The 67,763-nt window shown below is 41.5% G+C and overlaps 2 protein-coding genes across 6 annotated transcripts in view; one reads left to right on the forward strand and one right to left on the reverse strand.

Annotated features, from left to right (window-relative positions):
• Nucleotides 1–24,305: 24,305 nt before the first annotated feature.
• Nucleotides 24,306–59,881, reverse strand: MOV10L1 (Mov10 like RNA helicase 1). The gene is made up of 26 exons (XM_086473665.1): nt 59,782–59,881; nt 55,858–56,042; nt 50,600–50,756; nt 50,072–50,184; nt 49,063–49,253; nt 46,871–47,011; nt 45,789–46,030; nt 45,466–45,661; nt 43,229–43,423; nt 42,432–42,543; nt 40,806–40,983; nt 40,129–40,199; nt 39,678–39,769; nt 38,865–38,923; nt 38,226–38,341; nt 35,645–35,673; nt 34,350–34,530; nt 33,754–33,900; nt 32,970–33,091; nt 32,123–32,222; nt 31,522–31,686; nt 30,838–31,011; nt 29,914–30,057; nt 28,179–28,286; nt 25,166–25,303; nt 24,306–24,401 (listed from the first exon to the last, which is right to left on the reverse strand). The coding sequence occupies exons 1-26, from the start codon at nt 59,879–59,881 to the stop codon at nt 24,306–24,308; spliced, it is 3,552 nt and encodes a 1,183-aa protein (XP_086329791.1).
• A 4,092-nt stretch (nt 59,882–63,973) lies between these two features.
• The window catches only part of MLC1 (modulator of VRAC current 1), a 19,091-nt gene continuing 15,301 nt past the window's right edge, over nt 63,974–67,763 (forward strand). For 4 of the 5 annotated variants that reach the window (XM_086473675.1, XM_086473684.1, XM_086473700.1 and 1 more), the window contains exons 1-2: nt 63,974–64,153; nt 66,315–66,404. In XM_086473675.1, the coding sequence (XP_086329801.1) occupies nt 63,974–64,153; nt 66,315–66,404 (270 nt within the window). The remainder of the gene's footprint in view (nt 64,154–66,314; nt 66,405–67,763) is intronic. The other variant, XM_086473691.1, reaches the window with a different exon arrangement.

The following is a 67,763-nucleotide window of genomic DNA, read 5'->3' on the forward strand; positions in this document are numbered from 1 at the left end:
AACAATATGATCTTAAATATTGGGTGCAAGCTTTAAATAGTACTTCTTGGCAGGGGTCCTTCCATCCAGGCAGAGATGTAATGAGCAAGGCAAGAGGGATGTCCTGGTAGTGACAGCTCTGATGAAGGATCCCAGGCAGCAGACAGAAAGCTGTCAGTGCCACATGCTTCTGAAGAGCACTGAGGATGAGAGGGCAGGAGAGCCTAAACCTGAAGCTGTCACCATCACTTGTTTAATTTTCCCTGCTCCTCACCCTCCAAAGGCTCTGTGGCTTTTTGGTCCTCTGTAACATCCTACACAGTATCTGCCTCACAGGCAGAAGACAGGGAGGAGAGGTGGCATCTTCCACCCCCTTGTGCAGTGGGTACTTGTGATGTAGCACAGCAGAGAGTTTGTGGTCACCAGCTGTATCCCAGGCAGGAGAGCAGGCAGGGCAGGGTAGGAGGCAGAGCAGTGAGGAGGCTGGTGCCGTGAACTTGGGAATGGAGTAGAGCCTGTGCCATTCTCACGCGTGAGGAGACGGGGGGGGTGGGGGTTGGGGAGAGTTGCTGGGTCAGGCCTTAAGCCTCAACAGTCCTTCCTACCTGTGGTGAGGGATGGATGCACCAAGTTCTCTTGCCATAGCTGTATTTGGGCTACGTGTGTATTTTAGCAGCCCCTAGCATACAGGCTTTCCATTCCAACAACAAACAACTGAAACTGCTTGTGCCCTTGTTATTGCTGCTGCCAGAGGGATGATATTGAGCAAGGTGGACTGACAGCTTGAGGCAGTACAGCTAATCTGCAAAACTTTTGCTCAGGCTTCCAACATGGCAATTGCCTCACCATGCTTTTCTCTGCTGTTGACAATCTTGTCCTGCTTATTGAGAATGGTGCTGAAAGACCATTTTCCTAATCCTCGCTTTGTCATCTCCTTTTTCAACCCTCTCTTTTGCCCGTCCAGTTACTTAATTCAAAACAAGCTGCTTGCTTTTTGTTTTCAGAGGCTTCCTGTGGTATTTCTCCTCCTGTCTTCCCCTGCCTAATCCCTTACCACTCGTCTGCTTTCTACGTGCTGACTCTAGATGCTTCCTTATGCTTTTCCATAAAGAAATAATGCCAGCTTCTGGTAACCGTTTCTGGGGAAGCTTGGTGTAAGCATCTACAAACTTTAAGAACGTAGGAGCAGTCATCCTGGATCTATCTAGTCCCATATTATATCTCCAAGTGTGGTTGTAACTGGACAATTAAGGACGCATAAAAAATTGAGGCGACCTGTGTTGATGCCTTTTCTCTAACACCGTCCCAGCTTCCAGCTATGTTCAGGGAATTTCCTGAGCTTGTGATGGTGTAACAACCCCCAAAAGGTCTCTTCTCAGAGCATTTTTTCTGGTATCCCCTTGGAACTGTGCAAATTTCTGGCATCCACAGCCTGTTTTGTTAAGGAATTCCACAGGCTTACAACCTGTTGTATCAAAACCGCCTTGGTGTATTTGTTTCAAACATTGTTTAGTTTGATGTTCCCTAGTTATGGGAAAGTATTTGGATCAATCCCTATCCATCTTTTCCATGACACATATGCTTTTGTAGACACCTATTATATCTCCCCCCTAAATTGTATCTAGTTCTCCATTTAATATGGAAGGAGTCTTTCTGGGACAGAAAAATAACTGTAAATCAGACACTCTGTTTTTAAAATAAATATGACATCCATGAGTAATTAAATTTCTCTTTTGAAGCTTGCTTCATTATAATACCATTATTCAATTTAATCATATTGATTTTGCAATCTTGCTTGGCAAGACTATGTCTATAGAGCAAGCCAAAGAGACGGTCAAGATGGAACAGTACTGTCAGACCAAAACGTGTGGGTGAACAGAAACCTGTAGTAGGGCAGAGACTGGGACATGGAAAATCACTGTTATAATTTACAGACAAACACCATAGCCAAGTTTCCTAGCAATAACATGTTGGCATGTATGCTGCTGGATAATCTAGACAATAATCAGGCTGTGATAATAATCTTGTGCTAATAAATATTTCACAAGCTGCTGGTAGGGTCAGAAGTTGATTTACAGATCAAAGTGGAAAGTCATGTGAAAGAATTCTAATGAACTCTAACAAAAGATCAAAAAAGGAGTATTATTTTTAGACAGTTTGAATAAATCATTTGGTGTTACCATATAGAATATATTGATTCTTGAAGGTAAAGTGTGTGGCTTTTAAAAATCTTGTTCTCTGAAGTTCTGAAAGTTCAGAAATTTAAAAGCAAATGAGTAAAAGTGAGAGATAGATTGCAAATTTCTGACAGGGAGACCGGTAGCACTGAGAATTTGCCTTCTAAGCAGAGGGTACACTACGTCTAGATGCAGGGTGGGATTTTTCTGTTCAAACGTGAAGGCATCTGAGCTAGATATTGCAGAGCACTATTTCTGAATCATGTAGGAGGAGAAATAACTAAATGTAACGGCGCAGTTCATGTGACCAAATGCAGATGTCCCCTTCAAAATGAGATGAATCATTTCCACATTGTAGGTGTCCAGAGTTTACACATGAATCCCACTCACTGTCTCTTACATTACAGCTTGTCCCAGCTCAGCCGTTTCCCCAAGGACGACTGTGTGCTGTTCTTGTCCTTGACAGTTCCTAGTCCCTTGGGAATTTCTGCCTTTTGATCTGGTGGTTTTAACATAGGTCACGCTACCATGGGTCCTTCTTGCAGTCCCCCAGGATGTCTTTGTGGAATAGATGCAGCTTCCTAATAATATTGTTGAGGAGCAGGAGGACTGAGAAGCAGCTGTGGGGTGTTCCTTGCCTTCAGCCAAAGCTGTGACTCTAATCCACGTAGCCTTTACCCCATCAGCCCACGACTCGGCGAGCAGTGGTGTGGGGACAGCATGGCCCTCGCGCAGACCGTCTACTGCTGTGGTTGCACGGATGCTCTTGCTAGGCGAGGTTTGCAGTTAGTGCTGCCACAGCCCCGCGGGTACTGCTGTCTGTCTGCGTGAGCAGCAGTCATGGCGCTGGGGAGGGCAGTCATGCCTTTGCAGATGCACCCAGTGAGATGAGGCAATGGGAACTGGCAGATGGCAGTGAGCTGTGACAGTGGGTCTTAGTGCTGAGGTGAGGGTTTTGGCAGTTAAGTGATGTGAGATGCCAGATGATAGTGAAAAGTGGCAACTGGCAATGCAGCCTGGCTGTGGCTGCTGGCACCGAGATGAGGCTTTGGCAGTAAGGGGAAGCTCTGTGCTCCCTGTCAAGAAAAAGTGACTCAACAGTAACATGTGATACTGCTGCTGACACTGGTGAAGTATCTTTTGCATCCATGCACGCCTCCTTGCTAATGGATCTCTTCTGGGGTTGTTTTGAATAGATTAGACTATTTCAGTTGGAAGGGACCTACAATAATCATTTAGTCCAACTGCCTGACCGCTTCAGGGCTGACCAAAAGTTACAGCATGTTACTAAGGGCACTGTCCAAACACCTCTTCAACACTGACAGGCTTGGGGCATCAACCTCCCCTCTAGCAAGCCTGTTCCAGGGTTTGACCACCCTCTCGGTAAAGAAATGCTTTTAATGTCCAGTCTAAACCTCCCCTGTTGCAGCTTTGAACCATTCCCACATGTCCTGTCACCGGATACCAAGGAGAGGAGGTCAGCACCTCCTTCTCCACTTCCCCTCCCCAGGAAGCTGTAAAGAGCCATGAGGTCACCCCTCAGCCTCTGTGTCTCCAAACTAGACAATCCTAAAGTCCTTAGCTGCTCCTCATAGGACGTGTCTTCCAGCCCTTTCACCAGCTTTGTTGCCCTCCTCTGGACACATTCAACAACTTTCACATCCTTCTTAAATTGTGGGTCCCAGAACTGCACACAGCACTCAAGGTGAGGCTGCACCAACGCTGAATACAGCGGGGTAATCACCTCTCTTGACCAGCTGGTTGTACTGCGGTTGATGCACCCCAGGATGCGGTTTGCCTTCTTGGCTGCCAGGGTGCCTGCTGGCTCGTGTGGAGCCTGCTGTCAGCCAGCACCCCCAGATACCTTTCTTTAGGGCTGCTCTCCAGCCACCCCTCTCCTAATTTATACTTGTGCCTGGCGTTACTTTGTCCCAGGTGCAGAATCCAGTATTTGGGCTTGTTAAACTTCGTCCCATTAATCACTGTTCAAAGCTCCAATCTATCTAGATCCTTCTGCAAGGCCTCTTGACCCTTGGTAGAGTCAACAGCACCTCCCAGTTTGGTATCATCAGTGAACTTAATACTGGTGTGTTCCACTTCTGCATCCAGATCATCAATAAATACATTGAACAGAACTGGCCCTAGAACTGGATCACCACTGCAGACCGGCCGCCAGCCCCATGCAGCCCCATTCACTATGGCCCTTTGAGCTCTGCCCTTCAGCCAGTTCTTCACCCAGCGCACTGTGAACCTGCTCGGGCAACTTGTCCAGCAGGATGCTGTGAGGGATGGTATGAAAAGCCTCACTAAAATCCAGAAAAACTACATCCATCGCCTTTCCTTCGCTACAAGGCAGGTGACCTTATTGCAGAAGCAAATCAAATTAGTTAAGCAGGACTTTTCCTTTGTGAACCCCTGTTGACTGTGCCTTATGATTGCATTGTTCTTTAAATGCCTTTCAATAGTATGCAGTGTAATCTTCTCCATAATTTTTCCAGGTTAGACTACCAGGTCTGTAGTTCCTTGGGTCTTCCCTCACACGTTTTTTGTAGATTGGAGTAATGTTGCTCAGCTTCCAGTCAGCAGGGACCTCCCCAGGCTCCCAATACCTCTGGTGGATGATCGAGAGGGGTCTTGCCATAACACCTGCTAGGTCCTTGGTACTCTGGGAAGAATCCCATCAGGCCCCATGGACTTGTGCACGTTCGGCTGATACAGCATGTCCTTTACAACTTCAGTGTCCACAAATGGAAAGTCACTGTTCTCGCACTCGTGGTCCTCCGACTCAGGGGACTGGGCAGCCCAAAGTCTATCAGTCCTATTAAAGACTGAGGCAAAAAAAAAGCATTGAATGCCTCCACTTTTTCTTCATCCCTAGTAGTCAGATGACCATCTTCAACAATTATTGGTCCGATGTTTTCTTTAGACCTCTTTTTTATGTCTCTTGTCCTCCCAGTCCCGCAGTTCCCTGGGGAATCCTATTCAACTGGACCTTAAAAGTTGCAGCTCACTGTGCTGTGTATTATTCCTCAAGCAGAAGTGAGTGATCAGAAGCAAATTTTGCCTCCCTTCCGTTCAGATAGAGTGAGGCGGTATGAGGAGATTATACCACCAGCCGCATTAAAGGGCTTGGAGAAGGAGGACTGAGACCAGGTCCCTTTTCCTTTCCTGTCTGTTGAGTGTTGGGAACACGTTTGAGCCAAAGAGGCTCGTGCAGGTGGCAGGAGATGGTGCTGACCTTGCAGGCCCGGCCGGTGAGTGCAGGGTGCTGGGTGGCCGGCTGCTTGCTCTCCTGCTTCTACTTTGGCTTCTCTCTGCTGTACAGAGGAAGGAAGAGATTGCTGCAGGAAGACATGATGTGGCCTGGGCTCTTTTCCACTGCCATCGTCTGCCCCCGTGTCAGCAGTGCAGGCTGTAGGAGACTGATTTCTGCCTTCTTATGTCCTTTCTTCCTTGTGTCCTCCTGTGCTAAGAAAGGCCTGTGGTGAGGCTTTGAAGTAGCAAGACATTCTCTTAGCGACTTCTGCACCATCTGCTTGCCATGTGCAGGGATGCACTTGGGTGGAAGCACTGGCCTATGCAGCGCCTTGCTCAAACACTGGTTAGCTGCCTCGGGAACCAGGAGGGTGGCTGAAACTGTCTGAGGGCAAAGAGACTGCGTGAGCACAAAATGGGTTATTCTGTTGCTCTGGGATGCAAGCTGCCTCCGCATGGAACAAGAAAATGCTTGGCTTAAATAGAGTTAGTAGGGAAGTCAAGGCTAAAGTAAGATAACATAATTCTGTCCAAAAAGCATATGGTATAGATGAGATGTAACCAGCTTGAATGAAAGGGTCTGAAGGGAGTCTTGGGACTATCTACGTAACAGTATGAGCCATACCATATTGTATCAAAACTGCCTATATAACTGTTAGAAACATTTTCTGCCCAGAGAAGTGGTGGAGTCACATCCCTGGGGTGTTCAAAAAACGTGTTGATGGAGCGCTTGGAGACACCGTTTAGTGGGCATGGTGGTGTTAGGTCAACGGTTGGAATTCATGATCTCAGAGGTCTATTCCAGCCTAATGATTCTGTGATTCCATGATTCTACGACCATTGTGGAGTCAAGAGAGCTTACAGCAGTGCGAGCCAAAAGGCTCTATGGAGTCCAAATGTGGATGTTTTGCAGGGGCTCAATACTGCAGCTGATAAGCGAGATGCAGTGCTGAAATGCTTCAGTAGCAGGGACTGCAGCTGCACACAGATAGCTTGTGGCAGGAAACACATACGGTATTAGATGGGTTGGGCATGATAGGGTGTGGGACTTGGAGATGAAATTACCAACGTGAGCTTGAAGAGATATTCAGACAGAGCCCACCAAAGTACAGAAACTAACACTAAGGGGAAACCCAAAGAAAACAGCATCTTAAGAGTTTATTTGAATTTAATTTTGGCAGTTTGTATTACTTCAGAGGATTCTAAAGACATAAATATATTGTGTATTGAGTTGATGGTGTCTTTATACTGGTATCTTTCTGTTGCCAGAGGACAATTTGTTTCTTGTTTTCGTCTCCTGCTTCAAAATTTCAGACAAAAGAAAGCAAAGCACATGCTTAACTGCAGTGCTCAGTACAGATCGCCATCAGCGACATTCTTTCAAATTCCACTCTGAAGCTTGCAAAGTAAAGGCTTCATCCTGCCAGGCAGTGGTATTAAGTGTCACATGGAAGGCCGTCATAATTCCAGTTCAGTGTAGCAGGGAGCATTGAAAGTTGAAGTAAACTCATAATACGACTGAACAAGGAAGTACAGATGAGATGATGATGGCTTTTTTGTCATTAAACGCTAAGTGAAGGGCTAAGAGCTCTGATTTCTGCTACTAGTCCTGCTTGTTTGAGCATCACAAGCTAAAATACATAAATATCATTTGGAGCAAGGAACAAAACTCTCCAGGACTCATTAACTGCTGGGAGTCCTCGTCTCATTGTGCTATACACAGGTCCCCTATTGCTTGTCCCCTCTCCCTGGTCCCATTAATCTTGCACTCTCTGCTGCACATTGGCTCTGGTTCAGCAGGCCGGACGGAGAACACCACTGCTGTAGCCTATTTTGTGGCATGATTAGGCATTTTCTTGAGAAGTACGGATTCAAAGTCTTAAGGCTGAAGAGGGCCTAAAGCTCAGATTTTTCACTTCCCAGCGAAGTGCTCTAACCCCTAGGATATCACATTGTCTCCTCTGCTACAGGATGTCAGACTTTTCTTTAATGAAAAATAAAGGAAAACACTAATGTTGTAATTTGACGGTTGCTCAGAGCATTCAGTTATGCTCAAATGTTATCTTGCTATTTCTGTGCATCAGCCTTCAAATAAATGGTGTATTAAGAGGAAGGAAGTTTTTAACCCTACCTCTTGCCATACAGTAGTAGTACTGGAGTTATTAGTTCTCTGGCATGCTAGTTAAGCAATTCTACCTGGGTGGGTTCTGCACGGAGCTCTGAGATCTGCAAGATAAGCTGTGCTGCCAGAAGGCTGAACATACTGCTGCTATGTCAGAGGGAGATTAGGAAGAGAGCTGTGGAAGATGCTGCTGCAGAGGTGAAAGAGAGAGGCCGTGTTCCAGGAGGCAGAGAAATGCCGGAGGAACAGAGCAGAGAACTTTGCACCTGTCTGCCGAATAAGGAGAGAGTTGAGGTGAGGGACAGCAACGCTGGTTCACAACCACCCTAAGCAACCTGCAGCATGTTTTCTTGTGAGTCTGTGGTTCTGTACGGGGTTGTGAGGACGCAGCTCCCCTCTCCCCGCAGTGTGGGTCAGACCTCTGTGTCTTGTTCTGGAGAGATGCGCGTGCCTTCCACTGCAAAGGTTCCTTTGCAGATGCTTAACAGGGAATTAATGTGGCCTTTCCATTTTTGCTGCCGCAGAGTGAAGACGATTCCAGGGAGAGGGACAGCTCAAGCAAACGAAGGGGAGGATCGTAGAATCAGTTCTCATCCAGGTAGTCTTTAGCCAGCCCTGCATGGCATGTCCAAGTAAAGATGTGAAAGGGAAAGGAAATGGGGAGAGGCAAGGAGGTAAGGGGAAGTCCTGCATTTTTCGTCAGCTTTTGTTTATGCAAGTTGCCGTCTTTTTGACAGGGACTGTTAACTGTTATTATCAATCATCTGTTCTAACTTCACAACTATTTTACCCGCCTGGCATACCTTGGCAAATAATTTGGTTTTGACACTTGGTATTGTCCATTTAATTGTAAGAAAATGAGAAGGAGCAGCTGTGCCAACATATAATATATTTCAGATATTAATATATCCGAAAACAGTGAGTAATCTACACAGTTCAATTATAGGGATCCCCATGTCTCTAAGCCAGCAATCACAGAGATTTACATTTTAATTGATATTTTATTCTGTAAAGGAAAACAAAAGCCCTCAGCTACCTAAGTACTTACAATTAATTAGGCATAAAATACTCCATAAAGATTAACAGTGCTGTCATCCCAGGAGTGATCAGGAAAAAAAAAAACCCAAAAGGCAAAAGAAGCACTTTAAAATCTGTAAGCTACCAGTACATGCCTAACAACAGTTCACAATCCACAAAACAGCACATGCATTTGCGGTGAGTAATTACTCATTACAATTGCCAGGCGTGGCATGAATTTGAGCACATATGGCATCCCTAATTTCTGTTGCCTGCTTTAACCTTCAGTCTATAGTTCTTACGAGGGCACATTGTTTGGTTAAGGGATCCATCAGTATGCAGGCTTTGCTCCACAAAAAAGCATTCGCCTCTAGGTTTCCAGTTGCAGTCTGTGACAAAAGCAAGGCATGACTGTAGGTACATGCTTTTGCAATCTTGACATCCAGGTGATTTTCGAGCCAGTGCCATTTTGCTTGTGTTCCACGTGCACAGGCCAACCCTACCCTGAATCTTCTAAATGTACTGAACTGCAAAGTAAAACGGCTGACATCCCGTTTCAGTACTTGAATGGATTCCTTCAGTCGAGTACCATGGCCCTGAAAGGCTGGAGTACCTCCCTTACAGCCATGACGTCCTCCAGACATTGTGGAGCCATTACTGGTCATCCCATGTCAGCAAGGCAGTATAATCCCACCTACCATGCTGTGTCTTGTTCTGCTTCTTAAGTTTTGGTGGATGAGAATGCAGCATTCATTTTGCTTGCCACATTTATCATATGCTCTGTGTTCGGTCTCCATACTCAGTGCCCTCACATAATGAAGAACTGTTTCACTGATCTAGTGTCCCAAACCACAGCTGCCAGTAAAACCAGGACCAAACAGTGCAGTGCGCAGGCCCTGCAAAGCCATGTGCCTTGGCAGACTAACACAACTTCTGCCCTTGAGCCTGCTAAGAAAAAGCAAGTCTCACAATGCACCATAGGGAAGTGTTCTCCTGGGAACAGCTCTGCATTCCCATGGAGAGGGTGGATTTGCTCCTACCAGCTGCTGTAAGACTGTTAGCACAGCATGAGCACCAATAACGGTTGATTGAAGCCTCTTAGGCAAGACAGCATGCGTGGGAGCAGAGGGATTTTACCTCTCTCAAGCTTTGCATCCACATGTGCAGACGTGTGGATACTTCCTAATAGGTACCTGCCTCGTAAGGTCAATTGTTTTTTGTATATTGAGTTACGAGGTTCAGGCAGCCTTGTCACATCTTTTGTCAGATGCTGCTGGGTATGAATTTGGGCATCAGCCCAAAAGATGTTCCAGTGTAACTGAACCAGATACAGGAAGGACTTAGTGTCCAGAAGACTTCAGCTGGTGAAATTCATCATTGTTAGAAGAAAATACCACAGAAAAGGTAATGCAGAACCAGAATACGATCTTCACTGGCTTTTGCTGTCTAATGTTTGCAAATGAGTGCGTACAAATGGAGATTTCCAGGTGTTTATTTCCAGATGTGGGCATATTTTCTCATGGATGCCAAAATGTAAATTTCTGGAACCACAAGATGGGACAAAAACTCTGAATAAAACTATTGCTTTGCCTAGTTAATAATAAAGCCATTTTTAAGAATAATATAGAAATGAAGAGAATGAGTTAAAACAGAAAAATAATCTGTTTGTACTATTCAAGAACTCATGATCTTGTTTTCCCCTTTGAATGAGCTTTGACTATAGCCTATAGATGAATATTTTGGCTTAGTTTCAGCTCAGAGATTTAGAAGTGACTGAAGTGAAGAGCTGAGAAGGGAAAAACTCTTGCAGCATTTCTCAAAAAAATTAGAATCCAGATGTTTGTGAGCAATAGAGTCAATTCTCAACAGCAATGATCAGTATCGGTGCCACAGATGTTACCTTATGTAGCACAGTGAAAACATGGGTTTGCCCCTGTCGGAACCAGCCTGAGTCCAGCGGCAGCAGGCAGCATCTGCATCGCACCCCGCGGTAGGCCTGCTGCGTTCCCGTGATTTCCCTGAGAGAAGTGCCTGAAATCTGGCACAGATGAGACTCCTCACAGCGTCCACGTGCACCCCGCACCTATTACCTGCCCAGTCCCGTGCGTCCGGAGCACGTCAGGTTTGCGGTGCGCTAGCAGGCTGGCTGTGCCTGGCAGCACGGTGTCCGCACCCCCGAACCCGCCGTGTCCCCAGCTGCAGATCCGACCTGCACGTGTCCAGCAGTCTTTTCTTCAGGACGTCCAGCAGCTGGGCCTGAGCCGTCGCTGCAACCAAACCGCCCAGCGCTGAGAAGTAAGCGACAAACACCGAAGTCCTTCTAGTCCATCCAGTAGCCTTGTCCCAGCTCTCCATAGGGCTTCGTAGCTCAGGTGTAGTGTGGGACAAAGGCAAGGATCCTGCCTGGGCTGAGGAGGATCAGGAACTAATTCCCTGGGAATCTGGAGTGCTGGGCAATGCCATGCGGGGTCATTAGTGTGACTCTGTTGGTTTTGACCTGTCTGCATCTGTGTTATCCAGATTTTTGGGCTATCTTTCTGGAGTATCCTAGCCTCTTGCGTCCTCGAAGTGAGTAAAACTACAGTTCAAAACCTGAATAATAAATATACTTTCTGTAATTTACATCCTCTGTGTAGTTCTGTTGACTTAATGTTAAAATGGTGTGCAAGCAAATTTGATGCCTAAAATTATCACAAGGCAGAGTAAACTCATAAAGGTTTGAAGGAATACTAATTCCGTCTTATTCCAGAGATAGTAATTATCAGTCCTCCAGTAAAGGATAAAATTGCAAACAGATCCTCCCAGATATGTTGTAAGCAATTTCTTCTTGCTTCAGTTTAGACAATTTTTTTTTAATTATTTGGCTTTATTGTGTTTCTCTTATTTCAGAAGATTATTGAAGAAGCATTTTTCTCTTCACCCTCCTATGAGAAGGAAAGGACACAAGTTTGAATGATAGAAATTCTAGTTAGGTGTAAGAAAAAAAGTGACCATAATGGTGGTCAAGCACTGGAAGAGGTTGCCCAGAGAAGCTGTGGACTCTCCATCCTTGGAGCGATTCAAAACCCGACTGTACATGGCCCTGAGCAACCTGACCCTGTTGGACGGGCTCCGAGCTGGGGGATGGACTAGATGATTTCCAGAGGTCCCTTCCAAGCTAAACCTATTCTATGAGCATTTCATGTCTCTGATACATCTGGAAAGATGCCCAAACCCAGAAATAAAATACGCTTTTGAGAGCTGCTGTGGTGTAAGTGCCGTATAGCTGCTGCAAATCGTGTCCCTCTGTTCCTGGCTGCAGACATTTTGCTTTGTAAGTGATGTCACCCCTAAGAGCTATTAAGGTACGATCACATGCAACGCATCTTCTGAAGAGCTGGATTCTCATCTATCAACATAACAGGTTTTTCTGGTAATCCTATGAATATAAGTGATGTAGCCTCAGGTAAAACATTTTTAATTCATGTGCTGTTCTGTTAGTTTTGGCAAACCTGCAGGTGCTGCTGGTTGTGTCCCTGGTTCTGCAAACCCTGGCACAGTTTCTTAATTTTATTGCCTTATAGCCATAGTAAAAAAAGTGGAAATATTTGCATTAGTGAGGCTGAGCCACTGCCCACGTGTTTGCCAATGGTCTGCATTTGTACCTCGGTTGTCACAGGCGGGCTCTGGTCTGGCCACGCTGTGGTTGGGCTCTGCTGTCATCTCAGTGTAATAATGTGGAGGTCTCCAATATTAACTCGACTGTACTGAACTACTTACCTCTGAATAGAGAACAGCAATGGTTGAATAATTTCCCATTATGCTGAATTTATGTTAAAAAATACTGATTTCGGCATAAGCCCCTACTGCTAAAGTTAGAGCACGCCTGAAGCTATAAGCTAAAGTTATCAATCAAACCTCTTTTGTTTGTGGGGATAAAGACAAGTGGCAAAGTTCCTTATATACACTTGGAACAGATGAAACCCTAACAGCTGAACAGATCAGATAGTGGGCAGGGAGAGTAAAGCTGTCAGTCGTGATGCGGAAAAAGGAGTTACACTAAATTATCATTTTCTCTGGAAAGTATCAGGAAGATAAAATTAATATATTGCAGTAAGGGGGAGATACATAGTCTTCCATCATTATCTACTACAGCTTGTTAGAAAAATAACAAGTCATGTGAAAAAACCCACCAAATTAAGGGAACCAGTTAATCTGCAAACAGTTTATTAAGGAGTTAATTAAAAATTAATATCTGAATGATTTTGAACTTAAACAACTGCTTGAACCCTGAAGAAGTTCTGCTTAGTCTAGGCAAAACCTGTCATTTTACCCGTAATTAAAATGGGTGAGTGCCGTGACATGGGGACCTACAGGCCACACGGTCAGCCCTGAGGAGAAATTGCAGAGAACAGGCTGCATACAGTATCGTAACTAGTGCCAGCCAACAAGATAAGGGCAGACAGTGCCCCAGTACGAAGGCCGTGGGACGGATGTGGCTTCTTCCTAACCCTGCTAATGTCAGGTCATGTAATATTTTCAGCTGGCAGGAACCGAAGGCTTTCCAGCTCTGCACAGTGCCGTAACGTCTCTGTAGCTTCTTATAACTGATGTATTTTGCTGAGAAGCCAAAGAGAAGACCAGGTGAGACACCAGGAACCCAGAACTCCACATCTGAAGGAAATTGTATCAAATGCATTTGGACAAAATTACACATTTGGTTGATAAACTCTGAAATAATTCCTTGATGTAATAGACTTTTTGAAGACATTTCTAAGATATTAAATACGTACTTGTTAACTTTTTGATACAGAAAATTACAGCATATGAGTATCTTCCATGCTGATTCACAAGCTGCTAGATATGAGACAATAAAACCAGCATAGATACTTGATGGAAAAGGCTTATAGGCTTAGGTTATTCAGTGAAGCTTCTGCTGGAGCAGAATTAAATTAGTATGTAATGACATTCTCACAGTAGAGGAAAAAGTCAAGTGAAAAACAGTCAAGTCAAGCAAGACAGGTAATATCTGCAGGAAATCTGATGCTGCCCTTCAGGCATTCAGCTGAGTATCTGTGGGCTGTAGTTGTTCATCATGATCCTAAGGCCACAAAATGAAAATTAGCCTTTGCAATATTAGATCGCAATAATTTTCTTATCTGAATGTAAGATAAATCCACGTTTTTGATTAGTAAAAGAAATTGAACTGGAGAAAATTATTAAAGGAATGTCACAGTGGCAACAATATTTAACAGCTATCCTGATTAAACCTCCAAAACCCTGACTATTATCTGAAGAAAGAAACAAGATGCCTGTGTAAACCTTGCTCTGCAACACCCAATGGAAAGCAGGAGAGACGCTACCAAGGTCTAGAATACATAGCGTGAAACTGCTGGCAGCGGGAGTCAAATCAGGCGACAAAGTTTCTTTAAATGCAGTGGATGCGATCGGTAATTTCTCACTCTGCGAGGGAGGGGGAGGTAGATGCCTCCCCAGGCACTGCTGAAGCCCGTGGTGTCGGTGAGGTGGAAGACTCGCCGAGGTACCTGTCTCACCGTGGCTGCACTAATGGAACCGCTCAGGTGTTCGCGGACTATTACACGGCATCATCTACCACAAATGCACCAGCAGCTGCTCAGAAATGCGCACTCAGTCCGTAATAGTCTGTCAAAAGGGGAGACAGAGATTTGACGGGTACCTGACGAAGGTCTTCATTTAAAGGTTTTCAGCCCCAATGAATGCAAATACACCCTGGTGTAAAGGTAACATGCTTTCTGAAAATTTTTTAAGGTATATTACCTCCTGAGCTTTTAATGGGCTTCCTTCCTTTGCAGTCAGCAGAGAGCGCATGATGTCCTTACACGGAGTCTCTGCGCTACGTAAAGCAGTTGTTTTCCAAGCATCAAAAATGCCCAGTAAGAACTTGGCTTTCCAGACGCAAACAGTCCACAGGTATTTTTAAAAAGTTAATGAATGGGATAACCTTTAACTGGAAACTGGGATGATTTAATTTCTCATGTTCTTAACCAGTTCTGCAGTTCCCAATCTTTAAAATGAGTTAACTGAACCGACAGCCCCGCAGGTCTGACTGCATGGAAGTTGTGGGTCTGTTCACACTTTTAACATACCATTAGTTGTCTACATTTACAGTCAGACGCTCAGGACACTGAGTCAATGTCCTCCTCAAACATCTCGAGGCTTTCTGCGTACATCCCTACTGCACAAAAAGGAAATACGGAAAAAAAAAAGTTGAAAGTCTTGAAATAAATAGATTTACAGTTTTCCTTTGCTTCTCAAAGCACGTTCAAAAAGTCTGTGAAGTCCACGAGGTTACTCACAAGCTTAAATTACATTATCCATTGGGCATGGAGTGCTCAGCACGGTCTAGGAAAATGCCTGAATTTCAATGGCATTGCTCACATGGGTGGATTGATTTCTTTGTGTCTAGCCCCTGTCTTCAGAGTCCATCAGATAATCCCTTGAGGAGTTGTTTTCGCGTTCAGCCAAAGGCTTGCTGATTTTATTGGCAAATTCTATTTGCAAATTTTATTTGGAATTTTGTCTGAATGCAGACACCTGCTGCCTCAGGCTTGTGGATTACAAGGTATGGCTTGCTACAGGTTTCCAACCACAAGTCCAACACAAAAACTCCCAGTATAAAACCCCAGAAATGGCAAATTCCTGTTACAGTAGGAGCAGAAGGAATTACTAAAATAGACATTTTTGGAACACAGTTACTCCAGGATCTTACTCTGCTCTTGCCTGGCTGTACACCGTGATGCAAACACTAGGACGTAAGAATGAAAACCAGAAGGGAAAGCTACCTTGAACTGTTAACACTCCTTCTGATCCTGAGGAAATAATATGTTAATTTTCTTTATTTCAGGGTATCTCTACAAGCAGGCAGCAGGACAGTAAAGATTGGCTTTTGAGTCCAGACCAAATCTTGTTAACTTCAGTCCCAGGCAGATCTGCAGTTTAATCTGGATAAAGATTACACAGCAATTTACAAATGACAGCCTTAATCTGCTTGGAATGAATTTATTCTTATTTCTGCTATTAATAAATTATGTAAAAATTTGGGTTTTTTTTGTAATCTGTTTCTTTCCCTGTGTACTTCTGCAATGAGTCACTTTTTTAAAAAAATCTGTTCTTTAAATTTTCTCTTGCTAGATTTTTCTGCGGTGGTAGCAGTGACTCCACACAGAAATGAGGTTCAAGGACAGGGCACTACCATAAAGCCCACATATGCTTGTTGCACACAATCATTCTTAAGGCTTAATTTCAGGACATGCTGAAGTACAAAGGGTTAATATTATAGTTACCGTTTTCAGTGCAAACCAGACGGTAACATTCACCTGGAATGTGTCTGGGATGACTTCTTACCTAGTTAGCAGTACCTAGTACCACACACTTAAAATAAAAATTTGATAATATCACACTGGATGAAGAAATCTGACAGAAGACTGGCAAGCAAGTTGCTTTTAAAAATGGGTGGTGGCTTAGTAAAATTAAAGAACAGCCTGAGAAAGTTAACTGCATGCTACTTACTAGCCTATTATTAGCAATTCCTTGGGTCTGAAGTTAAAAATCGCCACATCTGACAAACTTCGAGTCTTAAGCCAGGCAACTCCAGCACAACCTCAACACTACGGAAATCGGGACGGGTCAAATGAATTGCATCACCCGCCGGCACAACGGCCCAACGGCCCGCGCTGAGCTTGGCTGGCTCTGCCCACGCCAGCACCTGCCCCTTCCAGCACGGGCTGCCGGGCCGGTGGCAGAGGCGGGGCGCCTAGGAGAACCAGCGTCCCGTTTCAAGGATGGAAGCGCACATTGGAGGGTTACAGGGCTGATAATTACTGTCACTGCCCTTTTCTACAGCAAGAGCCGAACAGTCTTCAGAGAGCTCTCTCCAAAACAGGAACGACAGAGGCGAGAACGCGTTTTGCTCGCTGCCCTGTTCCACACAAAGAATGTCTTCATTTTAGGCACTCTACAGGGATGTTCATGCTGGATTTCTTCTTCTGCCTCACTTATCCCATCTGTGCTGTTTGCTCATTAATTTAAGCAAAGCCAAAAGGGAATTTTTCACTATGCTTCTGTCCTGGCTGTCTTGCCCTCTTCACTGCCTCAGGGCGTGGCTGTTAGCAACAGAGCGGAAACCACCACGAGGCCCTGGACTGCCCAAAAAATGTTTTCAGCAAATTGCCAAGAGCTGACAGCGTGCATGTTTTTGTGCTTCTCCCTTCCACCCCCTGCTGCTGCCGGGGATTTCTACGGGTGCTGCTCCGCTCTGCCCCAGCCGGCCTGGCGCACCCGCTCCATGCGAGGGCACAGCCTCGAGGGCAGCAGTAACCGCACCCATTGCTCAGGCAATGCCGTGCCGCCCGGGCACCCTCCCTCACCGCGGGGCTGCCCTGCTACGGAGACCGACTGACAGAAAACAGGTTGCAGCACTAGGGCTTTTCCTGTGGAGCGCACTTCTGTCTTGGGGGCCCACATGGTACATGTGGGTGCTTAAAAAGCCTCGCTGCTGGGGACAAGCCCGCTTCCCGTTTGCCCCGTGCACGAGCAGTGCTGCTCTTCTGGTCGCCGCGACCCCTCTAAACACACTCCAGTACTGTGATAGCGATCACCAGCCAGGTCAACAGGGACTGGGATCATCTTCCCGGTATTCATAATCAGGACACATTTTGTTGCTTTTCAGACGCATTGTTAGGAATACACAGATCTCTTGCAAAAACACACACTTCTGCTAAGCATCATTGTACCAAAAGGCGCATTAAGGGAGAGCTTTCCATTCACAAAAAAGCAGCCAAACACCTCAGCTTTTATTGAAGAAAAGTAGTTTTTGGGACCCTAGCTGTACTGTGTTCCACTAAAGACGTGCCCAAGCGTGTTAAAACCTGAGACGCAAGATACGTTTCATGGGTTTTCCCCGGCGTTATCACCTGTGTGGTTTTATGCAGGAACCGAGAGGCCACAAAGCACCACCCACCCAGCTCCCCCAGCCACTGCCCAGAGCAGCGTCAGCTGCACCTTCAGGTACCCATGTGCAGATTCAACGCCGCTGCTGGGTACCCATGGTACCCCCATTTTTTCTCTACTTGAGTGCACATGAAAGATTTCTCTGTTACTTATCTCTGCCATCTCTCAATTTCCACAGCTTCTCACCTTCCCTTAGTTTCCGTACTGTTTGGATGTGCTTGTTCCCAGCTGAAAGAACTGCAAGGAGCGAACCACAAACCAGAGTGTTTACGTGCTTTTACCAGTGACAATGTGCCTCCTCTAAGGTGTAAAAGAAAAGCAGCAGTATTTCCCTTCGAGAGTGTAACTGAATTCTATCACAGGGAATTGTATGAAAAGCAAACGAAAAAGGACTCAAGTTCTGCCCAGGACTTGTCTACATGGGAATGTTATTTCCCCTTGGGAAGGGTATATATTTGAACAACTTGTTGAACTCATGTTTATTTTGCAGCGCAAACCCTTTAAACTGTTCATTCATGTTAAAGCAATCCAAGATAATTCACGCAAGTCTCTTGGCCTTGCAGAGTGGGTGTTGTTATTTGAGGACTGCTGTCACAATGAATAGCTCTCGGCATTTATCAGTAGACTAAGGTCTTTGGCACCAGGTTTTTGTAAATTTAATTTTTTTTCACAAAGCGAGTAAGATTGTACTTAAATGGGCCTTATTTTATTCTCCACGTGATCCCTGTTGTTACGAGACTGACTCGGTATCAATTGCGTGGAACACCTCCTGTTAACGTGCTTCCTCACGTTACGATGTACTGAGCTCTGCCATCACGACTCAGAACTATTCTTCTACCAATGCAGCTTTGCAGTAGTGAGCACTGAAGCATTTCATTTTGTGCCACTGCACTTCACACACGTAAACCAGTTTACATCAGCAACTTTCACTTTCTCAGCAAGAGAGAAAAATTAAAATTCCAATTGTGTCATTTTCACAAACGCTGCAATATCCCCTTGTCACTACTCTGCTTTTCATCACCGGAGAAGGGCTGTCTCCTGTGCTGGTTTTTCCAGGCAGGTTACCCCTTGCCTACCGTCAGTTCTCTGGAACTTAGCCTGGCTCCCTCTCCTGTCAGGGAAAAGGGACAGGCACCTTCAGAGACTCATTCACATATTCTAGACACATTTTAGGATGAGGTGAACCACCTTCCAGAGTCATTTCTCTCCCTCAGCTAGAGGCAGCCTAGACAGTCTAGATGAAGCAGGACTCTCAGGGATGTACACTGCCAGCTGTGTACTCGCCGGGTGGCAGAGAGGAACCTTCTGCTCAGTTCTAGCCCTTCCGCATCAACTGCGCCCTCCAGTTAGGCAAGAGGAAGAGAAGTCACCTGTGAAGATCCTTGAAGAGAAACAAGTAAAGCTCAGAAAAGTGACTAATTCTTGTGGGGTGGGTTTTTTTTTTTTGTCTGTGTATATGTTTGGGTTTTTAAACTAAAAATTGTTTCCCCATTTTCCCTTTGTTGGCTGTATTTTTCACTATCAATAGTCTCTCCTGGCTTCTGATTTTTTTTGTCCTTGACATCAGTATTCCTTAAAAGGTTATTAGTTCTAGACTAGAACTATTCATTTGTGCCCTTTGGAAAAATTCCAAGCCTTTCCAAACTGTTGTTTGTTCCGCGCCTGCAGTTTGACTTCAGCCCTACACACGTCACCTGCTCACCTACCGCGTTCCTGTCAGACATGGCAGCAGAAGCGTTTCCTTTTGCTCTGGTACAGCAGTTCGCAAGAAGCTGGTACTGAAATATCTTTAGAGATACTGAGACATAACAACACTTCAAGCTGTAAGGAAATGTAAGCGGTTTAAAAGGATTATTTTGCACTCCCACTTTTCACCATGTGCTGGAAGAACACCCTTCCCACAGCTTAGAGGCACATTGCGGTTTTGTTACCATTACTATATATTTTTTTTTTTTTTTAAAAAAAGCACCAATTGTTTAAATAATCAGTATATAAATTTTAACAAACCTGGTAAAACCAAGACAAATTAATTGTTTCTGAATCTGCGAATGAACGCTGATGTTCTTTTTTGTTAGCTGCAAAAAACCAATATTGATTTTTAAAAGACTCTGTTTCTTAGTAAGATTTAGAATACTCATTATTCTGGTATCTGAGCGCCAAAACGTGCAGCACAATGCTCCTTGCCGCCTTGAAGCTATTTTATTCAAAGGAAAAAAGCGTACTGAACTTGCCTAACACTGCAAAAGCAAGGTTGCAGGAGGCAGCAAATAGCGGGCGTGGTTGCCACACGCTGAATTCTGCTTCTTGTCCTTGGTGGGATAACGGGCCCTGTGGAAAAACCACGGCCACTCAAGGTGGTGAATACAGGCTGTAGCCACAGCCTCAATTTTTTTCCCCTCAGGTGCAGACTGACCTTTCTCAGAGGATGAAGGATAGGAAGGACTAAGAGGGCTCCCACCCCCCATTACGTGGCAAGACCCACAGGGCCTGCGTGGGGAGCCTGGGCAGCGTGGCGCTGGGCAGCAGCCAGCCCCGCACGTGTCTCGGGCTACTGAGCTGGTAGGGCTTGAGTAATTCGGCTCATGCCAGAGGCCCGCAGTCTGGCCTTCGAAATGTCGCTACGTAGCAGGTAGGGATGTAACTTTTGTTAAAGTGCAGTTCAACAGCTGTTATGGAAAAAAAGAAGTGGAACTAGCAGAAATAACAAAGGAAACTTGTAAAAATACTTGCCCAGCAACTCCTGCATCAATCAGTGACTTCGTGTGACCCAAGCCACGTTGCACCAGCGTGGACAGATGAACAACAGCAATTTAAGGGGAACTTAAAAGAAGCAATATGGGGGATTGACACTAACAAAGCCCTCATTCTCAAATGCTACTGGAAGTGGATAGTTTGTCTTTTACTTGTGATCTAAATGCAGCCACCTACAAGTGAAGGTACTTCTTTCAAACAGCAAAGATCATCCACTGAGGGAGCGCTGGCTGCCACGGTGCAGAATGCAGCTGTTGGGGCCGCTACAACGCAGAACGTGCTTCTCAACCTTCGCTACTGTTTGAAAAGTACCAAGAAAACAAGAAGAACCTGTTCGGCATGCAGCTGAGTACCACGGGCTTTGAGTCTGGCAAGGAAACCTCTAGGCTTTTCCGATGGCTTGACTGGTCTTTCGAAGGTTTTTTTTTTTTTTTAAAATGTCAACTCTTAACTGCTTCCGCTAAATGGCTCAGGAAGCGCCTGCTTTACAGACTACCTCTGTCTCTGTCTTTTGCTTTTCTTAAGCCTGTGATGTCTTCAACAGGACGTTGGGAGGGAAGCAGGGAAAGGGACACATTTATAAGAGTGTTCCTGCGTTCTCTGACTTGATGTACCTCTGACACGCTCCTCAAGGCATCACGGAAGCCCTCGGTCTGGCTTTTGTAATTTCTTCATAAGGCAAGGAATTAATAAATCAGAAACAGCCATGACAAAAGAGTCTCTTTTTTCCTTTTTTGGGAAAAGATTGTTCCTGTAAACAGAACGGAATAACTGGAACATGGTTTTCATGCAAAGCAAGACTTAGTTCAACTGCCTCCAAAAGAGAGAGACTGACTCAACTGACTCTCTCATTGCTACTTTTGCATGCAGCAGCGGATCCTCTTTTTTCACATATCCCAAAAGAAATTTTATATAAAGTTTTGATGTACTAAAAATGAAATATGATTTTAACCAACAGCAAGAACTCAAACTGTTCTCTCCCCTTTTCCTCATTCCAGCTCATCAGGCCATATGTCTTCATGAGAGAGACAACTAGAATATCGAAGCCAACACCTCTGGAACAACCAGCCCTGCCTGCACAGCAAGCTGCCAGAAGAAACTGTTCTGAAGTTGCAAACACTGTGCAATCCTGTACAGTTCTGATGGGTACGTCCCTCTTCAAACGAGGTTTTCAGTGGCAGCTGGGTAGGCAGAAGGAGATGAGAAATACTGCAAGAGGAGGAGGAAGATGAAGTTGTTTTATGTCACACAGGACAGCTTCTCAGTCATTAATAAGCAGCAGCACCCAGAGTGAGGTGAAAGGGGTAGGGGAAAAAAAAAAAAAAGCAGCTTTAAATGCATAAGAATAGAAGCAGGAACAGGAATCCCCCTTCTCCCCGCTCTTCAACACAGCGAGTGCAAGCTTGCTTTGTGCAGCAGTCTCAGCGAGGCACAAGCACATTTCTGGAAGCACTTTTTAAGATTGTCAGAGGCAATTCTTAGTAACTCAGGGAAAAGGTTTCCAGATTTTAGTTGTGAGTGATATGAGTTACAGTAAGAAGAGTTATCAGTGAAAACAGTAGATGAGTTTCTCTACTGGTAAAGTGAAAAGAGCGTATCAGTTTCTCCACTGGTAAAATGTAGTTGCTGGATGAAAGGCTTTTTTCCTTCCCTCAAATATGTGTACTTGCCCTTTAAACTAAGGATTCTTTTAGAAAAATAGGCAGCCTGTATGATAACAGGCATTTATCATTTGACTTTTGCTGAGTAGTAAAAGCACAATATTCAAAATTAAATCAAGTAGGTTTTTTTATGATGTCAAGATGCAAACTATTATAGTTATTAACTTGTAGCGATTAAGTATCATCATACAATCAATCCTCTGCTACTTCGCAATGCAGAGGTGATGGAAATACTAATCAGAAGTTCTGGACTGTATCTTGTGATAGAGTAAGTGTCATCCAACTCCATTACGATCTCTTCCCTGTTCTCTGAAGAGAGCAGGAGCACTTTGACAAGGAGCGAGGTGGGCAGCAAGGCTAAGCAGTGGTAGGTTTAAGCAGTGGTTTGTGAGGTGTGGTACATCGTACCCCAATCCTGGAGCAAGCGGCCTTCCAACAGGCAGCAACTAGGGCAGGCTCTTCGTTAAACAGCTTCTGCGTCTGCTGCAGAAGGGCGGCACGGCCTCACCAGTGCTGGTATTTTCAGCATCACACTGCAACAGCACAAACCGCCTCTTCTGGCCTGTCACCAGTGAAAGCAGTTTGAGCAACACAACACCGTGCCAGGGAGGCTGGGCTGAGCAGCCTCGAGGGCTGCTCCAGCAGAGCTGTGGCTCCAGCCGGACACACACAGCGCAGTTTGGGCGAGAGGCAATTCCAGGCTCTCCCCGCTCTGTGCCACAGCACAGCCTACCCTTGTGTTCTGTCTGGCTTCGATGTTTCACCAATTTGCCGTCGTGTAAGTTGCAGTACCTACACCCTGTGCACTGCAGAGGAAAGAACTACTGTGCACACCAGGGAGGGAAGCGATACCAGCACACAGTACACAAGCAAACAACACCTTGCTCTCTTCCCCCGCAGCTGCACTTGTTTCTCTGTAGGCTACAGTCCTGCCCAAAACACTTCTGTGTTATAGAAAGCCATCACCTTGTACTGGCAGTTCCTAAACACAGTGGCTAAGCGTCCAACTAGTCCTGAAGCGGTGTGTGGCAAGACGTAATCACCAAGGAGAGGATGGGGGAGAGAGAGAGAGAGAGAAACACCATGGCTTAAGGGGACAGCACAGGGCCCAGTGAAGCAGATAGCTGGAATACAGATAACTCAGATATTTTTAATTTTGTCAAAATAAAACAAGACATTTTTCTACAGTGTATTTGTAGAAACATTAAACACTGCTTTAATTCTCTTTTTCTTCAAACTACCCTTTGAGGCAGTGTTGAGATATACACCACAACAGATAGCTGGAAACCCAAGAAAACCCTGTGTGATCTCAGCTGTATATGCAAGGGCCTTAAAAACCAGAAGTAGGGTTTTTAAGCATGCTTGGCTTCAGATAATCAACATCAGCCAAGTGGAGATATTTACGTTATCTTTCCAGTTCACATTGTGGATATATCACTGTAACACACCCATAACAGAATTACAAGACACATATGTGCCCTTGGGATGGTCCAGTTTTAGGAGGTGCTACAAAAGCCCAAGAAAACTGAGAAGCTGAAAAAATTACAGACTAAGGAAAAGCTAATGTAAGAGTTAATCAATATTTTTCTTCTGAAGCTTGGAGGATTCAGGCATACTGTTACAGACTCAGGCATATTGTTCTATGCAAAGGCATAAAGTCATACATGTTTTGAACTGAAAACCAAACAAGTTGCCACAACTATTTTGTACTGTTAAACTTTTTTCACTTGAAGTATTAAAAATCTTTCAGAAACTTCCACACATTTCAGAACATGTGCCTTTTCCCCAAGGGCAGAAGGTGCTGGACTTGCTCAGGACTGAATTTCAGTGAAGTATTGTTATGTTTCAAAATGGATGAGGACTGGATGCATCTTGAGCATTGCAAAACTAGTCACACCTGTCAGTAAAAGGGAGCAAGATAAACATTTTTGCTTACCTTACCATGAACAACTATTTTGATTAAAAATAATGCCCAGTAACACATAATACATTGTTAAACAGAAGACACATGTTTAAATCAATCTTCAAGCAAGTTTCTTTAATTACAGTAAAGTCCCCTCAAACATTTCCCCAGCACACCCCACCCCTAAATCCTTAAGGTCATCAAATACGTAATGAATCATTTGGGGATACGTAAAATACTAAAGTCAAAACAGCTCTTATTTAATATTTAATGCTCAGACTCTTCTTACGGGGTGGGAGAAAATACAGTTACGTTCCATGTTATTATGTTTACTGTACTTATTATTGCAAAATCAAATCCTCCTACGATATCACAGGCTGTTGTTATTTACCAGTCTCTCAAACGAGACTAGCTTTCAAAATATTGGAAAGTGATCCACATCCAGCAAGGCTAAAGCGAAGAGCAGACGCTCAGTTCTGCAGGCATTCCAGCTCCGAAGGCAGGTCACAACCTACATAAACTCTATTCACTAAACTGTATTCCAGCAGTGCACAGAAACAGGCATCCTACAAGAGAAGATTAATGTTTGATTTAAATCACGCTGCTCTGTGAAGTGAGCTTTCCAACAAATTAACATGGCAATGAACACAGGAGACCTAATGGACCTTTGCCAGAAACAGAACTCTACCAGTGGTGCAAGCATGGTGTAACATGGGAGCGAGATGCCTCCAGCTGCTGCAAGTTACATTTTTTGCACATAGGTGTGGGGAGATCAAACTCTGTTCAGCCCATTTCTGGAATACTGCTTTCCCTATCCGGAAAGTCAGACATGACACCAAGAAAAGCTCACCTATTCCTACGGAAGGACCATGCATGGGTTCAAAGGGAGACCAGCTCCCTGGCAGGCTGCTAGACTAATTGGGAATAATCGCTTCTACCACCCTCCAATTTGAAGGGCGAAGCAACTGCATTTTGTGAAGAGTCTGATTGCATGAGGTTATCCAGAACATGCTCACTGGAGACTTGCAGGCTGCTGAAGAACTTCAGCATTGAGGTTCTGACCTCTTCTAGAGAGGAAAAGGAGATAGAAGCCTGTATGCACAGATCAGCATTACAATTTCCTTTGTGCTCGGAAGTCTGCTGTGTGGGTGCCTGAACTGTCCACACTTACAGGAACCTATGGAGCTCAAATATTCCCAAATGCAGACCTAGAACAGCATACCAACTCTTAACATAACCTGATGTTCCCCCACATTGGATTAACGCCCAAATCATTCATTTACTGTGGCGAATACCACATGCAATTAGAAGATATAAAAACAAAACTTACTTTCACAAGAACATGAGGATTTCCCACAACAATCAGCAAGGCTTTCGCTCTAGTAATTGCTACATTAAATCTCTTTGGGTTAGACAGAAAGCCCAAATACTGGTTGTCATCATCAAATAAGCCTTCACGAGACCGGACCTAAAATTAATTATGGATAATTTTAGAAGTAGAATAATGAGAAAGCAACTTACCTAGCCATAGTGTAACTTTAACATAATATTTGCTTCCCACAGCAATCCATAGCTCAGTGTCAGCAGCACACACGTTAGCGTCATAATCCAAATTTCAGCAAGCTATTTCCCACCATTGGCTTTCCCACAGAAGGCCTATTCTCCAACAGGCTGCCAATGCAACTTCAGCAAGTTCAAGAGAATAGTGTACTAGTTTTATTTTAGCATCAGGACCATCCACTGCAGTTTGAAACACCAGATACTATAACTGCTTCCTAAAACCCAGCAACTTTATCTTTTGAGTAGGAGCAGCGCTAAAGCTGCTGGTATTCCAGTTCCTGCAGTTGAATGACAACTCAGTGTGTCCTTCTGCCCGCCTCCTTCAGCAGGCTCATCAGTGCGCTTTGACTTAGCTCAGAAAAAGTGGCCAAAGCAACTAGTTTGCTGTAACTACTGCTCATTAAATTTTCACCTCTATTTCATCTATATTTGAACCCATCTTTGACAAAAGAAAGTTTTCATGACCTAAATAACGAGTTCTTAGAAATAGGCACATAGTACATACCTAGATCTGCTTTATGAGGGATACAATGCTGGATCGAAAAGCTATGCTATGATGCAGAACAAGGAAAGTAAGCATAGTACCACTGCCCTCAGGAAAAAAAACAGCAAGAACATCCCACCAAATCTTTCCCCAAGCCACAGAAGAACCCCCAAACCCAACTGCTCCTCCACCCCCACATTCAGCCTGCTTTTCAGTGCTGTGGTTGTTTTATCCTCCTCTTTCCTGGAAATTTTATGTACCTCTGTTAAAAGTTGTCCAGTACTGGTCATGTCTTCCTCCTTTTCAGTTTTCCTTATATCCCATTACACAGGCCCTGCCTGAACTGTACATTCTTGAACAGCCCAGAAGGTCACAAGCACCTCAGGAACTCCATGTTCCAAACACTTAAGTCTTACTTTGAGACTTACTGCACCAAAACCACATTACCATTTGGAAAAAAGCAAGCATGTGCAGGCCTTTTTTTAATATTCTGAACAGAGTTCCACACTGTAGAAATACAGCTATGTAGGGCCCAAAATGCCCACCAAACCAGAGTCTAAACCCTCAAACACTATCACATACACTGAACTGGTATCACTCGCTGATGTTCAAAGTATTAAGTTTGCCTTTCTCTAAGGTTTCCCAAGTGCCTTTTCCACTGATCCAGCACAGATTTTTACTTCTGTCCAGGAGTTCAGCATGCCTACAACCGTGTGTATTTGATGGATGTTGTCTCAGAACATGAAGGATTGGTATCACATATTCTGGTAGCAAGAAGCCATCTACAGAAAGCCTCAGTAGCTGTCAGCTGACTTAGCTGCTGCTGCTTACACTTCAACTCCACATTGACTTCTCCTTAAAAGCACAAAGAAAAGTCTCCTGTCAAGAGCTGCAACCAACAGTCTCACATGCCTAAAAAGACAAAGGACAGAAAAGCCAGACAAAGAAGCTGCTGTAGTTTTTCCCTTTATGGGGCTTTCATGTGAATTCAAATACCAGGGATATGTGTGTGCACTGGAGTAATACCTAGCATTTAGTGAGTGGGAACTGGCATTTGCCTGCATCTAACCTCAACTCAATCTCAGTCTTCTGAAGCCTGATGTCTCAGCTGCTGCAGACAGGATTCCCACATTGTATCAACTGCCTGAAAACTACAACTACATCTTTGTCTCATCTGTATGTAATATGACCAAGATCTTTCAGAAAAAGAAAGAGAAAAAAAAAGAGACATCTGCTGAAGCATATTGGTCATCAAGTTTGCAAAAGAAGGTGAGAGACATGGGCTTTCAGCTTCCAAGTAATAACAGCAACTTGCTCCCAGTACTCTGGGACACAATCCTCTTTTCCCCTTTGCCAAATGCAAGGGATGGGCTCACCACAAATCCATAAACATCATCTTCCCAAACACATCCACCTTCCCACATTTTCCTGAACGCTCCCTTTCATCAGCACTTTTCTGAAAGACCCATTTACTGCAAAAAAACAAAACTAAATACCTTGGTATTTTCATGGTTATCTAAAAGTCTCCAGTGACGCAGTTAATGCCCCATACCTTCATATTTACATACATGTAATCAACCAAAACCAACCCCAAATCAAGGAGGTGATGCACTGTTAAACTGATGGCTTGTGACCAGTGTACTGCCGAAGTAGAAACATAGCATGGATTATTCTCAGACCCTTTCTTCAAGGCACCTGACAGCTTCAGATTCAAAACCCTAGCACCTAGAGATCTTCACCGATATCCCTATAATACAACCAGCACAGCACTTTGAAGTGCTGATAATGGAAGACTGCCAACTGCTCTCCTTCCAACGCAAAATAAGTTGTGATAAAGGGTATTCAACATATAGGCACAGTCAGTGTCTGGCAAGTCGTCAGCTGTATACCATCAAGTGATGATTCCTCAACTGAAGGTGAAAAAGTATGCAAGAACCTAGATCAGCTTCCGTAAGTCAAATAGCAATTATGTTTTAATACTTTGATTCCCACTGTTGTCTCTCTAATATTGATAACACATCCAGTTCCCATTCTCCCTACGCACACCTAAGTGGAAGGTACATTACCTGCTTGAAACTCTACAATAAATTCTGTACAAGTTATCTACAAAGGTTGAATATCACCTCAAATCACTGATGCTATACTGTTTCCATGTGCTTAAAAATAACTTTTCAGATACTGAGATAAAATTACAAAAATACAGCTTTTAAACTTTTATTTTTAAAAGCCCTATATCAAAAAGGAAACAGAATTAGATACATACAAAAACTCTCCAGAGGACCACAACAAATATACATACTGTTGATAAGATGATAACTGTGTACTCCTGCCCTTGAAATTCTTCTACTGTGCCGACTTTAATGTCTGCCAAATCAATGCTTCTCAGAAGTAGTCTAATTTTTTCCACCTACCAAAAAAAAGTTTTTGAAGGAATTTATTTTTACATTTGAGAGTGGATTAGTTCAAAACTGAAAACATACTACACATACAAGTACGTGTTTTTACACAGAGATGTCACAGGGAATGCCTACACCAAGCTTAGCCATCATCCACTAGTAAGGTTTTAAAATAAACCAGTAACTTTTCCTGATAAGTATCACACTTGCTACGCCACTTTAGAAGATGAAGTACTCACTACCATCATTAAGCAGAAATCAACAGATTTTTAATAATCCAGATTTTAATGAGAAGAGCAACTCAGATCCATAAACCTTCTTCTAATGTGCATTATATCCAAACCCATGCTTCGCACAGATGCAGTAGGGCAGGCAGCTTCCCCAGCCCCTCAAGATGACAGTGCAGAGACTCCACCTTTGCTCACCAGCTGCATCACGCAGCGGGAAAGATAGCGGTGAGATGTGACCTTAAGTGCCCTCCCCAAAAGAGAAAGAGAACGAGGAGTCTCAAGCACTGGAATGCTGGTACGTGTGTGAGCAGTATATTATCATCTGCTAAAAGCTGCTTGGGGACTGAGCCTTAACTGCTCTGAGAAGCTTACTGAGAAATCATGCCTGGCTAAGCTGAGCATTACAGTCAGTGACTACTTTCTAACCAGCTTTCCTCCAATACAAGGTGACTTTCTTGAAGAGGACATTACTATGACATGGCTTGCATCATAAGCAGATGAAGGACATAATCATATTAAATGATGTGAGAAGTTCTAGGGAGTATAAGAGGTTCAGTCCCATCATTACTGTATATAAATACTTCAACAATAACTGTAAACATAGGCAGGGTCATACACCTGATCGGCAGGATCAGCACAGGCAGAGCTCTAATTTGCAAGTGAGATTTCTTCCAACAGGGCTGGTCTTTTCCACACACCTCCCAGCACACCCCCAGCCCAGCCACACAAGGCCATGAATAGCAAGATGCAAACATCAAGAAACACAACGTGCACACTGCCCAGAGCATGCTCTGGAAATGAAAGGAGATTTAATCTTCTTTTTAAAATGAAAGCAGACATCGCACACTTAACAGACGTGAATATAAATAGTTCTAGAAATAAAGCACAGCGTCTGAAGTTGACATTCAACATTCTCTACAGGTTTAAATAGCAGCATAAACTTCAAGTCTGACTAAGGGACAGCTAAGAAGTCCCAATCCCTCTAGTTTATTCAAAGCCATAACAAGGTGGCATGCGACCTATTTCACTGCATTTCCTTTTCGTTCCACCCCTCATTGCAGAGTCAGCGACAGAATCAGATTGCTGTTCCAGCTGTTGGAAAGTGAGTTCTTGACTTGCACTCTTTTCTCCCCACAACCGAGAAAACTGCTTGTCTCCAAGACTGCAAGCAGATGTCTCCTTAATTTCCGATTTTTAAAACTAAAAAAGTAGAATGTCACTACTGCTGTCTTTCTCTAGGTTTACATTTCAACGGAAACATCATTAATGGTTGACAATGCACTGTGTAATAAGACACACAACAGTGAAGTTTTGAGATATGCCTCCCTGCTTTAACAAACCGCAGCCACAATGTAAAAATCACAACATTAAATACAGCAACTTTGAAGTTCTTAAACATCAGTTATACCTGTTTACGATAGGGTGTGATCACTCCAATATCAGTCACTGACACTGCAGCGTTTTTCGCAAGCTGGCAGCAGTACTGCATTACTCGCACTGCTTCAGCTGGATTAAACCATGAAGGACTGCGGCCCTCACGTGTTTCACTGCCCTGTATTAGGGGAAAGGAAACGAGATGATGAACACCAGATGCAGAAGTGACTACATATTTATTAACAGATTATTCTTATACATCCTAAATGCAAAAAAAACCCCAAGCCATGTGATGTTATATACAGTTTCTCTTCTTTTACTATACACCCTTTCCAATGAACAAGTACCACCTAACATTTTATATTGGTTTTTTTTTTTAAGCTGAAGAATTTATGACAGTGATTTTAAGTGTGCAACAAAAGAGTTCAATCTCAGCTCAGAATAATATATTAGCAAGTTGGTACCTTGCTCTTGTGCAAGGTAGAAGAGTTCAAAACCAAGCCTCTCCCAAGCAGTCGATATTATAACTTTTTACTAACTTCTTGCAAAACTAAAGAAAACCTTTTTTCCAGAGTACTACTTTTCCCCTGCCTACTTAAGCCTTAATAATCCTCTAGTTTTAGAGGCTTGTATTCATTCTAATGTAGCAAACTCATCAAAAGCAATCTAAAGGCAGCTGACTAGCTCCATCTTGGTCAATCTGCTATGAATTTAAATTTGTATCGAAATGTCTCCACAACACACTTCAACAGGCAGCTGCTCAAGTTCTTAGCGAACATCTGACTTCAGTAGCTGTTTCTAAACCCAGGAAGGGTCAGGAAGTCACGTTATTTGCAAAAGAAAGTTTACTCTTTTTCATACCCTTCCTAGAATTCATTCTAAAGAAAACTCATCTACAACACCTAACTTCTGTCAGGCCTCCTTATTCATACTTTTGCTATGTGAACATTTTACATACCCTTATTCCATGAAAAATTAAGGGAAATCCCTTCCTGGGCAACTTCCCCCAATGCAACAAGGAAGTTACTACTGAAGTGTCTGCGCAAACTTCTAGCTCCTTATGATAAAACAATTTAGATGGCAAGGCAAGCAATGCAGAGTGGGACCGGTAGTTCTTTACGAGTTTTGTGATCTGCAGAGACAAAAGATCGAAATCTGTAACTAAATGGATAATTATTCATCAGACTTCACAGCACACAGCTCCCAAGCAGATACTACCTTACCATCCTCTAGCATTTAGCTTTCCTAAAGCTGACAAAATCTTTTGTTGGTAAAAGTCAAAGTTGTACTTGGTCAGTTCCGGAAATTAAGTTATGAAATCATGGTAAACGTGGACAACGGGGATGGAAAGGAATTTTACGCCTTTATTCAGAATTCTGCTTTGTGCACCATATTTCACTTATTCTGCTTAAGAATAGAGAACCCTTTCAAAGAAGGGTTTTAACATGCTGGAAGGCTCAGCATCCTTGCTATTCAGAGTATATATTTAAAATAATCAAGCTTTCCTAGAAAGCTAATGCTCAAGCTAGACCTATCATTAAGCATCAGGGAGCAAAAAGGTGGTAAGGAAACAGCAAGAACCACAGTTTCTCCTTTTTTTGCTTTAGATGAGAAAAATAATTAAAATTGTAGTTCTACTCACCAGCAAAGGGTTGTATGCTCCACAGGCACTAAAAGCATCCTCATCTCTCAGATATATATCTCTTGACGTCAGTCTTTCCAGCAAGGACATACTTAATCCAAAAGCCAGCGCAATTTTAGATTTTATTACTGGCCCTAACTGCTTTGGATCTCCAACAAGAACTATCTGTATATGCCATTAAAAAAAATCCATCTTGTATTAAAACAATTATGAAAAAAATGTAGTTTCAATAAAAACATACACACTTCAGAATTTAAAGGTCAATTTATATCAAATACTCTGCTTTCCTCCAAACATCTCATCTGTTTGCAAAGCAGGATTAGGCCTAGGACAGAAGTACATTGTCTTAAACTAAGAAAGGATATTTTTATTTTGACATCTTCCACCCACTGTGTCCTGTCCTACCAGTGTAGACTTAAGACATAAAACAACTCGTTTCAGTGAGGGAAATGAATATTGTACGTGAACAAGATTATTACAAGTAATCAGAATTCCACAGTCATTACCAGGAAATGGCTGCTTGCATTCTACAACATTCATAAAAGTGAAAAGAGCAAACAAAACATTTTTTCCTTTCAGTAAATGATGCTAAGGCAACTACCTGTCCGTCAGCTTCCGAAATCAACCCAAGAGGAATCAGGCTCTCTGGTTCACTTGCTTGCCCTGCCTCATCCAGGATCACATGAGTGAAGTGTCCAAGCCTAGAATTAAACAACATGAAGCCAAACCCGGGCTGTTTTCAGATTAGTTCATCCTGCCACCCTGTGGTTGACCTCAGCAATTCTGTAACTTCCTTCTCAAGCGTGCTTTTTTAATACAGTTCATTGCATGCGCCTCTATTTGGAAATTGTCTTCCTAGCAAACCTCAAGGCAACTCCACGCACACAGAGCAAAGATCGATATTTTCAACGTGAACTATAGAAAAAACAACCCAGTAACTTTGTCATCTTTGGTTTTCCTTACATACTCTGATATACACAACCACTGGTTTTCGTAATTAAAGCACTGTTTATACCAAGGTTAAGACACTTAGAAAAGCATCTTAACCTTGTTCTTGATTTCCTTCAGCTATTGAATTCGAACAATGCACTTTGTGTAGCAAAGACAATCCCCAGGCTGTCTCTACCAAACGACTAAAGCCAGTTAGGCTTCAGTGTGTCCTTTTACAAAGTTACAGCAATTTCCAAGGCTCCCAACTGGTAGTGGAGGAGAAGTTATGTCAAAAATTGTTAACATTATTCAAGATAATTCTTAAATTTACCATGGAGAAAGTTTCTGCTGAAACGTTACTGAAATCAAGTGGTTTGCTAGGAAGACAATTTCCAAATAGAGGCGCATGCAATGAACTGTATTAAAAAAAGCTCCAGTTGCAGTGCAGAGGGTATCTAAAGCCCTGGGTTTTGTAGCATCTGGCTATCTCAGCCATATTCCTAGCTATAGTACTCTACCGTATTTCTGTTTGATAAAACATTCCTGCGCTGCTGCACGTGGTAACTATTATCCTGAACCATGATGCCTTCTGAATGTCCTCACCATCTTCACAGTAAGGTTTCACCGCGTCATCAATTTGCTGCAGAAACAAAAAAGTACTTTGTAAAATAAAATGCCAAACTCAACGTTTTAATTTTATTAAAAAGTCCACTGAAAACTATTTTAGAAGCTGAGCAAAATGCTTAGATTTAGACCCATTCATACACCAAAATGAATACTTCATTAGTTTGCCTCAAAGTAGTACATACGCAAGATACCTGCATTTTCTTTATTGTAAGGATCAAAACTGAACATACAGATGTTTCTTATACATACATATATACATATACGTAATACGCACACAATGTGCATATACTGTATCAAGATGACTTTAAAGACTAACGATAACCCTACTTGCTTACTTTTCTGTGTAAGTAGTCTTAGTTCAGAGACAAAGACTTGGCTTCAGTAACAGATTTTAAGGTAGCTTTGTAAGTCAAAGCACTTTATCACATTAAAAGCCCTACTGATACCTATGTGCTGCTCGTGGAGTTAAGCCCTACAGGAAAGAGGTTAAGATTCTATGCTCACACAATCACATTAAGGACTATGAGCAACATTTCCCAGTTAATCTTCTGGAAAAGCTGAGGTAATATGTTCATACTTTGGATCCTAAACAAGCCTAATAAACACTGACAGTTACACTACAAAACCAGTATTTTAAGATCAGAATATTAACTGGCAGATATCTATAGTATTTACCTCTGTTGACCTCGAGCTAGCATTAACTCGGACCATAGCTCCTGGTTTTAACAGGTTGCTTTGATGCAGCCGCAAGCAAATCAGATCTGTTGCAGCGTTTGACGGTGCACAAACCAAAATCCGACTATCTGGTAGAGTATAATGTATCTACATTAAAGGAGACGGACATTAAAAAAGGTTATTTAGAGAAGCAGCACTAGCTCAAACATGCCCATTTTATTTCACTGAATACAGAATCCAGAAGAGTTTTGCATACACTCATCCATCCTTTCGCAGTTCAAGAACACCAGTCTTGGCAGTCATGACAAGTACTCTCACACTGAATGTACAGAAAGCAGAATTAATTCATGGTTATCATATTAATGTATACTTGGGCTTCATGAATATAAAATGCACTACTGAAATCACAAGTTAGATACTGTTCACTAAAGCTTTAAAGACAAAGACAAGACAATTTGAAAATAAACCATTCAGGAATTCTGTTAAATCCATACCAAGATCTTTCCTCTTCCATAAAGCTATAGAAAACTTACAGAATTACTGTGTGTTCCAACACAGAAAAGATCAGAGATGACTCATTTGTCATCTGCCATTACCTGTAAAATAGCTTCAATTACTGTTAATGTTTTCCCAGTTCCTGGTGGTCCGAACAGGACGTAAGGTGTTGGACGACACTCGCCACGCAGTATCCTTTTCACTGCCAGTTTCTGTTGCTCATTCAGCGTGGGATTGAAAAATTCATCAGCCCTCTGTTTAAGCCTTACAGTTTCATCAACTATAATCAAGATAAGCATATATTAAAGCCCCACATAAATATTTTTAACATATGTAGTTTAAAGCAATTCCAATTCACATTATGCTTCAAAACACTTTCATTTTCCTTACGTGGTAACAATTAATGAATTTCTCAAAAAAATGATTTCATGTAGAAAATTAGCCATTAGTAATTCAGAAATGTATTGGATCTCTAACAAAATTGAAGGCCAAAAAAGGACTATTATTATGTAACCCAACAATCTGTAAAAACTCCATTCAGTAATTTTAGCATCGAGCTCACTTTTTTTGTCCTAGAAAAGCAAAATTACAGAAACTTTCAGTAACTGATGCTTCACAGATAGTACCAGTATTAGATGATGAGTAGTAAGTTACGACTACTGAATTTTTTTTCTTAATCCTGTCTGAATTAGTCTAGCTTTAGCTTTCCACAGCAGACTCTTATTAAACCTCATATAGAAGTGCATTCTAGGTAATCCATTCTCTATTTCTTTCAGCATCCTAAAGTTGCTACAAAGTGATAAAATTACTCTTTGGCAATTATGCACATTGATATTTAAAGTCATTTTCCAGAAAAGCCTAAGAATGATCTGGGCTTTTTCTAAAGTTTTAGCATATTTGGCAAAATAGCTATCCCAAGGATGAGACACAGCATCCCAGTAACAAATCAGAAACTTTGAACGTGACCTAAAGTTTTCCAGTAAATGCCTGGGAAATGATAATTTATTGAGTGCAAAATATATCACTAGATGTTTGCTGCCCCCTCTCTGGCAGTGCTCAAGGCCGGGTTGGATGGGGAAGTGGAAAGTCTAGTGGAAGGTGTCCCTGCCCATGGTTCTAACCCAAACCATTCTGTGACTGTATGAACTGGAGACGTTCAAGTAATCCACAGAAAGACTCCAATAAAACTTCCTACTAATACTGTTCTAGAACTTCTCTTTAAAGACAGAGCACAAGGGCATCTAAAAGGTATCTTACTCAGCCCTGGTTAACTGAAGCAACTGCAGTCCTGAACTATTTATACTTGAACACCAAGTATTAAAGTTTACCAAGTTGGCTTGTTTGCACAGCTCCTCTCATCACATCCGTTACGGTCACCTCCCTCGATGGCATGAGTTTTGCCTGTTTATCCTGCAGTTTATTGACCTGAAAAGAGCAAGTGAAGATAAATGCATTTATAACCTTAAGATGACAGGCAACTATTTTCATTGACACTTTTCAAGTTGCTAGTTTTTAATTTTTCCCATTCAACAGCATTATCCCATTAAACAGAGTATCTACTGTGAAGACAGAAAGAGTAGTAGAAGAATGTGCAAGCCAATTCTCACCTTAAATTTAAGATTTCTAAAATTTTGGCTTACGCTGACACTAAACATTTATTTCACAAATATTTTGCAGGCTCAGATGAGGATCTTGAAGCCACAGCTGAATAACTTATTTCCTTCCAAAAAGCTAACATTCACATACCACTAAGGCAAAAATCATCTGGGAAGCCACCATGTGCAGAAAAAGGTGCCCAGGAGAGCTAAAAGTTGTTTATTGAGAGATTATAAATAAACCATCCTCTTGCACAAGATCATTGGGAATCTCAGTAGAAGGCCTGCTTAGCTAAGCTTGTAGCTTCTTGATGAAGTCATAGAAAGGTTATTATGAGCAGAAATAAGGACAGAAAAAATACAAAACCACTGCTTGGACAGTTGGACAAAATCAGGAAGGTCAAAGAGATCAAAGTCCAGCTGAAGCTAAAACGTGGCAAGAACGGAATAGTAAGGGAGGCAGCACATGTTGTGGTGGAAAAGGGACAGTTCAAGAATCATGTAGGCTCACAGATGGCTGAGAGAAGAGAATTTATTGACGGATGATATGGGAAAGAACTCAACACCCTTGCTGCCTCACATGCAGGGCTCCAGACACCTGTGCAAAGTAACAGCATGGGAAGGAAAGGAACAAGTAACAGAAGGGAAGGACTGTGCCACAAAATGCTTAGAGACACTGGAGAGGGTAGATGTGATTCACCATGCCGATACGGTTGTGGGCACTGCTGCCTATTATCAGCAATAAAAAAACACTCATGACAAGTCAGGAAATGTCTTTAACAGCAGGAAGAAGCTAATATTGCTCCAATTTAAGATGGGCAATGAAGACCTAGGAAACTGTAGCTCATCAGCCTCACTCCAGTTCCCGAGAATATCATGGAGCACATCCTTCTGGATTCCACATCCTCCACGACTGGAAAAAAGGGCAACCAGGAATAGTAAGCACAGCTAAACCAAGGGGCAGGCCTTTCATGACCAACCTGGTTTTCCTCTAAGATGAAGGAACTATTCTGTGGGCAGGCTACTACATGGACAAAAGAAAAGCTGTCATTGGAATACTCCTTGACTTCAGCAAGGCTTTTGAAATGGTTTACTTACCACATCATTATTATTTGCAATCTGAGGACATATTAGCTAGATCAACAGACAGTGAGACAAGTCAAAAATTGACTGAACTACTGGGCTCAAAGAGTATTAATGAACAGTTTAATACTCAGCTAGAAGCTGGTCAAAAGCCAGGAACCCCAGGGCTGCTGTTGGGACCAATATTATTCAGTATCTTCATCAATGACTAGGATGAGACCAAATAACACCCTCAACAAATTTGCAGGCAATAAAAAAAATCAGGAGTTATACCTCAAATGCCTGATAGTGCATCTTCAGTTCAGAGGGACCATGAAGAACTTGGCCACAGAACCAACAGAAAACTCATGAAACTCAAAGGAGAAGCGTAAAGCTCCAGGCCTGGGATTGAACAGTGTGAAGGCCAAGAACCCACAAACTAAGGAGTAATCCTTTGGCCCTTTTCAGGATCCTGGGTTACTGTGGGTGCTAGAACTGTATATGAGCCAGTATCATGTTCTTGCTCTGCACTGTAGAGTCTGAGAGCGCTTAGATTCAGTTTGGCCATGAGCACGTGAAGAGGCAGTCTAACAGCTCACACTGCTACCAAAAAAAAAAACCACCCCAAAAAAAGAGACAGACTCTTCTTTGTAGTCACAGATGATAAAACAACGGACCACATCCACAAGTTGCAGGTAGAAGATTCATACTGGGAATTAGGAAAAAAAAAATCTTGAGTGGAAAGTTGGTGAAGTGCAGGTTATGCAGAGGCTGTGGAACCTCTAGACAAAAATAAACATGCACCCTCCCCACCCCTCCAAGGTGACTTGATTTAGTGTTGGTGACAGTCCTGCTTCAAACAGGACAGTGGACTAGGTAACCTTCTGAAGTCTGTTCTACGACACATTTCTACATTTTCTCTGTATAATTTAACTAGCAGTTAAGACACCTGGGTAATCTACCCAGAACAGGATTATTACCTTCTATCATAAAACTATTTGGTGACAGGACTTAAGTATCAACTCAAGACTAACTACAAAAACTAGTCTAAGATGAATCTGACAATTCCAGTTCCAATCATACAGGTTTTTTGTAAGCGCTTTCCATTTGAGATGGGAGCGCTAGCTTAATAGTCAATTATCCTAAAATCCTCTGTCCCCAGACAAACAAAAGCTTCTGTCCTCAGAAAGCAGGAGATTACAACTTTGACTCTTTGATACCCCGTTATGCGATTCCTTTCTAACAGCCGCCGTACAGTAGCTATCTGCTACCAATCTGAATGGTATGCGGCATTTTCAGGAACACTTACAGAATAGATACCTTACTTTCCTGCTGGGAACACTGTTCAAGGCCATCATCAGCAACACAATACTCAGTAGTATTCTGGGTCTTGATAGCTTGTGGTGATCGTAAGGCAAGCCTTTCCGGAAATAACACTTCAAATTTAGATGAGAAAGAGAAAGTAGAGATATTTTAAAGCCACAGAAACACTTTGCACATTTCACTGACTACATCACCGCTGATACATCAGCTTGTTCTGAATTGCCGAAACTGGTCTGTTAGAACTAACGTAGAAGTGCTAAAGACCTGTGTGAAGTTCATGTGGACCGTTCTACTCAACCACAAAGCAGGAAAACAGTGCTCTTGAATAAATTCTGAGGTAACACAAAACACTGCTATTTCACTTGCAGTGAATTTTAACTATGATTTCTACAGTTCTTATTGGCTCAAACCATTCACAAAGTTTGTTTCCACTCCTCTCCCCTGTGATTGCCAACAGATGAAATCATTCTGATGACACCTACCCTAGATTCAGAGTGTAGTTTGTTTTCTTTAAAAAAAATTAGAGAAAACTCCTCTAAGAACAAACTACAATGCGTTGTTCTCAGTATGCCCCGATGTGAAAGCAATGTAAGACACAAGACTCCCTCTAGACAGCTTAAGTCAGCTGAAATGTACCTTTTTGACCCAGGTGGATAGCTTGCTCAACTGCCAGCTGGCATCGCCTGCTTGTAATCCTGTTATCAGAACACAACTTTATAGATGAAAGTAAAAGCTTACGTTTCCAGAAACTACAACAGCATACACCTACAAGGTATCCAGCATTTTTCACTATGCACCAGTGCATATAAATATAGGAGTTGTATATAAAACACTTCTTTTTTTTAAAGAAGCATCTATTGAGAAACATGCTGCAGAAGTCTCAATCAACAGCTTTGCTATGAATAACATCGATAATATATTCTCTAGCTCTTCAGTGAGCCAAAGATGGCCTGCTGTTCCAGACTATCTAAGTCTTTCAAGGAAGTTCTACGCAAAGCTGATTTTATAGAGCTGATTGAGCAACTATATGCAGATAACAACATCCCATCAACAAAAGTAGAAAACAATGGGTGGTTAAGACCAGCAATTTTTTTTTTTGCTTTGTCCTGCAGCCATTTTTTTTTCCCCCCTCTAAACCCAAGAAAAAAACTCACCAAAACAAAAACCAAAACAACCCCCCTCACCCCCCCATTTCACTACTTGGCACTGGTGCCATCATTCAGAGAGGCTTAAGACAAGAATTCTTTGTACACAGTGACCACAGCTGCAGCCTTTTGAATGTACTAGCAAGGGTGTGTTGAGTGAAAGAGATGAAAGAACAGCCAAGATCTTAATTACGTCCTTCTACCTGTATCCACCAAAACAACCAATCGACAGGCATGTATACTTTAGAAGTCATTTTACTAGAGGAATCATTAAATGCAGCTTTTTGGAAACTTATAAACACACCTGCAGTGGACAAATTCCACATCCATGGGTTCCAAGTTGTAAGTCTGTTCAAAGTCTGCATTACATTTAAGAGTAACATCTTCATTACATATCTGTGGCAAAGATAAAAAGTCAGTTTACGATGAAGGTTTAGTCCTTTAAACACAAAGTACCTCTGAAAGCACTGAACCCCCCCATCACCTCCAAAAAGAACATCTAGATTTACCCACTATCAGTGTACTGCATACGTACATGAGTGCTTTCAGAGCAGGTAAAGATTATAACCTACAAAGAATAGGGAAGCCAAAGACTTCAAAATATACAAATAAAAATAGAAAATCACCACTCAAGGTTGATAAAATGCAGCTTCCCAGAAGTTAAGTTAAACTAGTCTTTAACCCCATGAATTGCCAGCTTCCCCTTTGAAACCTGTGGGCCACAATACTTTGAATAGGAGATACACCTTGCTTACCTCAGTAATATAGGCAATGTACTCTATTATATGATTGGAGTAGACCTGACTTTTCAGTATCACCTTATCACCTAATTGTAAACAGAGTTAAAAGGCAACACACTGTTACAAGGAATAGTAACTTCTCACCACAGCACTTAATTTCTTCCTCTTCTGCATGGTTACACTAGGAATTTGCTGGACGCCAGTTATTAACTAACTTCAGCAAAGTTGGTGCATCTGTGAGTATTGGTTCTGAAATACCACATGCAGTTGTATATTACATTTTAAAAAGCATCTAATATTGAGGCCGCCAGACAACACCTCCTGAAAACAGGATCTTGAATATATTTGAGATTCTGAATTAAATTTTAACTACTTTCCCAGCTTTTGATACACTTATTGCCTTGTAAGTTTATTTTTGCTGAATGCCTCATCAATTCTTATACATGAAAAATCCTACAGTGTCAGAACACACCTAAGAACAGACATAGGCAATGCTGCTTCAGAGAGCAGCCACCGCAAGACTCACACTGCGACACTGACAGTGCAGTTCACCTGCCTAGTAGCCTAGATAATAACTTTGTGTTCAAGTATGTGAAAGACTTCTTTAAACAAACAAATAAGCAATGAAGCTTGTATTGCACTGAAAATATTGACCAACATGCTATTTGGCTTTATCTCACATTCATACATACCTGCAGTGAGGCGAGGCCTGCCCTCTTCCACTCCTGGCACTTCCAACACTAACAAGTTCCCATTCCTTTTCAAAGTAACCCCACTCATGTTAAAGTCTTGCATCTCCATTTCTGCATATATCTCTTCAAGCCACAAGAGAGTAGAAAAGTTGACTTTATAATTATTTAGATTAAGACGCTGAAAAACAGAACAGTATACACTATTGCTGTAACTTCTACACTAACATATGGAACCTGGTATTCCTAACATTATACAAAGCACCTTTTAAGACAGACTGCACAGCAACTGGGTTGCCAATTAAGGCACCTAAATGCATGTATCTATACACTAATATTTTAAACTCTCTCAGTAGTCAAAGCAGAATTAGCAGAGTCCTTGGAGCTCAGATACAAAAGCCAGTCAGCTGAAGAGTTAACCAAGTCTCTCCCTACTACAACGGCAGTTTCAGCATCTGAATTCAGGGGCAGCCTACAAACTGAATTCTATGCTCAGATTTTATGCTTTCTGGGATTGCTAAGTACACTGGGCAGAGAGGGTTGAAGAGCTAAGAGTCAGGTCAGTCTTGGCCCTGGCTGACGATTATACAGCTTACAGCAAGGTCAAAACCCCCTGAATTTTCTCCCTCAGAGCTTAATGCATCTCAAAGAGGTATTCTCCAAAGCTCTAGCTAAACCATGACTGACAGCACAGAATGCTTTCTATTTGATATCTTCTCACTCAAATACGAGGTGGATGAGCAGCATTTTCTGGAGCAGACTTAAAACAGTCACCAGTACCAGACAGAACTCAAGGTGTGGTTAAAAAAGTTACCATTAATGGCAGGCTTTCAATATCAAACTATTTCAGATACTACAGAGTTTTATTTTGGTGCTGAGAGAGGATCACTAGCCTATCTTAATGCCGTGCCCTCAGGTTGGGTGAGCGGTTTAGAGAGCAGACAACATAGCCCTTTACGTTTTTGAAAAATTGTCAGCCCCAGTTTGTAAGTCCTTAAAATTCAGGGGCAAAACACAGACTGAGCGACAGCAGCTCTCTACCAGAAATGGACAAAGTCTTGGAGAAGGAATCACTGTAATATCCTTGGTAGACTTCAGAAGGTTTGTTTGGTGGTTTGGGTTTTTTTTTCATATTCTGAAAACACTACATTTGTGAAAAGAATTTTAACAAGCCATAGTAAGTTTGAGGATTTTTAAAAAAGTTTTGGAGAATCAGAAAAGAATCCTCTGTTATTGCAGTAACTTAAGAATTTCTGCTTTCATTTGCTATGAAGCAACTGCTGGGCTACTGTTCTGACACCCCAAAACACCTTTCCAACGATGCCTAAAAAGTGAGAGTGAAGAGGCATCTTTGTTCAGCTTCTGCAGGATCCCCCCTGACAGTATACTCCTACTCCCTTTTCAGTTCTTCACATTTACCCTTTTGTGTTCTTGTAAGCTTGGATTCTGTGACATACTGAATCCCATGGAAGTTAAGGGATACAGACTAAAGTCTTAAGCCCACTTGGTAACAGTCTTACATCAACTTCTATTACACCAAGGGCTATACATTTTTGCTAAATTAAGGCCAGCTTGAACAAACATACTTATACAAAATATATTTTCTTGTATAAACCTAAACTTGCATACCTCTGCTAGGAGAGGCTGAAAGGTCAGTATGTCTAAGTTCTGTTCCACACATCTTCTTAACTCATCTGGTATGGTGTAATGTGGGAGAAAGCTTGGCAACTTTCTGTTACTTCTAAAACAAAAAAGTATGACACATCATTTAGCTTTCTCAAATTATAGATGTGAAAAACAGCTAATTAACATGCCACATCAAAGCTATAAAACCAAAACACACACATGACAGACCCAATAATTTCTTCAAAGTGACAACTGAGAAGTTTGCTATACTGTGAAGAGAGGTAAGTGTTCCAGTTACAGATTATTTGAAAGCATTGTGTATCTGCTTTTTCAGTTCAGGGATATTTTTATAACTAAGCAAATATTGTAAGTATAATGGAAGCTTATTTGCAAAAGGAAAAGTTCTGAATGAAAGACGGGAAACATTTATCAGACATAGATATCAAAGTCGCTTGAGGAGTTAAGAAGCTAGCTCTCTCAAAAAACTACCTCAAATTTTTCACCTCTTAACAACACTTTACTTGTAGATTACTATGCAAGAATGTTTATCTTCTTTATCACCACGTTATATGGTAGAAAGAGCTCCTGTTTGACAAATCTACAAGGAAATCGAGCAGTTCATCACTAAACCAACCTCTTCTATCAGTAATGTTCACAATTATCTTGTTTACAACATACATGTACAGACTCTCCCGGTTTCGCATCTTCTTTGACAGCATCACAGAACAGATCTATATCTATAGCAATACCAAATAGAACAGTATTAGGTAAGTGTTATTTTTTGCTTTAATTCATAGTACCTTCTGTATTTAGGGGCAAACACTGTTGTCTTCCTTGGCTGAGGTCCTGGAGTAATTTTAGGCTTTCTCGGAGAAAACTGCTCCACAGGTGCTATGAGTAATTCTTCTTCATTTGTTACAGTGACATCAATATAGTGTCCAACAGTAAAATCAGAAAAACCAAGCAATAGGAGTTCTTTACTGTACCCAGGATTCCTTCAAGTAAGCAGAAGTTATGTTCTTAGAATCATCATGTTCAGACTTTATTTTCCCCACCCATAGTATTTTGTTTTTTGAATAAACCCAGTAGATTCTCATTTCAGTAACATATAAGAACTGCTAATTTAGGGTAATTCCTCACACTTAATCTGCACCCCGAGTTCAATCCAGGTATCACACACAATTAAAACAAAAAAACAAGTAAAAAAAATCTCAAAACCCCATTTTCATCAAAATCTTGGGTAAAGAGCAAAATCCCTCCTCTCAACATGCTAGGTACAGAATTAATAGTTCTGTCACAAGGAACATCTTGGAATTACTGTTACTGAAAAAGATTAGCCAAACATTTCCACCAGAGGAACCCAAAGCATATCCCTTCACTGTTCCCAGCAACAGCTTTGCTCCACCTTGCTTAAGGCTACTCAGAAGTGAATCCGAACTGTAAACACATCAAGTGGAGAAAGTAGGAAAAATCCTTTATTTCCAAAAAATGTACTTTATATGTGTAAGTGGTACTTGGGGAGTGATAAAAGCAAAAGGAGGGAACAGTTTCTTCAGCTTGGTTTCTAAGGAACTTAAGACAATAGATCTAACACACACCATCTGCTCTGAAATCCCTTAATGAACTTATCCCAGCACTACCCAGAGCCCAGTTCTCTCCTCAGCACTAACTACACAGTCCAACACTGTTAGCAAGTGCCTGAAAAGCAGCCCAGAAGGATTCCAGCTTACTTTCTCTTCGGCAGGAGTACCACTTTTTCACGCCAACTAACGCTATCTGCTCAGGTTAAAGCTACAGTCTGGCTTTCTCAGATACACGAACTCAGTGCAGACACTGAACTGTCCAGATTTATGGTCTAAATTTGCAGTCTCTATGGTCTCTTAAGTGGCCAGCAAGTACTCGTTACCTTCATGCTGTAGCCTCACGTGGATGTTTGTGTGTATTGTTCTGTATTATTAGAAAATTCTCAGACTTTGCGACATTTACAGATCTACAGAGAAATATCAATTGTTCTTTCCATGTATTTCCACATGTATTTCTCCACAAAGGGAGGCCATGCCTGCAAGTTCTCTTTCAAATTACAGCTAAATCATCCTCCTACAAAAATTTACATCCCTTGCCTCACTACTTAAAATGGTATCAGAAGTACTGTGAAAGTTAATGCAGTGTTACTTTGATGAATTAAACCATTTGACCTTGTTTTCCCCTGTTCAGCTTTTAAATTACAGAATCATAGAATGGTTTAGGTTGGAAGAGACATTTTAAGATCACTGAGTTAACTTAACACTGAATAAGAATCAATGGTTGTGGCACACAAGATTTGCAGAGCTACAGCTGGAAGTAACTGAAGAGTACATGAAAGTAAGTTTTCCAGCATAAGGTTCCTACTTGAATTCTGACACAGCTCACATGAAGCCCTTTTTGATGGATTCAGTTATTCAGAAGGAATATTTTGTACAGCAAAGTATTTTTGTTTTCCAAGGGTTTTCTAAGATCTGCAAACCACCTCCTCTATAAACTACACCTTGAAGGAAGAAAGCTTTTTTCCTTTTTTTTCAGCATACGTAATATGCATTTAGTATCTCAGGACAGGGAAGCTTGAGATTGAGGCGTGTAGCAACACGAATATGATGTCGGGGTGCCAAGACTGGAAGAAATGTATCAGACATAACACAAAAATTCCCAGGAAATCTACATTAGTTCTAGCGCTCACAGAGCAATGGGTTTCCTGAAGAGAATACAACCAGCTGTAGGCATTATATTCACCTCACTGTGGTTTTTTAGAGAAGTTATCTACTCCCACTGTGTTTCTTCATTTACTACTACAATTTTCTTTTGACAAAAATCAGAATCAAGCATTAAAACACCGACTACTCTCAAGATCTAATATAGGTTTCCACATCATTTACTAATATGTACTGGCTTATTTTACCCTATACCAACAAGAGAACTGTGCCCAGAAGCAGGGAACTATCGAGTCAATTTTTATGACTTGTTCCTATTGCATTGGTCAGAATCAATGGAAAGAAATACTTACACAGCTGTGCATATGACCACTATGAATGTTTTTTCACCTGGTGGTATGACAATTTCTCCGGTAATATTGATGGGCTTCATTGGTTGTTCCACATTTTCTCTTTGCTCATTTTCTCCATTACGTAGATTTTCATCTTTCACCAATGGAAAGTTTTCTTTTGTCCTTGATAAATCTGCAGCCTGAGAATTAATTCCTTCTGTAGTAAACAGATGATAAATTCTGTCACCACAACTGCTATCACTAGCATAAGCAAGTCTTAAACAAACCTACAGGTCTTCTGAGGACTTAACACTCAGCATTCAAATGTTAACATTTCACTGTACCTGCAATGACTCCATTCTTCATAATGGATTCATTATTCAATGACTCATATGTTGTTCCTCCATTGCTGTTATATGAATTAATTGCAGCTTTTGAAATGTTTTCTTGATTTATTGGAAGAGATGACAGATAGGCTTCTGGACCGTTCTCACATTTTTGAGCAATCTGAAAACTGAATTGCTTGTCTTTCACCCATCCAGCTAATCTGCAGCTGATTAAGGACTGTGGTGTACTCCCTTTATTCCTAGAAGTAGTTATGTAATTAATTACATGATTAAATGCATAGTTAATGTTCTTGGGAAGCTTAATTCTACCTGAAGTCAAATACAACTGTCTGTAGCAGGTTAGTTCACAATTATAACTTTTATCAGAAAGAAATTGCACTGCTGCTTCTAACTCATGAGGACTAGAAGCTCTGCTAAATGTTACGCTTTCTAGGTCATATCAACCACGACATGAAGCATACAGAAATACTGGGTGTAAACAAAAAAGCTATGGTAACTTGAAATTTATTGCATAATCAACTTTTAGGAAAGACCATTTTAGCAACAAATAGAGGGTATTCAAGCATGACTTCATTTGCTCAGATGTGAATAAAACCCCAAAAATGAAAGAAAGACCACCAAACCCAAAAAACTCTCAGGGATACACCAATACAGTTCTTCAGCATCCAAGTTAAAAACCAACCAACCAAACCAATTAGAAAAAAAAAATCTGGTCTGCTTTTAATACAAGGGTATGCAACAGTCCTCTTGTGGTAAGATTCTGAGGAGTATAGTGTATCTGCAGTTTAAATTAAACACACTTACAATAATCCTCATTCCAGAAAGGATTTTATTAGGACTGAAAAGGAATTTAGGACTGGGGAGTCTTAAAGCACTATTTGCAAGATAGATGCCCAATAAAAAGACTATCCTAAAGACATTAAATTCAATACGAATTTCTCTTTAATTCCACAGTATTCAAGGGTTACTTGAAGACCATGAACCACAAGGCTCAACTACGAGACGCTTCTGTATGAAAGACAGGTTTACAGACAATAGACTGATGGAAAGAAAGCAAGCTTAGAATCAGAAAGGCTTACTCTATCCAAACGATCATTCTTTTAGATTCCCCCTGCTTCAGAGTTCCAAAGTTACTCATTCTTGATACTTCCAACCCTGCTTTGTCCCTTATTAAATCTTCATAAGGCTCATCCAGATTGACTCCATTAGAGTGAGATTGTCTGTAAAAAGAATTTTAGCTATCAATTTTGAAACACAAATAGACTCAGCAAGAATCTTGGACAGCACAAGTTTAAGAATCACTACACCAAAGCACAGTCACAGTACTTAGGAAGCAGGTGAGAGGGTTCACTTTCTCAGCTATTTTTACTTCCAAGACAGTTAGATTACCTTTACTAATTTAAGCAGCAAATTAAAAACAATAAGTCTTTTGTCAGCAGCACAATAAACCAGCATAAAACTTTGGATACATGACTAAAATGATTAAGAAGCTAGCTAATCTTTGCTGAAGAGCTGAATCAAATGGTGACTGAAGCTGTTACCGATCTCTTTGGGCGCTGATCCAAGACACAAAGAGCAGCTCCTTAGCACCAGTCCCGATTAGCAGCGGAGCTTAAGAGATAAAATGACTATCCTGGAAGTGTTTCAACATGTACCCCAAGTACTTATGTCTTCTGCTTACTGCTACAAACAGGAAAGCAGCAAACCGAAGAAATTAAAAAAAGCCAAAACCCAAAAAGCACCCTTAAAAACTACTACTGATGAAAAATGCCTACAAAATCAAAGTCACATGCTCTTCCCTGAGACTGACCTCCAGCCTCTTAGTGTCAGCTACATGTAGAAACCATTAAAAAATAATTTCTATTCTATAATTAAGAAACTATTCAGTTAGCTAAAGTGGCACAAAAATAACGTGGAAATATTTTAATAATCTTGCCAATATTTACACACCCTAAGTATTCCTTAGTTACCCAATATAGTAAAATAGAAAATGACAGCAGCTGTTCTTTATTAGCTACATCGATTTACTAGCAAAGCCCACTAGATGTCTCCCACTGCAGCTGAAGCTGCCTCAATTTTTTGATATGGTGGGAAATATACTGAAAGTGAGAAATCACCCTTAATGTCTACTTTTGTAACTTAGCTTTAGTAATAGTTTTCTGCATAAAATCCATCCTTAAAAATAGGTCCAACTGAAAAAATTAATAAATTCTACTGTGGTGCAAAGTGATGTAAACACTTCAAGCTTCATCTAGGTACAATTTAAATCTTTGTTATCCACAGTGCAAATAGCTTAGCCCATTCTTCATAGTTCCTCTGAAGACATAAGTACTGCCCTTAGCTATACTTCCTAGAGATCAATCAAGGCAAGTTCTCCCAAAGACTATGTTTGAGAGGTATCAGAATGTCCTTTTTGTTCTCCTTTGGTCTTTCTAATTGGTTGACAGCTTATTTTTGGCCTGCGGAATCAGACTCTGTAATCCTATCAAGGCCTTGTTAGCACTCAGACAGATTTTACAGGTAACAGCCCTATTTATATACATTTGGACTGTATTTGTGTTTTTCACAGGACAGACACTTAAACTCACGAGTCAAACTCCAGATCTTTGCTGCAGAACTGCTACCAACTAGTTGTTGCCAATTTTACATTTATGTAGGTGATTATTTAACAAAATTTTGCTTCTTCTCCATACTGAACATCTACTTTTCCCAGCCTTTTCTACAATTTGTCCAGATCCTCCTGACATCACATATGCAGTCTAAAGTGCCCAGAGAACCTCTGAGTTTGATATTGGCAAGCTCAACAAATATCTACTATTCAGATGACTAAACTACTCTGTTTAGGACAGATATCTGAAGAATCACTGCAACTTAAGCAAAATGGATTAAAGAAACACCCATTTTACATCAGTTTTGCTGAGAATGGTTTTCAAACAGTGAAATCCTCACTAGAACACAGATCAGAGGAAACATAGGGGAAGAGCAGGAGGCTGGCATTTTTCTAACCAAACCATGTAAAAATCCTTCCTTGCCTAGCAATATCCCAGAGTTCAGCTGCTACTCGTTTTGCTTCTCTAGTGAACACAGGTGCCTCCACCTCCTGGAAAGGAAGGAAAAGCAACGGCTAAATCACCACATACTGATCTTCCTAATGATCTATCATGCCTCCTAGTCAACTAGCAAAGAATTCACAGTATTTCTCACTTAATAGGCACAACAAAATTTAAGCTGCATAATCACAATTCAGAGATAACGAAAGAATGAATATTACCCATCCTGGCTGACTGGCACCAAGCAGAGAGCTCTCCAAACATAACATGACCGATTGTTCTCCACCACAATCGTGTTCACTAGATCATGCCTACAAGGCGAATAACCATCAGGAAGTCTCAGTGAATCCAAAGTGAAAAATATACTCTCATCTACCGTACCAAGTCTTCCACAGATGCTGGAAATGCGAACCTGTAACAGTCATTACTCAGTGTTACTCAATATTATCTGCTTAAGCTAACCAGCATGCTACCATTGCAGTTTTTTCCTGCAACAGTCATTCTAGCATCAACTGAGCTGCACTCTGAAGTTTCTCTTAATCACGGGAGGTAAACATAGAGATCTAACCTAGAGTCACTGCCTGGCTTTAGATTTAAAAGTGTAAAGAAACACAAGTACTTCAGATAAGCATCATGTTCCACTTAAGTGTATGCTACAATACATACGTTTGTCTTAATCGTGACACCTGCTTTGTGACTTACCAACTTATCTAATTAATACTTCAATACTAGCAGTCACAAGAGAGGAATTTTTTCCTACGCTTGACATGCAAATATTATTAAATATACACAGTCAAGGCAAATACAATAACCCATAAACCTAATACAGGTATTCCTAGCGAGAACAAATATTTTATTTAAAATGAAAAAGGGACAATAGTTGTTTTTAAGCCAAAACAGTTGGCTTAACTAAATATAATAAATTCCACAGTCATTACTTAAAAAAAAGTTTGAAAATCCACACATCCTCATTACCAGCGAAACTAAAGCAACCGTAAGCATCCAGATCAACAATTGATAGCCAGTAAATTAGTTACTCTTCCTGTTCTAGCCAAAATATGCATGCTTTTTAAAAAAAGGAAATCATCATATAAATGGATGAGTTGATATATTTTATCTTTTAATTACAGATGTGTTGTAGATCTACCAATATTAGCAACTTAAAACCACCTTCAAAATCGCACTTCACACAAGATTCCTCTTGCCAAAACCAAAGCACAGAACATTTACCTTGTCTACTTGTTTATATCTCAAAGGCTTTACAGCAACTGCTTCACTGTTCCATGTTGTCGGGTTAATAAAATATTTTGCTTCCACCCAGTCACCTTCATAAGGTGTGAAACCTACGTAAACCCAAACATTTCTCAAGTTTAATTGCTATTGATGACATTTGCATTACTCCCATACAGAATTAGTTCAAGTTAAATAAAATGACCAGCCAGAACAATGTATTATTCAGATCCACAGAGTTCAAACTTCTCCTCCCACCTCCTCCCCCAGTAGGTTACAACAAAATACGCAAGAGATGCTAGTGGAAAAATACACTTGCCTACATGCAACTTATTGTTCCCTGACTGCATGCAAGTTATGCTCAGTGAGAATGAACAAGTAACTTTCTTCACCCAAACCCCTATGTTTGTTTCACTACATACACTCTGTTAGAACTCAAGAAACATTGACTGCCAGTTTATCAGAAGATATTTCTGTTGTACATATAAAATAAATGAAGGAAGAGCAAACAAGAAAGCCCATACACACCTTCACAGACGTTTTCCATGGCAAAAAAAGTATTCCGATTAATATAGCCACCATCCTTAGACAGAGAAGTAATATGGCCAATTAGTATTTTCATGTTTACTTCAGAAGCGTAACAAGTAGAGACGGAGTCTCCCCATGTATTCTGGACGGCATCTACCTATTCATACAAAAAATGCCAACATTCAAACAGCCAATACTTAAGAGTATTATGTTAAACATATTCCTACAATAAATATCAGAATTTCAACTGCTTATGGAAGTCAAGCTCCTTATTAGACAATTCTGTACTCACTGTAGCTGTTCATTTTTGTACACAAAAAACAGAGGAGTAGTAAACAACAAGTAACGTCTCTTAAGAAGTCTGCTGTATGCTGCAACACTGACAACTACTATAATTACATGTTGATTTGTCAAATCTGTCTCCTGCTTCCCTTGCTTTAGGTCTACTTAAGAATTTTCTTCATATTGACAAGAGGACACCTCCCACCCCAGCAATCTGGTTGTACACAAGTGGCACTAGAACATCTCTATTTCAGAAAGCAAAAAAAGAGTTTTCAAGATGCTATTTATAAACACTATATGTATTTCAGACTGCCCCTCAGACATTCATTAATAATTTGAATTAAAAAACCTGAAGAGCTGCTTCTTAGACTCTCCGTACCAGCACCTCAAATGTAAGTTTACTTGCTTAAACAACCCTCTGCAGAACACAAACTATTGATGCATAGAAATCACTTCCCCACCCGCCAGCTATGCTGGGGCAAGGATATAACATCTCTGCTCATAATTACTAGAATTCCCTACAACTTCGAGTTGTCTTCCATGCTCCCAAAGGGCCACCACCATCATGGGTTCAGAAGCCTCCACTCCACAGTTCAAACACTTGTTCTCCAGAGCTTCCTTGCTATCTACAAGGACTGTTGGGGCCAGTAACAATGCCAGCATCACTGGACAGAAGCACTTCCATTAAGCAACACCTGCTGACTCTACTCAGCCCTGGTGAGGCCACATCTGAGTCCTGTGTCCAGTTCTGGGCTCCCCAATTCAAGAGAGACAGGGAGCTACTGGAGAGAGTCCAGCAGAGGGCTACAAAGATGATGACGGGGCTGGAGCATCTCTCTTACAAAGAAAGGCTGAGAGACCTCAGGCTCTTTAGCCTGGAGAAGAGAAGACTGAGAGGGGACCTCATCAACACTCACAAATATCTGAAGGGCGGGTGTCAAGAGGATGGGGCCAGGCTCTTTTCAGTGGTGCCCAGGGACAGGACAAGGGGCAAAGGGCACAAACTGGAGCACAGGAAGTTCCGCTTGAACATGAGAAGGAACTTCTTCACTCTGAGGCTGACAGAGCACTGAACAGGCTGCCCAAGGAGGTTGTGGAGACTCCTTCTTTGGAGATATTCAAAACCTGTCTGGATGCTTTCCTGTGTGACCTGCTCCAGGCAAACCTGCTTTGACAGGGAAATAGGACCAGATGACCTCCAGAGGTCCCTTCCAACCCCTACCGTTCTGTGATTCTGTATGCAGAGAAACTACACAGTGCAATAAAGCAGGAGAAAAAGAGGTATCAAATTCTTATTTTGTGAGGCCTATGAGGATAACGATGTAGAAAAGCATCAAGAAAGCATGCAAAGGTATCTCTGCAGTGATTAAACAAATAAAATGAATGAAATACCCACAGACAACTTATTCCATGAACTTCAGCGTATGTGTACAAGTCAGACCATTAAATTAACAGCCTATTTCAGAAAGCCAAGTGTTTACAAAATCACAGTCAGAATAAAGAAACTGAGTGGTAAACTAGTATAATGCAGATAACTAAAAAAACCCCACAACTGAGCAGAAAAGAAAAAAAGTTAGCTGTAGTGTTTTCACTTCTACATGAAGATTAGAAGCTCTGAATATAAAGTATTTTCTTAATGTGCAACATGAAAAAAGTAATATGCTGACAAAAGACTCTATACAGTGCCATCTTTCTCTTACAGATCAGCATTCATGCACAGATGGAATACAGTCCTCCTCTAGCCACAATTTTCATAAATACTAAAGACAATTTTTACACTTGTTAAATGCTATTACTACCTTTGCACGGTAGTAACACTACTTTGAAGACACAATTTCCTCAAGGAACACGTACATTATAAAGCAAGAAGAAACAGTTCGCACGTTAACTGCTTTGTCTTGATCGCATGGGTAGTATTGGTGCTGTATTTAATGATTATGCTTGTCAGGAAGCTCAATTTCTTCCTCTGACTATGGGATTAAAGAGAGACTTAATTCCTTCCCTCTGCACAAAAAGAGAAATAAAATCACTGAAACGCTGTTGGCTGTTCCGAGCAAACTCTCAGGGCACGTCAAGTTTGTGCCACTACATGGCAAGTAGAGAATAAATCTAGTTTTTTATTCAAGTACTTAGAACAGACTCCTTGGAGATGGGACACTAATGCTGGTCTTCTGAAATCATATGTAAAGATATTTTACATCAGTAACATGGACAAAGTCTCGGGACCAAAAGTGGGAACCCTAGACTCCTTATGCAGGAGGCCCATTACAGTCATGGTTATTCTTGCTCAACAGTAACTTTGATGCCTTTTTCCACTTCTGGCATCTTTGAAGAGAGCAGTTACACCTTTTTCCTTTTTTTTTTATTTGCAAGAGCTCAGAGATTACCGCATACTTTGAAGAAATGAGCTTTGTCTCTTTGCTTACTGAATCAAGGCTGCCTTTGGACTTTGACTTCCTACAGAGTCCAGTCAGCTTCAGGCTTAAGCTTGGCTTTAAGCTACTCACCTAGTCAAAAAGTACATTGCCAGAAAAGGTCTTCTGAGATGCCTGCAGGACTTATGGCTCATCACAAACAGGAACAAGATAAATCATTATGTTTATCCCTAGTACTTTTGAAAAGGCCATTATGCAGCACATACAGCAAAACATAGCACAACTGCTACAGTACCTTAGCCATTTTGCAGATCCTTATGTAGTTTCTCAGTTACCACGTTTATGTATGTTAGAGTAACGACAGCATTTCAACAGTATTGTGAAAGCTATCAGTCAGAAGAAAAACAAGAAAGGAGAAAGAAAACTTAAGTAATTTATTTTTTAACTGTGTATGCGACTAACACTGATATTGCTTGCTGGACTTACAATATTGAGTTTCAGGTAAGAAAGCCATTCCACTTAAAAAAAAGAGACATAAGGTTATCTTACAAGATGCTAAGGTTTTGATAGCACAATGTTGTATGTAACTGCAGTTCATTTTATGACTTAGTGTTGCTCTCATACAATTCTAATCTTTCTTATCAAACACCTTATTTACTTTAGCCTTCAGGAATTGTTCTTGATGCTATTTGGAGTTAAGCGGAGGACAGAACAGAGGAAAATGGAAGCATGCAACATTTTAAATCTTCCTAAAGTATTAACACACAAATGCCTAACAAACCATGATTAAAAAAAGCACCAACAAAAAAACAACACCCAGTTGATTACTAACTGTCAAGATCTCAGAAATGGTTTTCATGAGATCATTGGTAAACACCAAACCAGTAAAGGAGCTTGAAAAAAGTCTGTACAAGTAACTCTACTGTATTTCCTCAGCAGTCTACACATTTCACAAATACATAAAAATGCATCTAAACCCCCAAACGGTATACAGAGTAAAACACAGGACAAGTTAGTCTTCTAGTACTCTTATTTTCTGTCTACTCCTACTTGAGAAGTCACATTTCTAGTCAACTTCATTTTATCAGATACAGTACAGTTACTGCCAACTCAACCATTAGAGGAAAAAAAATTGTCATCAGTCTGCATTTATTTCAAGCTTAACTCCAGCCTCTAGGGAGGAGCATATCGTGTGCAATTCATCATTTCAGCCAGAAAAGCTGTCTTCCCCATATAAATTCCCCTGGTATACATCTCATGGACTATTATCATGTTCAGATGAAAACAGTTTTATTATTGATGACTAATGATTACAAAAAAGGCTTTCCACAAGCATCCAGCAGCTCTGAATTGGTTTCCCATTTATATGTAATTAAAGATCCTTCCATAAGATTAACAGCCATAGTGGTTGATGAAGTCAGAGCTCTGAATCCTAGAAATATTTTTAAATTCAAGACAAAAAAGGTGAGAAATATGATAAAACAAAGTAACTTTCTAGATTAACACCTGTACTAACGTGTTTTACAGGAGGCAACTCTTTCTCATGGCAAAGAAACCTTCACTTCATCCACACAGTCATACTCAGAGATTACGAGGCACATTAGAATAGTTTGGCTATCACTACCTTCCTATTACCTGAAACAGGATCCCTGAAGCCACCATGTAATAGTCAGCAAGTGATTACATTCTTTATACACAGCATAAGCTGATAAAATGCTTTATCATGAAATATCCCTCTACTAGAAAACTCAAGTTAACTTTTAAACTAGTTACACTGTGATTTGCTCTGTACAAGCAGCTTAAGCTTTGGCTCAGACTTTTGGTCAGAGTGAGTTTATTAGATGCGGTGCACTAGCCTAGCGCTGTACTTAAAGTACAAGGTGGCTAAGCCAAGCAGACACAAGGCAAGAAGACGGGTTCTGTACTGCTCAGTCACCAGCTGCTTCTGCACTGCTGTCAGTCTTCAAAGCGCCAGTCATATTTACATAGTATCTTCAGGGAGAAGGGCCACTTGACTCAGCTACATTATCACAGGCACCTGAGAGTTGAAGTCTCAGTAGTTTAAAGTTGTGACAAAGTATAATCAAACTTGAAATAAGCAGGTTTACAAACGAACTGTTAAGCAAGACAGATACTGAAATCTTAATTTTTATAACTCTCCATGACATTAAGTTGCTGATTTCTTACAACTAGAAGTTTTGAAATTTATGTTCTTGTTCACTTCTGTGCAAAAAAGTAAACTTGCAGTCCCTGCTTTTATTTTCTTCCCAATCATATAACAACTTAAAATTGACATTGAACCTCAAAGAAGTTAATACACAGATTTGAACTAGTTACAATAAAACAAATTATCTCTACCAATAGTTTCATATTCACTACATCTAAACCTATATTCAGAGAATCAGCATTAAAGGAACAAAGTTTTAAAGGATACAGAATAAAATAATCATAAAAAAGCCAAAACAGTTTATTCCCACTAGGTGAAGGGCTGGCAATTTCTCCTATTTTGTAGAATTTGGGAGGCTAAAACTGTAGTAACTTCCAAAAGAAAGTCTTGAGGGATTTACAGAGAAAGTGAGACTATTTATCTTCACCTCTTACCTTGATAGCCTTCAAGCCGCCTGATGTTTTATCCTCTTCAACAGTGGCAGTAACCTCCTGTCCAATAGCCAGCACAATATTTTTTGTAACAGCATCCTTTGTAAAGATTATCATGTCATCTATCACCCCATAATCATGGCAAAGTCTTGTCACTACTCCTCGTACAGTTTTTAATTCATTATCATCTGCATCCAGAGGAAAAAAAGAGTTGCCATAAAAACAAATCACGTGTTTGCAGAACTATGCAACAAGTAATGAATGCTACTAGAAGTGCTATTCCTTCTATCAAAGTCATTCTCTTGTTCAACCAAAAATACCAACAGCTGCCAACTAATTAGTTCCACTTTTAAGTCCTGAAGTCTTACAGCAAGTTATTGTTTCTGCCAATCAAGAAAGTTAAACTACATTGTAAACCCAACATTCTTTATGCTGCATGAAAAAAATCACAGAATATCTGAAGTTGTAAGGGGCCCATAACGATCACTGAGCCAAACTCCCTGCTCCTCCCAGGACTACCTAAAACTAAACTATATGAGGAAGAGCACGGTCCAGACGCTCCTTGAGCTCCGACAGGTTTGGTGCTGTGACCACTTCCCTGGGGAGCCTGTTCCAGTGACCGACCACCCTCCCAGTGAAGAATCTTTTCCTGGTGTCCGATCTGAACTTCCTGACACAGCTTGATTCCATTTCCTCATGTGGAAAGAGGAGAGAGGAGATCAGCACCTCCCCCTCCACTGCCCCCCTTGAGGAAGCTGCAGACTGCAGTGAGGTCACCCCTCAGCCTTCTTCAAGCTGAAGAAGTCAAGTGACCTCAGCTGCTCCTCAGAAGTCTTGCCCTCCACCCCCACCTTGCACCTTCCACCATCTTGGTCACCCTCCTCTGGATACACTCTAACAGTCTGATGTCCTTGTTATACTGAGGCACCCAAAACTGCACACATTACTCGAGGTGGGGCCGCACCAGTGCGGTGCAGAGTGGGACAATCACCTCCCTTGGCTGGGGGGCGTGCTATGCTGTGCTTGATGCACCCCAGGACACGGTTGGCCCTTTTTGCTGCCAGGGCACACTGTTGACTCATATTCAACTTGACATCAAGCCAAACAGCCAGATCTCTTTCTGCAGGGCTGCTCTCCAGCCTCTCGTCCCCAGATTTGTACGTATAACAGAATCATAGAATCATTTAGGCTGGAAGAGACCTTTAAGATTATAAAGACCAACTGTAAACCTAACACTGTCAAGTCCACCACTGAACCATGTCCAAGTGCCACATTGACATGTCTTTTAAATACTTCCCCAAGGATGGAGACTCAACCACTTCTCTGGGCAGCCTGTTCCAATGCTTGAGAACCCTTTTGGTAAAGAAATTTTTCCTGATGTCCTACCTAAACTTCCCCTGCTGCAACTTGAGGCCATTTCCTCTCGTCCTATCACTTATTACGTGGGAAAAGAGACCAACACCTCACTACAACCTCCTTTCAGGTAGTTGTAGAGACAGATAAGGTCTCCCCTCAGCCTCCTCTTCTCCAGACTAAACGATCACCTCACTGCTCCTGCTGACCACACTATTTCTGACACAGGCCAGGATGCTCTTGGCCACCTGGGCACACTGCTGGCTCATGTCCAGCCAGCTGTCAACCAACACCCTCAGGTCCTTTTCCACTGGGCAGCTTTCCAGCCACTCATCCCCAAGCCTGTAGCACTGCATGGGGTTATTGTGACCCAAGTGCAGGACCCATCACTTGGCCTTGTTGAACCTCATACAGCTGGCCTTGGCCCATCGATCCAGCCTGTCCAGATCCCTCTGCAGAGCCTTCCTACCCTCGAGCAGACCAACACTCCCACCCAATTTGGTGTCACCTGCAAACTTACTGAGGGAGCACTCAGTCGCCTCATCCAGATCATCAATAAAGATGTTAAACAAGACCGGCCTAAAACCGAGCCCTGGAGGACACCGCTTGTGACCGGCCGCCAGCTGGATTTAACTCCATTCACCACCACTCTGTGTGCTCGGCCGTCCAGCCAGTTTTTAACTGAGCTTAGAGTGCACCTGTCTAGGCCATGAGCCACCAGCTTTCCTAGGAGAATGCTGTGGGAGACAGTGTCAAAGGCTTTACTAAAGTCCAGGCAGATGACATCGACAGCCTTCCCCTCATCGACTAGGGGGGTCACCTGGTCATAGAAGGAGATCGGGTTGGTTAAGCAGGACCTGCCCTTCAGGAACCCATACTGGCTGGGCCTGAGTCCCTGGTTGTCCCGTACATGCTGTGTGATGGCACTCAAGATGATCTGCTCCATAACCTTCTCTGGCACCGAGGTCAGACTGACAGGTCTGTACTTGCCCAGGTCCTCTTTCCAGCCCTTCTTGTAGATGGGCATCACATTTGCTCACCTCCAAATCCCTCCTAGGACCTTCCTGGTTAACCAGGACTGCTGGTAAATGATGGGAAATGGCTCGGTGAGCATTTCTGTGCGCTCTCTCAGTACCCTTGGGTGGATCCCATCCAGCCCTGTAGACTTGTGTCTGTCTGAGTGGTGTAACAGGTCACTAACCATTTCCCCTTGGATGGGGGCTTCATTCTGCTCCCCATCCCATTTCCAGCTTAGGGGGCTGGTTACCTGTAGAACAACTGGTGTTATTATTAAAGACTGTGGCAAAGGAAGCATTAAGGACCTCAGCCTTTTCCTCATCCTTTGTCACCATATTTTCTCCTGCACCCAGTAAAGGATGGAGATTCTCCTTAGCCCCCCTTTTGTTGTTAATGTATTTACAGAAACATTTTTTTATTGTCCATTATGGCAGTAGCAAGATTAATTTCTAGTTGGGCTTTGGCCTTTACAATTTTCACCCTGCATAACCTCACAACACCCTTGTAATCCTCCTGAGCTGCCTGCCCCTTCTTCCAAAGTTCATCATAAACTCTCTTTTTTTCCTCTCCTCAAGTTCCAGCCAAAGCTCTCTGGTCAGCCAGGCCAGGATGACCTCATTTCAGGTGCGGAATCCAGCACTTGAATATATAGATGTGTAATATATATATATTCAAATACCTTTAAAAACATCTGATAAAATAATACCTGCAAGCTAAAATAAAACCTGCAATCTCCTAAAAGCTCTGGGCCAACAACTATTTTCAAACTTTTTCATAGCAAAAGAGTTCTCAGCTTTTTTGCACAGGGAATCCAACACATTTAAGATTTCTATACTGGAAAACTAAACAAGCTATAAAAAATAACTCTTAAATTTTGTTTATATAATATTATAGTTATATTCCTCTGAACTGAGACATGGAGCTGCTCCTCTGGAGGCCTAGGAGTTTCAAGGCTTTTGGGTTAGGAGTAGCACCTACTTACGTACCACACATGCTTTCACTCAACAGCACTGTACTACAACTTCAGGCTTAAAGCTGAACTGAAGCATGCTAGTTTAGATTTCTAACTACTATTAGATACACTCACAACCAAGATTATTAATACAGTAAGCAAACTTTTTTGCTTTCTGGATTCATAAATACAGAAAAGCACTTTTTGCTATGTTGAATAATGCTCCTAAAAGCAGTTTGCATGTAAACCATTTTGAAGCCTCAAAAGATCAAATAGACACTATCATCTCCATTCTACAGCCCAAGAAAGGCAAAAAAGGACGATTTGTTAAGACAGTAGCACAGGGGAAAGCACAAAGCGTCCATCACCCACCACCACAACACTCCCCTTGCACCTCACTCCGTGCTCTAAGCAGTAACAGTAACCTGCCCTACTCAGGAAACACAGCAAAAAAGCACCGCCAGGAAGACTCCCACATGCTCTGTCCCGGTCTTCTTTTCCCGATTTCCCGCCTCAAGGAAACAGGCCTGCCTTCCTCCTCAAGGCCCTGCAACGCAGGCCCGCCACCTGGCGCTGCACACCCACAACGGGCGCGGGAACGCTACCTGAGGCCGCCCATCCCTCCTCTTCTCCTTCTTCGTCTTCTTCCTCGTCATCTGCACGTCTCCAGAAGTAGGAGAGCACCTTAGACAAGAGGCCAAGCATGGCGGGGCACCCCGAGCGCCCGACACCCCTCAGCATACACCCCCCCCTCAGCGCCCTGAGCGGGCCCCGCTCCCCCCCCCCGCCCCCTTTCAAGCCCTCACGACGCCGCTGGCCAATCACGCTGCTCGCCTCTGGTCACGTGAAAGAGCCCGCGCCGCGTGCCACGGGGCGGGGGAGGGTAGGTAGGTGTTCTGGGCCGATGCGGCTTTTCCCGCCGCGGGCGCGCGAGCCGCGCCGCAGCCTCGGGTGTGGCGTTCAGCGAGGCTGAGGGACGTCCGGCGGTTGCGGCCTCCTTCCCCCGCCCCCGCCGGCCTCGCGCCTTCTCTGAGGCGCGGGGCAGGTTCCCGCCGCGGGGAGCCGGCCCGCCGAGGCGGCTCTGCGCCCGGCTCCGAGGGGTTGGTGGTTGCACTGTGGAGTGCAGGCAGAGGAGTGTTGGTTGGCAAAAACGTGACAGGTGAAGAAATTGTTTTTCTGGAGAAGGGGAGTAGTTATATACGCATAAATTTCTGTCTGAAGATCCTGTAGTTAGTAACAGCCTTCCCAGGAATCTTACTGCAAGGAAATGGCCTAGGCAGAAAAGACCAGTGTCCAATCTGGGTGTCCTTTAAAATGCTACCATGGTGTGTTTATGACATCCGTAAAACTGGAAGTATTTTGTATTTTAATAGCATACAATAGATAGTATATAGACTGATTGAACCTGTTTAAACTCTTCAGATGTGGTTCGTGTGAAGGGCTAAACTCAAAGAAGTTTCTATTATACTAGGGGAGCAAGACATCCCTTTGAAGCTATTGGGCCTACATTTTGCTCCTGGTTCAGTACATGCCCCAAGACATGAGCTGGGAAACAAGGATTGAGCCATCGGCTCTGGAGAAACAAAATACTTCAAAGAGCTGATTTTAAGAGCTGTAAATATTGAACAAGAAGTATGGGTAATGAGCTAAAATGGCGTAATTAAATATTGAGTGGAAGAATGCGTAGGTGATGTAGCCAATGAAACTCATCAGAAAAAGGAAGAGTTGGTCAGCATGGCTAGCATAAATTTTAGCAGAGCTTCAGGCACTGTATATTTTTGTGTTTAGATTTGGGAACATAGGCGTGAGCCTGGGTTCAGTGCTAGAAAACTGGTCCAGGACAGAGTGCTATTAACTGCTGGTAGAAAAGTAGGACTATGACACGTTTATGTACCTTTTTATCATATTGGCCCTTGGCAGATGAGTTATAATTGTCAATCCGTTTTTTATCTTTTGTGATGACTGTGGGGTCTGTTTGCATGGCACAGCCTTGGCAGATGACCTCCTATCTGCTATAGCTACTTCAGGCAGTCTGAACTCGTTCAGTGGTCATTTCAGTGGTGGAGGTAAGTAGTTCTTCATAGCCTCCCATGATTTGATTTGATTGTCATCCCTTGCCATCTTTGGGTCTAACTTAGAATAAAACCACTTAATTTGTAAATCCTTTTCAGAAGCCTCTAATGTTCTCTTGGCATTGTTAAATTTCCTGTGCTCTTTGTGTGGATTTCCTATGTGCTCTTTAGAATTAGGAGGAATCTCTCTGCACAGCTCCTTCCTACCTTACTGAGCATTATAAGGTCTTGGCCTGTGACTTGGGCTCTGGCTACCACATCTTGCCTTGTGGTCGTGCATACACAAATATAACCCGAGACTTTTTATGGAATCAGGAACATGAAATGAGGGGAATCTAAAATAAGGGCCCCAGGAGATTTTTAGAGTAGAAACTGAACTGGTAAATTTACGTGTTTTTTGTTGACACCGATGCCAAATGCAGAGGACGTAGTAGTTGTGTGGTGAACCTCTGCAAAAAAGGAAAATGGCAAATACTGAGAAGTGCACAGGAAAGGGGCCAGAAGGAATTTCACCATAACTGGAGAAAACACTATAGTGCCATGCTGAGAGGGGGAGCTTTCAGGTACAATACTGGCTGAAACACTTGTAACTGTGAACAGAAAATTTCTAGGGTTTGAGCCCTGCTCTGTTCAGTGGCACAGGACTTTTCTTATAAAATTCTTTTTATTCGAAGAGTTTAGATCAAGTAAATACCTGAACCTCTCACTAATTTTCTGTAAAAAAATTAAGTTAATCTCCCTAAATTGGTCAAAAAAGATAAAATACGATCCTGTTTATATCTGTGGTAATTTGTGTTAGAGCAAACCGGTACCTAGTATTCATTGAAAAAGATGTGAAGTGAGTATTACCTATTTTCCACTAAAGCATACTCTTTGAAAAGTTACAGATAATGGAAACACTTGCGTAATTTTCTTCTTTGCGCAGAGGGATGGAAGGGCTTAATTACCTAAGGCAGTTTTGCTTCACTACACAGTCTCTTTTTTTCCCCACATTTTCTAACACAGTTTTCAGCTGTGTCTCATGCTGTGTATGGTGTATTAATTTCCATCTTTCAGTTTATTAAAACAACTGTAACATTTTAATGTTCTTTCAGTATTGGCTGACATTATGAGAAGAGCAAAATCTACAGTCCGTACAAATAGAGAAGCAGTGCTGTTCTAAAGTTTTTCTAGCATAGTTTAAAGGTGATGCCCTTCAGAGTACTGAAGATTTAATTGTGTCTTAGTTACAAGAGTGTTTAAAGTTTAGACAAAAGACCCTGTCATTGCTGTAGCTGTCAAGGTGCCAACATCTTCAAGATAAAAGCATTCTTCCCCACCCCCCTTCCCCCATTGCCTAATAAGCAGGAGGACTGGATCCAATGTACGCTGGCCATTGCATGTCACTGCTGCCTGCTAGATTTAAAATATCTTGTTTAGGCATCATGGTGTTCTCTAAGTATGAATGTCAGCATGACTGAAGTGTGCAGGGTTTATCTGAACACTAGAAAACTAGAGTTAGTAGAAAAAGGAGTTCTACAGTGAAGATCATGTTCTTGATAGATTTGTAACCACTAACTCTCTTAACCTCCCAACTTGTTGGGATACTTGAATACTTGAATTTTTATCTGTAGTTTATTCCAGGAGAATACTGCATTGTAAGTAAGTTTGCTCTTTTGAAACAAGAACTAGATTGTTGAGTATTGTTATCACTGGCTGTTATAATAAGTAAAACTGGTAAACTATGAGGAAGGTTTTATTTAAGATGCCAAATAAGGGCTAATTCTCAAATGAAAAAGAGACTTGAAACTTTTTTAATTTGTTAGTCTGATTTGGAAGCAGCCTCATGAGAATGTAGTACAGTCATTTTCTAGTGTGTTCTGTTAATTAAAATTCAGGAGGCATTTTCCTGTTCCCTGGCTTAACTGAAGTTTTTGCTGTGCTTTTGTTCCGTATCTGAATAGATGTTGTTGAAAGCCAAAGTGTAAGGGAGAACTTTCCAAAGACGGCATGACTCACTGAACGGTGAGGATATCACAAAGTGTACAGGCAGCTGTGTTCACAAGGCTGTTTTAAACTGACAGTTAACTTTTCAGTTGAAGGTAAGCATGAAGGTTTTTAACTGTTGAAAAATCTGCAGTAACTTAATTCTAATATAAGATACTCCTCAAGGTATTTGAACAGATTGGCAAGCAGTGAGATGAACAAAAAAGGGCCAAGTGAGCAAGAGAAATGGTTGGTACTGGGTGAATTAGAAACAGTTTGCTGTAGCTGAGTTATTGTGAGTGTATGAGTTCATTGGACTCACAGTGAAGTCTGTCATTTTAGATACCTGATGAGAAGTGTTAAAATCAAATGGAAGTTAAGCAAAGAAAATTGCTTTGGTTATAGCGTTACCCTCAGACTAGACACCTGCAAAAATTGTTCTTACATCTTGAAATAAAAGTCTGTTGAGGTATCATAGATACACAACTTTCACCTTGTTGGTATTTATACTGTGTTACTATGAACTGGGGCTATAGGATGTAATTTTCTTATTGTATGCAAGTAAGTTGTTAGAATGCTTACATATTTTTGAAACGTAAATACAGCTCTACTAAATACTGCTTTTGTTGATTTTATCTTAAACAGACAAAAATCTAGTTGAGCACTGATCTGAGTATGTGAAGGAACCAAATTATGTTTTTGGTCTGTCTTCATCATTTGCATTTACATTATTATTATTTGATTGTCTTTGTGAAGTGTTATGACCAGGGAAGAAGGTTACAGAGAAGAATTCAGCTATGACAGGATGCCAACTTTGGAGCGGGGAAAACAAGAGAATGGAAATTATATACCAGATATCAAATCCAGTGACCTTCAGCTATCAAAGAGGCTGCATCCTTGCTTTAGTTACAGAACATGGATCTTTTCTTTGCTGATGGGAGTAAGTACTTTAAATGATACAAAATTCAAAAATGCAGGTGAGGTCTCAGTGCCCAGTAATCTGTTCTGTGTAACATCATTTGGGGACTCAGAATTTCATCATTGATAGTATTGAATATAAATATTTGTGCAGAAAGGAACATATTTAGCAAATTTAGAATGTAACTCTTAATTGACTAATGGTATTCTTTGGATAATTCTGCACTAATCAAAGATGCTCTGTGAAGGCTGATTTTTGCCTTTAATATTAATCATGTAGCATAAATAAAGAGTAAGTGTGGTAGTGGTAGATATCAACCCATATGCATGTATAAGCAGTGCCTTTTGTAAAGGATGTAAGGTAATCTGATCATGTGCATTCTTTTAACATATTTTTAGCTGTTAAAAATACTTTACTTGACATGATATAATTTTGGCATTAAAATATATATATGGTACTTAATTGCCACATTTGTCTTTCAAGGTTTGATAGTCATGTACTTATTTGGTAGAATCTTTGTGTAGTGAGGTTCAACTTGGGTTTCATACGTGAACGTCACAGTGATTTGAATTTTTGTGTCACTGCTAGAGTCATAGGACACTGATCTTGCATGTACATCATATGCACTTCATGTTCTGACCCAAGTTAATTAAAGTTCATTATAGCAATTAGAATTTGATCTTTTCTTTTTCTGTCACCTCATGTGTTTTGGAGAGTAATTTTTATTAAGAGCTAAAAATGTTTAACTGTTAATATGGTAATTACGTGGTTTTGCACAATGAATAACAGTATTGCTTTATTTTCATGCAAACAGCTGAACATTTTTTCCTTTCTGACAATCTGCAAAACTTGGATTTCCTTTCAGATGTACTGTTACATGAAAAGAGGGCAAAAGAAGAGCAGGCTTTCTTTGCATTAATTTTTCTTAAACTTAATTGACAAAAAGGACAACCGTCTTTGATTAGATTTTTCCTTCTTACTGAGTTGTGGTGAATGATTGGAGATCCAAATGTTTAATGATCATTTCCTGAAGTCATATTATCAAGAAGCACAGATTTTATGGATAATTGAAAATGCAATTTTATTAACAAACTAATCCAATAAATTCCAATTAGATTTTTCTCCCAAATATTATAGAGGTTAATCTCTCTCAACTCTTCCGAAAGACAGTGTCCAGAGAGGAAAGTCTGTGTGCTGAGCCACAGAGGTAATAGTGAACAGAACCAACTACTTAAGGGAGCAGTTGCAAACTGTAGAGTGACATCGAAGTGGCTGCCAGTAGGGGCTGGTCTTGTGCGGGAGCAATTCAATGTGCTCCAAGCAGAATTTCAAGTTGTGTTCTATAAATACTGTTCTTCCAGTCTGGAGAATTCTGTGTGTGTGTGCTTACACGCATACACATATGCTGTCCTTATTTTCTGTTGTTTTTTGACAAGGACTTTTTAAAGACCCCTGTAATTTTGTAACACAAATAAAAAGGCCAAATAAAACACAAGAGCCTTTCTGTCTCTCATCTTCCCCAGCCTCTTCAAAGCAATATCTACTCAGAGGAACGACAAGCAAAAAGAAAAACACATTAGTAGAACACACTGATCATTTATTGCTGACAGTGTAATTCTGATAATTGTGAAATAAATGGAATAGTTAGCAAGGGAACAGGAGGAGCTGAACACTTATGGGTCTGCCACCGGCCCAAAGCAGGAAGAGACTTTGGAGTGAGGCAGGAATATAGGTGGAAGAATCTTCATCCATGTATCCTAATTTTATTTTTGTTACTGTGTTCTCGTTGGTAGTTGCCCAGCTGCCCACATGCATAATGAGTGTTGGTGGAGCCGAGCAGAGAATGCAAAGTAGAGGTTTAGCTGAGGTTTCTGAAACGTTTTAACTGCTGAACACTGCAATTACCTTTTGAGCATTTTATTAGGTATTTGCCAAGTCAGGGCACAATGCTTGATTCAAACATGATTATATTGTTCAGTATTAAGTCTTGGTAACCAGCAAAACATCATCTTCAGAGCTGAGCATGTTTTGATATGATTCTTCAAAATTATTCCCATGAAGCCTGCATTATTAAATGTTCATCAGTACCTTAATTTGAAAGGAATTACTGATTTCTATCTGACTAGTTGCTTTTTAAAAAATAGTTTTATTCATATTAATTCATCTTATTTGTGCTTTGCAGACTTGTCTCCTTATTACTTCTGGATTTTCACTATATCTGGGAAATATTTTTCCATCTGAAATGGATTATTTACGTTGTGCAGCAGGTTCAGTAAGCATTCTTAATTATTTGCTGTGGCTGACAGCAAAATCAATAGTAAATAATTTTTGTGGATTTATTGTCTTTTATTCTGTCTGTGTTTTTACTATTAACTTTCTTCGTGGAAGATTTAGTACTGTTTAACAGTTCATTAAATGGGTTTTCATCCCATGGTTAAGGGGATAAAGATTGTCGTAATAAAAACAAGTGGTTTGTGCTACCATTTTCATGAACCAGCTCACCGCTGGCATGCAGTAGTTATCTGCATGAACAGTTTATCTCTGTTTGATTTTAAGAAAATTTGCGTTTTTATGTATTTGGGGAATTTCCTGGCTAAATGCTATGAGAGTGTGTTTCAGATTGTATTTCAAAACATTACTTTTTCTGTTTATTTTTGTCATAATAGCCAAGCACTGAGGCAGACTAAAGTTCTCTTGAATATTATTATTTTATCAGTAAAATATGCAGTAAAGCTGTCTGACATTTTCCAATGTCCAGTATTTTTTACTCTATTTTTAGGGACTATTTTTTTTAATAGATATGCTTAATCTACACTTTAGATCTGTGTGCCTAAGATGAGTCTCACGTACTTGCTGTATTCATGGCAGGATTCTGTTCTGTCATTGTTATTTTTGCACCTTGACTTGCAGATGTGTTTTAAGTTAGGTGCAAGACTCATCCTTTACTTTAAACAAATCCCAGGATTTGCTCTGTGAATGAGTTGTCGCTTATGTTTCTGCTCGAGCTGTTAAAATAAAGTCGAAGCAGTGTTTGAAGTTCAGTGATGTTATTCTCTGCGATGTTAGTGTTAGTTACTAAGATGTCTCTTTTTCTGCACCAAATCTTGTCTCTTTGAACTTTGTATTTATTGAGAATTTCCAAAGGTCTGGTAGATGCAGAAGGTTACTGTGTTGGGTTTGGATGGCTTGCTGTGGGTGAAGATGTGTATATTTGGGTGTCTGTCTGTGAGCAGGGTGTTACAGCTCCTACTACAGATCACGGAGTCAATATAGTTGGAAGAGCCTAGAGAGCTGTATAGCCAACTGATCATTAAGTGTCTAGTTTACCGAGTAGTAGTAGGATTCAGTTGCCTACACATAGCCATGTAGTGTTGTAGAGACTCTAGGGTATCCAAGACATAAAAGCATGCTTTAATTACGTTAAATACAGGTCATTTAGGTGTTAAGGAAGTGCTGCCAGGAATTTTAAATGGTGATATAAATCTAGTTATACTGGTTCCATTGTTAAGCTGTCAGTGTTCAGATGTGTGAGAAGATAATCAGTAAAGAAATGCAGCATTTGTTACATGATTCATTATTTAAAATGGAAACATTTTTAGTAATTTTAGTTGAGTATATTTTTGTTTTGCTT

Source organism: Leptosomus discolor, chromosome 1 (genome assembly GCF_034619465.1).
Source record: "Leptosomus discolor isolate bLepDis1 chromosome 1, bLepDis1.hap2, whole genome shotgun sequence".
NCBI classification, from domain to species: Eukaryota; Metazoa; Chordata; class Aves; order Leptosomiformes; family Leptosomidae; genus Leptosomus; species Leptosomus discolor.

Excerpts from the sequence above, each read along its gene's own strand:
- MOV10L1 (XM_086473665.1), bottom strand. The coding sequence starts at position 59,881 with ATGCTTGGCCTCTTGTCTAAGGTGCTCTCCTACTTCTGGAGACGTGCA. Across the intron at positions 43,424-45,465 it reads GTGGTCATATGCACAGCTGT|GAATCCTGGGTACAGTAAAG; the intron begins GTAAGTATTTCT and ends GCTTACTTGAAG. Across the intron at positions 31,687-32,122 it reads TTTCGGAAGCTGACGGACAG|ATAGTTCTTGTTGGAGATCC; the intron begins GTAGTTGCCTTA and ends TGGCATATACAG.